Below are 72,089 nucleotides of genomic sequence, written 5' to 3' on the forward strand. Positions count from 1 at the left end.
AATAAATCACAATGAATTCGTAGATCTGAAAAACTCAACGGCGTTGCACCCAGCCACCGCCGTTATTGCGAGCGACAGTTGCAGCGGCGGCAGCTTTCATCCCCATCGTCGCTGGCCCTCTTCATCTCTCTCTCCTCCGTTTAATCCCACTCTCTCTTCCCCTATTCAGCGGCGGCGACGACCTCTTTCACCGCCGCCGCCGTCCTCCCTCTTCTTCTTCCCCTCGTGCTCTTCTTCTCTATCTTGTTCTGTGTCTCTCTCTCCCTCTTTCGAATCAGCGCGTCAGTGGCTATGGCCTTTCACCACCGATGCCATCTCCTTTTCCCTCTCCTTTCTTCCTTCTTTGTTTCCTTTTTCTTCTATTCTCAGCCTGTTGTATGTGTGTGTGGGTGTGATCATGTGTCTCTCTGCGTGGGCTGAGCGAGTGTGCGAGTGTGAGTGTGTCTAAATTTTTAAGGTTAAGAGTTAGGATTAGTGATAATGTAGTTAATAGGAGTCTAGAATACTGTGGAGTAGGGGTGGCAGCAATATCCAAACCCACGAGTATCCGACCCGTCCCTACCTGATCAGAGCGGGTTTAAATCCGACCCGCAGCAGGGCGGGTTTGAAGTGTGGTGGGGTGGACGAGCTGAGTGGGGCGGGGTCGGATTTAAAGTGAACCCGTCCCGGAGTGCATAAGTATATATATGAAATTTAGAAATTAGGGTTAGGCCGTCACTCATTTCATTTCCATTCTCAACCCTAGGCATTTGAAACTCACTTCCTCGCCGTCACTCACTTCTGCGTCGCTCTTCACCCACTTCGTCGCTCTTCACTCCTTCGGACTTCAGGCCTTCAGCTCTTCTCCAACTCTCCAAGGCTGTCAAGGACCACATCCTCTGCTCAGCTGCATCGGTAAGTCGCCGTCACAGATTGCCCCGATCGTTCGCCGTCGCTCACCAAGACACCAACTCTCCTCATTCATCTCGGTCACCTCGCCATTGTTGCTCACAGAGCTCACGTCGGCGTCGCTCCCACTTCTCGCCGTCACTATCCTCGCCGACTCACCTTGTCGTCCCTCCTTCCTCCGTCGTCGTCTCTCTGGTGACTAGTAAACGCTGTATATGAATTTCTTGTATCTATGAGATTTGAGAGAATCTGTAGGTTCAAAGTATTTAGCATTTATAGAATAAATGTTTCATGTATGTTGTGTGAAGTGCTTTGAATAAATGAAAGTGTAAACAACCTTGGATTACTATTGAGTACTTCAGTTGCATATTCTATGGTTTTAGTTTGCTGCTTTTTTTGTGCGAGATAGTATAAATATGTTCTGTTCTTGTTGTATTATTCTCTTTGTAGCAGAATGGATCCATAATTGATCCTTTTATATGTTGTTTTACAAAATGTGATTGAGTACTATTGAGTACTTCAAAAACTGTGATTGAGCCGTTCAGGAGGACATTAAACCATTTGATTGTTGGTCTGGCCAAGATTACCGGGAATTTCCTGAATCAAACCGCATTGATGGCTCCTTCCAGGTTCATCCTAGCTTTGAAGGCCATCAGGTATTCCTGGGGAGTCTTTTGTACCGTCATATTTCATGTCGGTTGGCTTGTCAAAACCTTTTGGTAGCTTGGCCCTTAGAATCTTATCTGTGAACGGGGTGGCTCCTATTATGACGTGTTCACTCTTTGTCCGTTTGGGATCTCGGCGGTACCTCCTGTCCTCCTTGTGTCATCGGCGTTCTAGTTCGTAGGAGGCGCTGCGATTTCGGTGTTTGCTATGACGCCGGTCAGTTGATTTTCTATTCCAGGTTTCTCGCTGTGATCGGCTACAAGAGGTTGCTTGACTCGTATGTTCTGGCTGGTACCACTCTTTGGAAGCGATCCTGCCTTCTTGGGTTTATATCCTTTCGAATAGTTCATGAATTATTTGGATGACCTTTTCTCCTAGGTCGTCGGTACTTTTGGAAATCCGGTCTTCTTGTGCTCGCTGTCCCTCAGAGATTGATTGGTGGTGAACTGCACTGGTTACTTTTCCGTGGGTTAGTAGGGTGGTATCGTTTTGTGTTTTACACGTCGGATTTGGCGGGCAGGTTCATGGTGATGATTCGAGAATCGCTCCTCGAATTCCTCCATCATGCCATTAAGGCTTGGCTAGTCCCCATAGACAGCGCCAGTGTACAAGATATTTCTCTTACGGGTTATGAGAGGGATCAGGATCTGACTGGTCTTGACGATGATGGATCGGACTTCTGGAGTAGCAGAAGGTGGTACCTGCAAAAACACTCTAACGCTTAAGTCATAATGGATATGAGAAGTATATGTGAGAGTTAGGAATCTGTATCATACCTAAGGGCTTTCTTATATTGTTTGCAATTGTTATCTTATCTTGTTAGTTAAAATAAGGAAGGCATTTCAATTTGAATATTGGTTTAGGCAGCTATGTTTCCTGGGCCAGTTTGAGCCGCAATGATGACCTGAGTCCGGGTATCTGAGTTGTGTTGATTTGAGGGGGAGGAGATCCGGGAACCGGGTCTGAAACAGAAGTTAACCTCTTTAAATTAAATCTACTCCAAAACTATGAATTTCACATGACCAAAAAATTTATGGCCACAAAGGATTGTGTGTACATTTATTAATATTACTTTGTTGCAATTGATCACATAAAAAACATTGCTATTTGTTAATGTTAGGGGACCACTGTTATTTCCGAACTGGGTCATTGTCAAAGTACTAAAGGCACACCATGAGTGTCTAGCATCTCGAGAAGCTAATTTATAAATAACCCCAAATTTTCAATAATTCTCAAACCCAAACAAGAACTACTACTTGAGTATATATAGAGAGAGAGTATTCTTCATTATTTATAACCATAATCATGTTCAACTTCTTAGTTGTAATCTACACTTACCTTAAATGGGTATTTGAATTCCTTCTATATTATCCCTTCTACAAGCTCTACGATTCCCATTATAACTATCTTCCCATAATTGGAGGAGATCCTAGTGTATGTCACCACCATGGCTCAGAGGAACATGTTGATTGTGCTGTGTGTCTATGCAACATTGGAGAAGGAGAAGAGATTACAGTGCTGAGGTGTGACCATATCTTCCACAAAAACTGTTTGGATCGATGGGTTGTTGGTTTTAATAACGCTACTTGCCCTCTTTGCAGACAATTCATGCGTCCAATAAGGACTATCACTGAGCTTGGAGCTGATGTTCTATTCTTTGAGTTTTGTTCAATCCGCAACAGTGACCGTGAGACTTGGTGGATACGGTGACTGCAAATGAGAGAGGAAATGAGCAAACAGTATACGAAAGCATGTGGTTTGCAGAATGATTTTACTAAGAATTTGAGATTTCTAAAAATGTTAAAGCGTCCTGCAAATCACACTTGATTATTTGGACATCATTTAAAAGTTAAAGTCAATTGAACATTTAGGTGATGTTTGTTTTAAAAGTTAGTATTACATAATAGAGATTGGAAAGATATTATTTTAATACGAGTTAGTTAAGTTAAATTTAGTTAGTTGTAAATATTTTCAAGTTAGTTAAATTTAGTTGCAAGTTACTTGCAAATCTTCCATTTATAGCATATAAGCCTATAAGCCAAGTGTAAAAGGTGTGATTCACCAAATTATCAATCTCATTGCAATTTCACAAATATCTGTTTGCCTCTCTTTAATGTTTTCAACTCTCTGTCTAATTTCATATCATTCCTAAATTTTCTTAAGAAACGAGCTTTATTAGTTCCAACTGCAATTATCCAAATTTTCTGCTTCATCGAAAATGCTTCCATTTTGTGAATCCAGAGTCTAACAATGGCGACTCAAACCTAATCTGCTCATCCTCAAATCTTCAAATATTTAGAAGAAACCCTTCAAGCAAGAATTCATAGATCCAAATTTCGAGTTGATCATTCAACCACACCTCCAGTGAATGTTGAGGCATTTGCAGCATTTCTAAATCAACTCTCAAACTTTTAGCTCACATTGGAAGAACTGGAGCAATTCCAAGTCCAAACATGGATCCATCAAGCTCTCATTTTCTTCGCCCTTCAAAAACCGAGTATTCCTTTATCTTCTGTAATCTTGAATGGCTCTAACACAAATAATTGGTATTGATCAATGCCCTTGGCTCTGAAATCCAAGAACAAGTTGCAATTTATAGATGAAACCACAAAGAGACCTGATCTAAATGACCTAATATTAGAATTATGGTTTAGGCTAATTAAATTTCATAATCTAATTGTGTTGAAACATCCTCCTATGGATCGTGGCTATGGGACGTATATATAACAAATACATATCAGAAGGATATGTGGTCAGATTTTCAAGGGGCTTGAAGGATTAGTTTGCTACTGTGAGATCTCAGAGCATGGTCATACATCCTCTTCACTCCACTTTTCATTAATTACTCAACAAAAAGAAGTTACTTGGCTCTCAACATAACAAAGAATACTCTTCAACTCCTCCAATTAAACTCCAACTTAACACAAACGCTAGAATAAAATGAACATCACCTATACTATCTAAGCTGATTTTGGGATTTACCAAGATCGAACTTCTAACCTTTTGGATCTAAAACTCTAATATCATATCATGAAACCATTCATCCCAAAAACGTAACCTGATAGGACAATGTAACACTAATGACTATATCTCTAATACTTCTTAAACCTCCATTGTTCACACTGTACGCTTAAACTATTGGCTCTTTATACTTTTCCTTTTTTATGCAATGAATGTCTGTATTCAATGTATAATGTATTATTTTAGAAAAATATGTATGTGAATGTTTTTCAAGAAAAAGGCCAAATAATCTGAACTAATTGTGACAAGAATGGACACATGTACAATTGGCATTTGCTACCGAAAGCATGGTATACCACCATGTCACATGGAGAGGTATGGTGGTGCTTCAGCACTCAATCTTGCAGCCACTGATGACAAGAATACTGAAACAAAGCCAGAGTCATAGGAATGAAGCACCAGCATCGGAGTTCACCCGAGAAGTAAGCTTTACTTGCCCTTCTTCAGCACCAAGAGATACAATTAGGGGTGGCAATATGTACTCTACTCGTGGGTACCCAATCCGATCCCATCCAGTCGGGTAGGGTTACCAACTCAATCCGCAACGGGTAGGGTAGAGTGCGGGTAGGGTTTTCGTGCGGGTCGGATAGGGTACGGGTTGAGTCTCAACCCTACCCGATCAACCCACACCCTATATATGTATATGTTATATACTTATATAAAAATATGTTTTAAGTGGATGTTGAACTAAAGACCTCTCACTAAATGCAAAAGATCCTTAGTTATTAAAAGAAGATCATTAATTGATAATTTAATAAACTTTTTTTTTATATAAAAGTCAGTTCTATTTTAAATTATCATCAAGTTATCTAATAATATTACATCTTTTTTTGTAACCCGCAGATAGGGTCGGATACCCACGGGTTAAAAACGAGTAGGGTTAGGGTTGAGATATTCTCAACCCGCGGATAGAGTATGGTTGAGTTTATATAAAAATTTTAATCCGCAAATAGGATTAGGATTGACTCTAAACCCGACTCTATCTTACTCATTGCCACCCCTAGATACAATACATTCATAGGACCCACCAAATATTTTTAAAATCAAACATATTGGCCATAAGTAGTGACGAAGCAGCAAATCTAATTGGGTAATTGACACTGGTGTTACTGAGTATGTATTACATTGACTCCAAGATTTTATCACGTACTTTCATATGATGGTTATTCTAATAAAGATTTTACTATTGTTATAATGTAAAAATATTTTATTTTAATTATTAGATGATAAATTATAGGATTTGATATTCATATGTTATAAAAATGTTATTTTTATTTAAAGTGTGACTAAATAAATAAGTTATATTTTTTAAACAAAAATTATCATAAAAAAAATATTTTTGATATTTTCATTAAAGTAATTACCCTTTCATATACCTAGTATAGTCATCAAATTGTATAATGATTCTTTCACCTTTAGCAATATGATGGGAACCAAAAGTTTGATTTTGATTTATTGCTAAGAATTTTGTTTTAGGTTGATACACATGGATCATTTTGAGCCATTCAGTGTAATTTCTACATGACACAAATATTTTCATAATAGTAGATAATACATGAAATATAAGTAAAAAATTTTTATTCGCATATAGAATTGGATTAAATATAGTTAAAATTTTAATTTGATCTGCACTAAAATTATTGAAATCAGATCAGATCGAATTTAATATTCGTATTGTTGAAGTTTTGATCTAATCCACACATTTGTGAATAAAATCGGATCGAATATGAGATATATTCAAAAAAAATAATAGGAAAAATTAATAGAAAATCAACAAAAATTAATGGCGAAAGCTAGTGCACTCCAGGTAAAGTACGGAGTGCAGTACTCTTTAAAAGTTAACCTACTATCAAAAGTGATTAGGTAAATTAAATTTATTTATTATTGTAATTAATTTTTTTGTTATGGGGTGAACAAACAAATCGACACTAACAAAAAAAACTAATTCGCTCGTTTAATAGAGGACTATCTTTACACCAAAAAAAATACCCAGAAAAATTTAATCCAATTCCTCCGTTACTCTGTTATTGTTGATGTGATGTTTTCAAGCATTTTTACTGTTTTGTTTACTAGCAGGTGTTTTTACTATTGTTCTATCTAGCCACAGATTTTGACGCTCTTGAACCCACTCCATTCCACTTCTACTATAAATGAACTTTCAAAGCCGAAAAAATTGCTGCCATAGAAAAGGAAGACGCTGTCTGTCGTTGGCTAACTCCAAACTGATTCTGTAGAAGAACCGGTCTCCATGAAGGCGCCATGATTCTCAAATGATGACGCAGTCAAAGCACAAAATACATGACAGTTATAACAAGTCCATTATCTTTTATTTCAAATTATCCTCAACTTGTACTTAATAGAATGAAAAATTAAAATATAATTTTATTTAAACAATTATTTGTATTATTTTTTATTAATTTATTCAAAAAATAATTAAATTTTGAAGCTAATTGGTATAAAATATTACAGATATAAAACTAAGAAAATTTTTTATTTGTATAAGAATGAGCCTAATAAATAATTATTCTATTTAAATATAATTAAGAGTATTTCTTTCTTTGTCAACGAGTTATAATTCAAATGAGATAGTCTTTATATTCATCTAAAAGTTGGTAAAAAAAAGAATACTTCTTTTTTTTTATTAACTTTTTTAAACATTAATTATTTATTTTACATACTATATAAAAATAAATGAATATAATATTTATTGAGTAGACACAGTTACGTAACAAAATTTTTATTGTCATAGTATTTGAACTAAAGAAAAGAAAGTATTATTTTAAGAAAAACTAACAATATATTTTTAATAATATTCTTAATACAAAATAATAAATTTTAAATATTTTTTAAAAAAATATGTATTAACTAAAATAATATAATTATCCCAAATAATATATTATAAATATAGTAAAATGACATATTTCAATAAAAAAATTGTTAATAAAAAATTATATGAATTTTTGCTTCACACAAAATAAAATTATTATATGTTTGTTTGCTTTTTACGTTATATATATGGTTTTTTTAATTAAATTAATATAATACAAAATCTTTTATTATTTTATTCATATTTAATGTTTTAATTTTATTTCTCACAAAATAAAATTATATATATATATATATATATATATATATATAACACAAAAATTTTTATCATTATATTTATATTTAATATTATAATTTTATTTCACATAAAACAAAATTTATTTAAATTTTAATATTATATATATAAAATATATATATAACACAATTTTTTATCATTGTGTTTATATTCAATATTATAATTTTATTTCACACAAAACAAAATTTATTTAAATTTTAATATTATTTAAATTTTTTTCTAGATTTAGTACATGAATTTTTAATTTATTTTTTATGTATTATTTATTTTAATTCTAAAGTCCAATAATTTTTTCTACAAACATGTTGTTTTTAATATTTATATACTATTTTTTTATTTTGAACTTCAGCTTATAAAAAAATTCTAAAACTTGTAAAAAATGATTAACCTGATTAACAGGTTACCTTTTTAAATCCACACCATTCAAATAAAATATAACAAATGAAGAGTTTAGATTTAACGAATTTACAATGTGTGCAACACTCCATTCTTAGCAAATAGCGTTTAAGAATGAGCCAAAATTAATAGAAGTTAGGTTCCTTTTGTCCATGCTAACTCACCTATGGTATATTAAGTCAGCTCTACATTTGAAGCTTAGGTAAAAGACTCAGGTTCCTTTTGGTATTTTACATGATACAGTGCAAACGATAAATAATAATAATAATGAACGGTTCAATAGTTAATACTCTTCAACAAGAGGAGCACCCTAAATGTTATTATATTTTAATAGTATTTTTGTGTGACCTAACAGAGAAAAAGAAAAGAAACAAACAAATAAGGACCCTTAGCTACTGCATCAAGTTGAAGAGAATATTGCAACGCTTGGGGCTGTAATCATTTTGAATATGCATTCTTGAACGCGCCTACCTTAGTCATGAAACTATCACATTCTTTTTTAGACCAAGTTCAATTAAACCCCCTAAATTCTACTAATGAGCTCTTACATTTTATCAATCAAATCATCTTCTGCTTCATTCTTTATATCTGAAATCCGCTGAATAGCGAAAAATATATTCCTAGAATGAGTCTCATATATCACTTTCTTAAAACCAATATCCCAAACTAGTAAGAAGCCCTCCAAAGAGTAAAAATCTCGCACTGCTGAACATATTTCAATAGTATACATTCTCTAAGAGTAATGTTAGAGAAATAATAATTTAAAATTATTTTACTTAACTTTATATTTATAATTTTGTATATATAATATTTATAACTGTATATTTATTACACGTAATCTTAGGCATTTATTCCAACGGTAATTAACAAAGCAAACAAAAAACAAAGAAAACACAAATTATAACTATCTCTAACTTTCAAACTTTGACCCTAAACGTTTTATTTTAATAATTACTAATTGTAGACCAAGGAAATGACAAAGAAGTCACTCCCATTTGCACATAATTTGATGAGTGTGCCTAAAATCATAAGTTACCACCACACTTCCATCCATTCTCTTCAAAACAAAGCTTTCCACAAGTACAAAGCACCCAAAATCTTCCCACCTCTGAGCCCCTTCAAATTTCTCTTCTCTAGTTACCCTCACTTGCTTATTATTATTATTAAAACCCAACCAACCACCTCTTTCTTGCTCCCATTTCATTCTCTCAACAATAACCAAACTCAATCCAACACTAACTCCTCCTCCTACATTATCCAAACTCTTAAACCAAAGCACACCATCATCAACATTCCCTTCATCCCAAAAAGCTTGCTTTCCATCCACCATTGCCAATTCTGTTTCAACAACTACATCCACAAACACTTCATTTCTTCCCTCACTACCAATACTACTATTTTTCTTTGAGAAAATTTTCTCCCATCTTTGCTCAAGTGTCATCTCATAAAAAACGGATCCTTTCATCTGGTCCTTGAGTTTCATTCCTTCCTTCACAAACATAAATGGGCAATACCACTTCCCAATTACCACTGAATCAGAACGATCATTAGATAATGGGAAATTTATTGTTGGTAATAATTGGCCACGCAAGGAATGGTTTATGCCAAGAGCTTCATCCAAAGTGTAATTGTGTGGAGTCTTGGCACAAAGCCTCCAACTTTTTCTCCTTAAAAACAGAGGAGGAAAGGCATCTTCAGCAACTGGCTTTGCATAAAACCCGCAACGGGTTTTAATTATCTCAAATTGCTGATATTCGTTGAAGGGATCCAAAGGTCTTGGTTTAACATCTTTGACACACTTGCAAAATAAACAATTTTTCATGTCCTCTTGCTTAGAACTTGTGCATGCTTCCCTGCATTCCAATTCAAACGTAACATATTATTTCTTAGTCATCAATAGTCACCAAAGTATTAAGAATATATAACAAATAAACAACAATTATGGCTAACCGCACATAAGAATCAACTATTAAAATCAGTCACTATATATTAAAATATAAAATACACATTTAAAATAAATCAAATCACACACACAGAGACACAGAAAGAAAAAGAGAGAGAGAGAATTGCGCCTTGTCACTTTCATTGTGGCCCAAACTCTAATTGGGTAACTCAAGTGTCTCTTGTTTTTTGATTTTAATTGTTTTGATTTCTGTTTTGATTTGAATATTGATTTGGTATAATGCTGCCTGTTTTGATCACTAATTCTCTAGTTGAAAGTGCATTTTCTATTTTGATCACTAGTTTTTTAGTTGAAAATTTATTTTCTGTTTTGATTACTATTCTGTTTTGGTCATTAATTCAAAATAGAAAAATATCAATTCTGTTTTGGCTGAAGCTATTCAACACAAATAAAATTGATTTTGTTGTTAATTTTTAAATGTCATAGACCAAAAAAATTTTTTGATTCACTAAGTATATAATTGTTGATTTTTTGATGGGCTTGTTAAGGTTAGCATCTCTTTAAAACCAAAGTATTGTAATCAAATAGTCATAAAATAAGTTCACAAAATTAGAATATTGATAACAGGGAGTGTTTGCATATATCCTTTAATTTGTATGATATATATATATATATATATATATATATATATATATATATATAAAATATGAATAATAAGATAAAGACTTATAATGTACAATGGCTGAAAAAAATTGGAATTGAATGTTTAAAGTTAATGATTATGGTTTGAGGATATATGATAGTGGATAGTTGAATATTTAAAATATTAATTTTTGAATATTTGATGGATTTGGTTATGTTTAAATCTTCTTCTATTTTTTAAGAAAGTTGAGGCGGGTTTGCAGAAGATCTTTGATGATTAATAGGGTTAGTTTTTTATAATTTTTTTTTTGGTGACTAAATAGAAAAGAAAGAAAAAAAAGAGACAAAACCAAATTAATTGGTTAGGGTCATATCTAAATCTATTAGATGTTGAAGCTCACTCCATGGTTGGCTCCAATTCGAGTGAATGTCCGCGACAGAAGCAGCTGCTTTAGCCATACAATCTGCAACACTATTTGCAGTCCTCTGAATTAAAAGAATAGAGACTCTCCAATTCCAATTCATAACCTCCTGAATATGCTTTGCCAAATCCCATTCCGGAATATCCTTACTAAGCATTCTTTGGTTTACCAAGAAAAGAGCTTCTAACCAATCTGTTTCACAAATAACCTCACGAAATCCACTCTCCCAAGCAAGAAGTAAACCTCTCCAAATTGCATACAATTCAGCAAAAAGAACACTGCACACTTCGACTTTTCCAGTGCAACCTTTCAACCAACATCCATCAGGATTGCGAATAATACAACCAAAACCAGCATAGCCAGAAGGAGCAAACCAACTAGCATCACAATTCAATTTAACAGAATGAACTGGAGGTGGAACCCAATGCAAACAAAGTGAAGGAGGAGACAGAGATTGATGCATAGCAAAAATAGTGTGAAACTCCCTTACTGAACTACGAATCAAACTCACCACTTTACTAGCACTCCATCATCTATATTAAATAAGTCATGATTCCTGCTTCTCCAAATCCACCAGATGGTCGAAAAGAAAAGAAAAGCATCTCCACTCCTTGCACCTCTGTAGAGCCAATCATGTAAATTCGAGTTATCTGAATATAGGCCTAAAAGGGTCCAGACCTCCTTGGCACTAGGGCACTCCCGAAGACAATGAAGAATGGATTCAGAACCATTCTGACACCGATGACAGGTGCTAAAGCTAAACCACGACCCAAACGAAACTCTGCCGTAGGAATAGCATTATGAAGACTGAGCCAAATCAAGAACTTATACTTCTCAGGAATATGCAGACGCCATACCCACAACCAATTATCATGCTCATTCCAGTCAAACTTTCTTTTGGCTAGCCAACTGTACCCACTCCTAGCTGAGTAGAGTCTAGAAGATGCCACACCCCACGACCAACCCAAACTCTCTCCAGCATTCAAATCCGGATTATAAGCATTCAAACGCTGTTTGACATCTTCTGGAATGATAGAGAAAATATCATGGAGATTCCATTGACCATCTTTTCAAACGTCTCTAATAGTTAAATCAGAGTTAGATATATGTACAAAAGGGGCATCTTGAGCAATTGGGCCCTCAATACTCCAATTGTCAAACCAAAAAGATTGATCAAGTGACCCAACGCACCAAGAGAAGGCATCCTTAAGAGCACCAAAAGCCTTTGAGATACTCTTCCAAACATGAGAAGCATTGCAAGGGACAGGGCCATCTAAAACTCCCTTATTCCATAATTTGTATTCACATGATAAAATGATTGTTCATAAAATTGTCATTTTTGACTGTTTAGGCCATGACAAATCAGATTGAACAAATAGGGCTGACTATAAAAAATCATCAAAAAATTGGTTTTCTTAAAAAATCAATAGTTATATCTGCAGATGATATTGTTCACTTGTGTGTTCTCATTTTGCTTGATTTTTTTTCATGTTTGGACCAGCAATATGATTATTTGAATAGTAGATACATTGAGCAAGTTTGACAATGCTCTGATTTGAATAAGTTATGTCTTTATCTCATTATGCAGTATTAAGTTGAGACAGTGGTTAAAATAATTGTGTGACAAAATTCTCTAGCTCATCAAGCTTGTGTATTACGAGCTGATTTGGAAAAAGTTTTTTAAGATAATATTTCACTGTTTTTGAAAATTGGTAGACATTTATCTTTTCTAATACTCTTATTGACAAAGAATACAAGTTGTACCGTTAATGATTTGTACATATTTGTTATTGTAAGTAGAAAAGACAAGTTGAACTTAGATAACAGGGTTGTGATAAATAATTTTTTAGTAAAATTTGCCCAGCAAATTGGTTATCTTTGCAATATTATTTTAATATCTGTCATTTATGGTGCCTTAGAATGATTGTTCCAATAAAAGATTAAAAGAACTTTTGTAGTTGATGCATATAATGTATATAGAGTGTGTGTTTATTGAATTTCAAAAGTAATATGCTAAAGGAAATGTCTTTTTTTTTCTTTGGAAAAAGAAAATTAAATTCAAATCATAAAAATATTATAAATTTTTCCTCTATTCTGCCGGTTGATGTAATTGTTCAACTTCAGTAACTTTCTCTTTGTATTTTTTAATGGAATTTGTTATTCAGGTTGTATAATGATTGACAAATAGGTGATGAATTAGTTATTTTTTATGAAACTGTAAACAGTGAAAATATCCAAGTTTTAGAAGAAGTTTTGCTAAAATTTTTTTAAAAAATTTGAATAAAAATGAATGAAAAAAATTGTAATTAGGGTTATATCTTATTTCTAAGTTTTGTTTTGATTTTTCATATTTACAGTGATAAAATAATTACAACATGCTACCTAAAAGACTCAAGAATATTTTTATTCATAGAGACACTAATTTATATTAGACTTTTGGTTGAACTTGTGAAAGAAATATAACTTGTTGAACTAATCTGTTAGGATTTGGTTGAATTAGTCCCACATTACTTAGGATAACAAATGGAGTGGGTGGCCTAGGCTATAAATATGAGGCTAAGTTCTCCATAATTTTTGCACCAGTCGGAAACACTTAAAGCTTGTATCTGACTTTTCTTTTCCTCTATACTCTTTGATTAGAGAGTGTTGTGAGGTGTAGTTAAATATTTGCTTTGAGAGAGTGTGGGTGTACTGGGGTGCCGGTGTTAGAGAGAAAGAAGTCTATGTGTTATAACAATTTTCACATAGTGATATTCTCTGATTGTCATTTGACAACGGCCATGGCTTTTTCTCCTGTTTCTTGGAGTTTCCACGTTAAATTCTTGTGTTGTGATTGTGTCTATTCTATTTCTCTGTCAAAGGTGTTTTCTCAAGGGAAAATGGTGTATTATTCCCAACAAGTGGTATCAGAGCTTCGGTTCGGTGAGATTTATTCTTAGTATGCTCTATGATTGCAGCCTAGTCTGACCTTCCACATCAGAAAAGAATTTTGTCCTGTAGCTTGAGGTTGATCTTTGGTTGTTGTTGTTGTTGCTGGAAGGCAGTGTGACACTGTGAGAGTGTAGTTTGGAAATGTTCTGGCTAAGGAAAGATCTGGTATTTAAGTGTGTCCATTGTGACCCACCTCTCTTTCCTGGGGACCCTTCATAGTGCATGGTCTACAGTTGAGTTATACTATTCCAGTATACGGTTGCAACATTGTCAGGATATTCAAGTGCTGTGAAGCTTGAAATAGAGAAATTTGATGGAAGAATCAATTTTGGCTTGTGACAAAAACAAGTCAAGGATGTGTTGATACAATCAGGTTTGCACAAGGCGTTGAAGGAGAAGATCTCTGGTTGCTCTCTCTATGAGAGAAGATGATGTTCTCTAGAAGACAAGAAATATCCTCATGGTATTGCCGCACTGCCATGGATAAGGATAAGTTGTGGCAATCGGGTCCACAATTGCACACGGGCATTGGTTGGCGTTGAGATGCAAGGTGTGTGGCGGAGTTAGGTCGATGGCTGAAGAACTTCCAGGAAAAGCCAATTTGGAAGTTGCACCATGAATTTTCAGCAAGGTTTCGATATGTACCAAGGCGAAATGCTTGGAGTGGTCTAATTCCAAGTGATTATACTTTCATGGTGGAGTATGATAGTTCTCTGAACTATGATTGTCGGTATAGACAATGGCAGTAAAGAATTGTCGGTGTTGACAATGGAAGCTGAAGATGTGTGACTATTTCAATCAAGGTGGAGATTGTTAGGATTTGGTTGAATTAGTCACACATTGCTTAGGATAGCAAATGGAGTGGGTGGCCTAGGTTATAAATATGAGACTAAGTTCTCCATAATTTTTGCACAAGTCGGAAACACTTAAAGCTTGTATCTGACTTTTCTTTTCCTCTATACTCTTTGATTAGAGAGTGTTGTGAGGTGTAGTTAAATATTTGTTTTGAGAGAGTGTGGGTGTACTGGGGTGCGGGTGTTAGAGAGAAAGAAGTCTATGTGTTGTAACAATTTTCATATAGTGATATTTTCTGGTTGTCATTTGACAACGGCCGTGATTTTTTCTCCTGTTTTTTGGAGTTTCCACGTTAAATTCTTGTGTTGTGATTGTGTCTATTTTATTTTTCTGTCAAAGGTGTTTTCTCAAGAGGGAATGGTGTATTATTCCCAACATAATCGATGTGGACACTAATGTTATTTTGTTTTAAAACAATTTTAGTTAAATGAAGTATGCTCGAATTATCTGTTATTACATATATTATATAAATGTTGGCTTGCTCAATAAATTAGTTAATATATTAATTAATTAAAAAAATAATTTGATAAATTATATATGTAATTTATATTAAAAAATTATTAAAAATAAATGTTGTTCTTTTGTAATTAAAGAAAAAAAATTACAAAATCAAGTTATATTTTGTAATAATTTTATGATAAAAAATATATTGTTACGAAAAACATTTTAAATGTAAAAAATTATTATCACTTTTGTAATAAATTTTGATTTTTATATTAAAAAAAAATTATTACAAAATATTACTTTATATTATATTAATTTTATTTTTTATTATAATTTTTTGTAATAAGACATATTACAACAACTCTTTTTTTATTATAAATTTTTTTCGTTTCAAAATTCAGATTTTTTTTGTAACGAATACTTCTTTTTCCTACGTTGGATCCTGACCCTGACAATCATTGATATTCAGACCACATGTTACCTGAAGTCTAGGTGAAGGACTTCAGAAAGAATGCACAGGTATAACCATGTTAAGATCACGATGGTGTTTAAATTTTAATATTTTGAACTGTTTGTTTATTAGCTCTAATAATAAGGCACATATGCTACTACATTTTGTAGTAGTCCCTTTGACTGGATGCTAACTGCGTAAAATAGAAGCAACTATCATTCTTTTGTTTATTTATTTTGTTATACTTGAAAATTTTTTGTTCTTTTGTCATAAAAACACATTGATGAATAAGTCTTCAATAATAATTTTTTTTTTATCTTGTGTGAACCCTTCATTTCTATTTATTTATTTATTTTGTTATCCAAATCAGCATTTGGATTATATTGCAATTTAATATTGCTTGTGTTGTTGTATACTATAATCTAAGGTTTGGTGTCTCAAAAATGTTAGATATGTTATTATGTATAGGTCATAAACATATGTCACGCATTTAAATAATGTGTCTTCACCTCATTGTTTAACTTCTTCTGTAGTGGTTTTTTATAAAGAGTTAGCATGTCTCATTGTTTAACTTCTTCTGTAGTGGTTTTTTATAAAGAGTTAGCATGTTATCGTAGTAATTTTTTTGAAGAGTAAACTTGGAGATATGAAGGTTAAACAGCAGCACCAAAAAAAAGATTTATGGATTATATTAATAACTTTAATCAGAAAATATTTATATAGGATATAATATTTTGATTTTTCATAATTTATTAATAGCAAACTCTAAGTGGTCTTATGTATATTTTGATATGAGTATATTTAATTTAATGTGAGATGTATAAATATTTAAAATGATGTTCTTTCTAATATTTTTGGTTCATTATAAATATATTTTATTGAAATATCATTTTTATTTGTAAAGAATTATTTAGTATTATTATGTATTTATTTTTATTTTATAATATTTAATTAATTTAATTTAAAATACATAATTATATATATAATTATATTACTAAATATTAAGTTATAGAAAAAATTATTAGAATATTATATATATGTAGAAAAAAAATGAGGGACATAAGGCTACACTTATATAGAGTAGCTGTGGTATATAATATGGCTACGCTTTAAAGGTGATGTAGTAACAAAGATAAGTATAGCCTACTTTGATAAGCATGGAAGCTAAAAGCGTAACCATTGGTCCGGAACTGCATCTCTTGAAAAGTGCACTCTATTTCCAAGCGTTAAAAGTGTAGCTTTTGATACAAAAAAAACATAACTTTTGAGAATAGACAACGTCCGAATAAGTAACAGCCGAATAGGCATCCTCACTAAAGCGTCTCCATAGCCAAAAAACGTAACCTTTGCTAAAGGTTTTTTTTATGTTTAGTTACACTTTTTAAGTGTGGTTGAATGGGTGTTTTTGTTGTAGTGGATAAATAAATAAGTTTTTCATTTTTTGAATTCAGATTTTTATTTGATGTATGTTGAGATTTTACCTAACAAAATGTAGAGTACAAAATAATGGTTAAAAATTTTGAAATAAAACGTGGGTGAAAAATATATTTATTCATAGTAACTCTATTATTGTGCATACGTTGAAAAATTGAAAATAAAAAGAAAATGTTTCTTGTGTTACTGTGCAACACTGAAAATACAAAATTTTAAAGAATATTTATTGTACATTGAGAAATGCATAGAATAAGAATTTTATTAATAAGAGGGGCTTTACTTCTCTTCATTTGTGCCAATATGATTTTCTTAGTCAAATTTAATACTCTGTTTTTAAGATAAATTTTTGGTGAAAAATAATGTCATGTTTCCGTGTTTTTTTTTTAAACCTATCATCTTGAAAGGTAAGAAGAGTCCAATGTTAGGATTCTACGCTTGTTATATGCTTTATTTGTCAAAATAGTGAATAAATTGCAACTTTCAACTGGAGGACTATTAGGAAGAAGGTAATGCTAGGGAGCCAATGACCTAAATGTATAATGTGTACAATGGACTAAATCTTTGGTCAATGAATAAAATGAATATCATCCACACTATCCAGAATAACCATTCGAATACCAGGGATACTAAACATCTCATGTCATAAAATCACTCATCCTAAAAATTTAAGTTGATTTTGGAGTTCACCAAGGATCAAACCCTTGACCTTTCGGATCTAGAACTCTAATACCATGTCATGAACCCACTCATCCCAAAAGCGTAACCTGACAAGATAATGTAACACTAATGGTCGTATCTCTAATATTTCCTAAACCTCCATTATACACATTGCGCTTAGACCATTGGCTCCCTATACTTTTCTTTAGGATGATGCATTTTGAGCCAACACAACGCTTGAAATACTCACATGGGAAGAATTCGGTCTACCCACGTACTTCTCTTTCTAAAAAGAAATGTAAACACATATTACTTCTCTTGCAATTCACAATTTTTCTCTTCCAATATGTTTCAAAACTGAAAATATATATATATCAAGATAAAGTCTATTCTTACCGTTGAAGCTCTTGCTACAAGCTACTTCCATCTACAACTATAAGTCATCACATCTGACAAAAACATTCATACTAAATTTATAGTTAAATAGATTTTTGAAGGGTTAAGACAAAATTAACCCTAGCTAGATTGTCTCCCTTTATATTAAATTTTAAGCACATACGATATATGTACAATAATTAATGAATAGGCCGTATGATAGTGAAAAGAATAAAACATTTTTCAACCAATCAAACGATTTATATTATTGTTAAAGCTTTTAGATAAAAAAAGAATAACTTATATGGTTAGTCTGAAGGAGTAATTAATTAATTTCAACTAAGTAAACTTCTGATGAAAACAAAACTAGCATACCCTTGATGCTTTCCTTTCCTCCGAATAACATAGTAGCGATTGGAAGACAATGATTGATTAAGAACTGGAATGAAAATAACCTTGTCAAGATCAATTGTGACATCTTCTCCATGGCCTTCAATATAAGTAACTGTCAAGTTCTTGTCCTGAGGAAAAGGTAGGTGGCTTATGCAATTGTTCTTCCACAAACCAAAACAACAATATGATTGTGCTGCTTCATCTTGAAGAACAAGGTAACCTGAATTTGGACCCTCAGGGTCAGGGAGTGACCCCGAAAGAGCATTAGGGTCTTTCTTATAGTGTGAAAGATGCCTTGTAACATACATCTTTTTTTGGGATAGTTTTTGTGTTTAACTCTTCAACCCTTAGTTCCTATATATATTAGTATCAATAGTATGTGTCATTTTTGTTTTTCTGAAACGTGTATGTGTTTTATTATTCAATGGTATTTGACATTGGAATATTTAAATGTTGGTAGGCATATTTTTATGTTGATCACATCAACTGCTATGACTTTTGGGTAAAATAATCAAGATTGACGTGTGTAATTTTTTATATAAAACACGTAAACACATAAATAAATATGTATAGAGAGTTTAGAAAAACAATTATAATAAATATACAGTCAACTACTAAAATTAATCACTAATATAAAATATATATTAAACTATAAATATATATTAAAATTAAAATAAATAATATATATTTATACATAAATATATTAATAATTAATTTTAGTATATTATTTTGACATACAAATAAAATTTTTATTAAAAAATATTATTAAAATATAAAAAAATAGAATTTTAATTTTAAGAATACTATAATGACTAATTATAAGCATCATAGACTCTATCTATATATATAAAAGATTGATACTTATAAACATGGATGCTAGTATGCTACTAAACTTATAAACTAAATATGTAATTGTGTATTTGTGTAAAATATAATTTTCGTAAATCTAAAATTATTCTAAGGCCCTGTCACTGACTATTTATTTTCAAGCAGGTTAAGAAAATTACAGGCTTTGCGACTAAGTTCGTTGTATAAATACGATAATTTCTCCGCATTCCTTTTAGGGATGTCAATGGGGCGGGGCGGGGGCGGTGGATGCCTCCCTGCTCCCCGTCCCCGCCCCCAGAATTAATTCCCATCCCCGCCCCGATCCCCGCCGTGGGGGGATAATTATCCCCATCCTCATTCCCCACGTTTCCCGTATTCCCCGCGGGGCCCCATTCCCCATCCCCTTATGTTTAATATTCATATAAAAATTATAATAAAAAATATCAAAAAAATAAAAAAACTAGAAAATACTATTACAAATACACAAACATATCTTATCCAAGATTATAAGTCCACAAATACAACATAGTAAATTATAGTCCATAAAATAAAATCTTAAAATACAATTTCCATTCTAAAAAAAATAATAAGATATAGTCTTTAACATCAAGTAGAAACTGGAGAGAGTTCGGGCTGTGGGAGAGAACAACGTATGGTGCTGTGGGAGTTTTGAAGTTTGAACAAAGTGGAGATGGAAGAGAGTTGGGACTGGGAATAGAGAGTAGATGGCGCAGCAAACAACATAGTGAGTAGGGAAGACTGAATAATAGGGTTAGGGTTTTTTAATTGGTGAAATTACTAAAAAACTCTTATATTATAAATAAAGTAAGGTTATTTAAGAAATTTTAAATATTCGGGGAATTGTCGGAGATGGGGCGGGGATCCCCGTTCGGGTCCCCACGCCTGTCTCGGGGGAATTTTGCTCCCCATCCCCATCCCCACGGGGAAAATTCCCCACCATTGGGGCCCCATTCGGGGCGGTCCCCGCGGGGATCCCCGCCTACTGGGGATTTTTGACACCCCTAATTCCTTTCAATATGTTCGATCATTTATTAGTCTTCTTTATCATTATACAGTTCTGAAAAATTAAATACCTCGTGAATCATATGGCACGTTGGATCTCCAAAATTTTTATTGGGTTCTGCTTCTTGTCGATCGTCTACCACTAGAACTATTTACTGTGCGTAAAATGTAACCAAAAATGTATAATTAAGGAGAAAGAATTTTATCAACAGATGATTGTATACATCTCTAATTTGAAAAAGACAGAACCCATACAAAAATATAGACAATGTATCATTCTATCAGATGATATAATAATAAATGCGAAGTCTAAAAATCTGTTCAAATTATTTTTAGAAAAAATATATGAAACCAACTAATAATCAGCTAAGAATGGAACAACATAATTAATTATAATTAGTTTTATTAATTTATAATTTAATTTATTTTTTAAATTATTGTTGACCACGTTCAAAACATGAAGGAAGATATGCTAGTGATAGGAGAGAATCATGAAACAGATGCTTTGATCATTTATTAGTTGGTTCCATATAATTAATTATGTTTTATTAATGCGTAACACATGAAACATAGAAATCATATCCAAAACCATCCAATTTACAAGAAAAAGAAACATCCGTGTGCCTATTAGTAGCAACATCCGGTTAAAGTCACCGATGCCTCTGGTTTACCAGTTGGTTGATTCTTGACTTATATAGAGTTGGTTCCCTAATATTGTTGAATAATACCAACAAAAAATATACAATTAATAAAGTTAGACTACCAAAAATTAAAAACTTCACAAAAAATTTCATCAAATATGAGAATATTTATTATGATATGGTCATATTGTTTAAAATAAAATAGGAGAGAAATAAATTAATAAATTCGGACTTAGTGTCAAGAAATAATTTTACCTCATTACAATCATGTTTAATTTATTTTAGAAAAATGTAGAGACAAAATTTGGTAAGAATTAATTTATTTTAAAAAAATGTAGAGACAAAATTTGATAATTTCTTACCAGTAATCTTATAGAGACAGTGAGAGAATAACTCTTAAAAAAAAAAAAACAAAAACACAGTTACTTGCATCTCTAATAATATGTAACATATGAAAAATATTAAAAAAAATGTTTACTCATCACTGAAATATTCTGCATGTGATTTAAAAGTTCTGGAAGAAAGAATTACTAGTTCTAAAGCGAAAAAAAAAAAAAGAAAATTCTTCTTAAAAGAAAATAGAAGTTGAAGTTAAAAAGTACTTAAAACAAAAATATAAGTAAACAATCATAGTAAAAATAAAAATTAAAAATTATTATCTCAGCACTTCTTTAGGTGTTATTACTTCAAGAAAGAAGAAGAAATTAGAGGAGATAAATATTTTCTGTTATATTTATAGAAAATAAATTGAACATACGTAAAGAATTTAACGTGAAAAATGGTTAAAAACTCAGGAATCTTAATAAACTCTATTTTATCATTTTAAAATATATAAAAAGTATAAAATTTATCAATTATCTTACACAATTTCAGCTCCATTAATTGAGTGTTTTGAATCTTACTTTTGATGAAGTTGTTTGTGAAAAATATACTTTTTATTCTCCTAATTATTAATCTCTTAATTTCTTTTTATGTCATTCGATGTCTTGATGAAATTTTTTTGAAGTGTTTCAGGATTAAAGTACATCAACGGTCTCAAAAAATCGAAAAGAATGGAACAAAAAAATGAATTCGAGAAACAATTCAAAAGAAAAGTTATCTGACAACTCATTTAAACGAGTTTTTTTTGTCCAAACGAAAATCTCGCTTAAACGAGATTTTTTCGCTTTAGCGAAAATCTCGCGTGCACGAGCTTTTTTTGTGTGCGCAAGATGATCCGATGTGCTGAGTTAATGAAATACGCGCATCTTCATGTTTTGGGTTTTTCAAAGGCTTTCAATAGCTATTTTTAATGTATTTTTAAACCAAAATGAGAAAAAAGGAGGCAACAATCATACACTCATTTTTTTTACCTTTTTTTAGGTTTTGAGTGAAATTTTAGAGAGAAGCTCTAACTTATTTTTAAATTTTCTAGAATTTTATTTAATTTTCTTGTTAGTTTTAGGTTTTAATTTTGTTTAATGGTAGTTTTGGCTCTTGTTTTTTTGTTCTTTTATTATACTTTTATTAAAATTTAGAGTTAGTTTATTTTTTTTCATTTTGCTATTTTATAAATTATGTGAATTTATAGTTTATATTAATGAATTGGATCTTTTATCCTTTATTCATGTTTATTTGAGTTATTATTGTCAAATTTGATAGTTAATTATCATAGTTTTTGCTATATTTTACAATTTATGAAGTTTTATGTTTATGCACACCAAATATTTGATAAAATGTTTGGACTAGTTATGGAATAGATTTTTGCATTCTTAGCTTCGGTTGGAAACTTAGGTGACCTTGAATTATTATTGTCCAAGTTGATTTATAATATTTTAGAGATATTAATTAATCTTGTTTCAGCTAAAGTTAATCTTTTACTAATTCAATTAGTTAGTTGGTTAGAACTTGTGGTGTTTTTCCTTCAAGCTTTTTGAAAATTTGAGTCTTTGATCTTTAAATTTTTAAGTTTGGTGTCCTTTAGTGTTTGTCCTTTTTATTTTCGAAAATTTAGTATCTTTAATTTCAAAAATTTTTAAAATTGGTATTTTTTAGTGTTTTTCCCTTTTAGTCTTTTGAAATCTCTTTCACTTAATTTCAAAATTTTAAGTTTGGTGTCTTGATTGGTAGTCTTGTTCTTCTTGCTTGTCTTTTCATGCAATTTTTATCTTATCTTATCTTTTTTTTTTATTTTCAAAATTTTACTATCTCATCTTTCTTTTTTTTTTAAATTCAATTTTCAAAATTTTAGTATCTTGTTAGTTTCTCTTTCTTTTGAATTTTAACTTTTAAAATCTTTAAAACTCTAGAATCTTATCTTATATTTTCTCTCTCTTTTGACTTTCTCTAAAAAAAAGAAAAAAATTTCAATTTTTAAAATTTTTTCTTGATTTTCTCTCTCCAATTTCAAAATTTTTTAAAATCAAATCTTTTCTCTTTAAATTTTTAAAATCTTATCTTATCTTGTTTGACTTTTTCTTTTCAAATTTAATCTTTCAAATCTTTTATTAACTGTTTCTTTTTCAATCTTCAAAAAAAAAATTTTTTTAAATCAAATCTTTTATTTCATTTTCAAATCTTTTTAGTTAGTTGCTTGCTTTATCTTATTTTAATTATTTAGTATCTTTTTTATTCTTCCCTCTCTCCTAATTTTTGAAAATCTCCTACCTCCTTCTCTCTCTTCTTTTTCGAAAATCTTCTTCCTCTTTCTCTATCTTTAATTTCAAAAATCATCTTTTCTTTCCTCTTTATTTTCAAAAACTTTTTCTTTTTAAATAAAAGACATCTTCTTTTCTTTTCTTCTTTATCCATCTCTCTAACAAAGGACCTCTATACTCTGACATAGAGAATCCTTTCTTCTTCTTTTCTTGGTTTCTTTCTTCTTGTTTAAGAACAGGAGTAGGGATAAAGAACCTCTCTTTGATCTGGATCCTGAATCTAAAAGGACTTTGAGAAGGTGTCTGCAACAAGTTCAGGCTAGCAGATTCATAAGGAATCTAACAGAAGCTCTAGAACAAAAGGCAGAAGAAACAACAATGGCATCTAATCCAGATAACGGAGGTGACGCAAGAAAGGTCCTAGGATCTTACACTGCACCCAACTCTGACTTCTATGAGGCAGCATCTCCATTCCTGCCATTGGGGCAAACAACTTTGAGTTGAAGCCTCAACTGGTCACTCTGGTTCAACAGAACTGCCAGTTTCATAGACTTTCACAAGAAGATCCAAACAAATTTTTATCTGACTTTCTGCAGATATGTGACACTGTCAAGACTAATGGAGTAAATCCAAAAGTCTACAAGCTCATGCTCTTTTCCTTTGCGAAAAAAGACAGAGCAAGAATATGGTTAGATTCTCAACCAGTACATGTACACTTCTAAAGAAACCCTGTGAACAATAGGGCTGCTCAGAGGAGAAGCGTCCTAGAGGTAAGCACCTTAGACACCATCTTAGCTTAAAACATGCTCATGTCCCAGCAGATCAACATGATAACTCACCACTTGAGTGGGACGCAGAGTTCAGAGGCCTATGAGGTCATTGAGGTGGATATAGGTGATAACACCTGGACCACCATGGAGGAGGTGAACTACATGGAAAAGTCTTCCAGTTTTGTCGTAAGATGAGTTCTTCCAGTTTAAAGTCTCACTTCACCATGCCGTGGTTGTACCTTAGGCTAATCCTTTATTTTAGGGCTAGCTTCCGCAGGTGTTCTATGCTCCTAACTTCATCCGCGAGATCCCGCTCTTTGTCCTTGTCGAGTCCTCCCACAGTTCTTCGTGGGCTGAGATCCCCGACCTCCACCGGAATGATGGCCTCTAGGCCGTATGTCAACTGAAAGGGGGTTTCTCCGGTTGAGGTTTGAGGGGATGTTCGGTTTGACCAGAGGACGGATCCTAGTTCGTCAGCCCAGAGGCCTTTGGCCTAGTCTAGTAATTTCTTGAGGCCCATTACGATGATCTTGTTGGCCGCTTCTACTTGACCATTGGTTTGTGGGTATTCTACCGAGCTAAACTGTTGTGAGATGCCGAGTTCTTCTAGGAATTTCTTGAATCTTGTGTCCGCAAACTGGGTTTTGTTATCCTAGATTATGATCTCGGAGATTCTGAACCGAGTTATGACTTGCCTCTAGAAGAACTTTCGCCATTAGGTGGTCGTAATGGTGGCCATCGTCTCCGTCTGAATCCACTTTGTATAGTAGTCGATGGCGACTATAAGGAATTAAAGTTGTCCAGGTGCCGTGGGAAAAGATCATGCAAGGTTAATTCCCCAGGTTCTAAAAGAGCGATATGTCGTTATTACGCTGAGCTGGTTGGGGGCTGCTTGGTGAAAGTCGGCATGGACTTGGGATTTCTTGCAGCTTTTGACCAATTGGAGGGAATCTCTGATGATGGTGGGCCAGAAATACCCTACGTAGATGACCTTTAGGCTAGGGTTTGGCCTTCGACATGGTGGCTGCAGTATCCCTCGTGAATCTCACGAAGTATGTAACCCGTGTTATCGGGTTCTATGCACTTAAGGAGGGGTTGGGACAATTTCCGTTTGTATAGTTACCCTGCGATTATGGTATACTTCGTGACTTCCTGCTTTATGCGATTTGTCTCCTTCGGATCCTTGGATATCAGTGAGGTATCGTAGGTTTGGAAAACTCCAAAAATTTGATATGGTGAGGTTTGTCGTAGTTGCGACTGCGACAGACAGTATCTTGATGACTTCTTGGATTAGTAATCGGTTTACCGAGACTGTTTTGGTACTTACCAGCATAGAGAGTAGGTCATCTCTCGCCTTTATAACTCTTTCCTCAAAATTTATTTTTTTCAAGTTTTTCCCCTTTCCTTTACGAATAGGGTCTTTAAATTTATAGAGTAGAAAACAATTGACATGATCATTAGAGTAATATTTGATTAATCATTTTGAAATTTTTTTGCTGATCATTAGAGTATATTTTGTGGGGATTTTTTTAAATAAATAATTTAATTATTTTAATTACCAAAATAAATAATTTGTAGCGTATTTATCAATTTACGCTACATTTATTTATCTCGTTTATAATGTAAACGAGATACATGAAAAATTGTCTCGTTTACAGTATAAACGAGATATATATTTATAAATAATTAAATAAAATTTTTGAAAATAATAAAAAATATTAATAATTTAAATTGGACCAAACTATTAAAAATAGAATATTTCAAATAAAAAAAAAGATGAACGATTTTAAATAATAAGAAAGACACGATCTATTTTAAATAATAGAAAAAATAGACTGTTCATTTAAAATAAGCACGTTAACACATTTACGGTGCTTTCAAAGTAAACGTGTTAATGTGCTTTCAAAGTAAACATGTTAACGTGCTTATTTTATCCAAGAATATATTATGCAATATCAAATTGATCACAATTGACGAAGAGAGAATGAATGAAATGAACAAACTTACTTTTTTTTCTTAATCAGCATATCAAACAAAAATGAACATATGAATTTTACAAAACGCTCTACCCAATTTCTTCTTTGGGCCTAAGGCATATAATGTACACTTGAAAGGGCAGAACAAGATATGTCCCAAAAGGAAAAAAGAAAAGGCAGAACAAAATAAAATCTATTAAAATAAAATAAAAAAAAAACATCCGTTTACCGAAAAAACAAAACAAAACAAAAACATCCCAACAAGAAGCTTAACGAAAAAAATTAAAAAGAAAAAAAATCATTCCCATTTGCTTCTAAGTTGATTCTGGTGTGTGAATGAATAGGTGAGAACTATGCCTCCGTTCAATCTTCTAAGTACAAAAGTCTCAACCAAAACATAACATCCAAATTTCTTCCATCCATTTTGAGTCCCTTTGTATTCCTCCAATTTCTGAACTCTAACTTGCTTTTCTTTCCCTCCAATCCACCCAACTCTTTCTTGCTCCCACTTCATTCTCTCAACTATTGCCATGCTCAATCCCACACTATTCTTTTCTCCAATGTTATTGTAACTCTTAAACCACAAAAACCCTTCACCTATGTCCCTCTCTTTATCAACCATAGCTTCCCATTCACCAATTCCAACCACTTCCCTTTGAACATTCACATTCACATTCACATTCACATTAGTGTCATTTACATTCTCACAAGAAAATATTTTTTCCCATTTTTGCTCTAGTGTCATCTCATAAAAAATTGATTTTCTCACTTCTTCTTTCAATGTTTTATGAGTCCCTTCCTTCACAAACATGAAGGGACAATACCATTTTCCCACAACAACACTTCTGGAGCTTTTACTTCCTATGGAGAATTCGAATTCTGGCTTGCTTGCGCGGAGGGCTTCATTCACACCTGTTGCTTCTCCTATGCTTGAATCACTCGAATTGGAGGCACTCAGCTTCCACCTTCTGCTCAAGAATCTTGGAGGATATCCATCTGGATTAACAGATTTAGCTGAGAAGCCACTCCTGAAAGTAACTTTGCTTCGTTGCGGATGAATCTCGAATTGTTGGTATGTGTTATTGCTGTCAAAATGATGCAGAGGTATATCAGAGACAGAATTGTAGAAACAGAATGTGTCCAAATCTTCTTGCTTTGAATTAATGTATGCCTCCCTGCAAAACCAAATGCAAATTACATCAATATAACAGAATGATTCATTCATGGGATATATATAGTATAACAAATCAAATTTTGATTGAATGTTGCCAGCTGCTTCATCATACGGTGAAAAGTGAAAACTATGGTTTCTTGGGATATTTGAATCACCCACATAACGTAACTTGTTAAGAACCGAGTGATAAGAGGAAAATTTTTTGACATCATTAGAACATATTTAATGTGTTTTACGAATAATTGAGATCATTTTTACTAAAATGCTAAAAATTAATTAAGAATAAGAAGATATGAATATCTTTAAAGTTAAGTATTAAATGTGTATATAACTTGAGTTGAGCTAGTGCATAATAATGGTATTTATTTATGACAAAGTAACTAAAAGTTAAAGCTTACCCTCTATGCTTGCCATTATGATGAATGACATAGTACTTGTTAGAAGACAAAGGTTGATTAAGAACTGGGATGAAAACAACATGGTGGTAATGAGTGGCTCTGTTGAGGGAAATTCCTGACCTATAGAACAGCTCAAGGCTCATATTCTGAGGAAAAGGCAAATCCTTCACCTCATGGTACTTCCCCAAACCAAAACAAGATGTTGTTTCCAAATCCTTTTCATCTTGAATCACAAGAATACCAGAATTTGGGCCTTCAGGTGGAGGCAATGAGAGAGCATCTTGAGATTTCTTGTATAGAGAAAGAGGCCTAGTCACATACATATTCCTACGATTTAATATGCTTCTTACTTTGTTCTACCTATGTTTGTGTATCTTGGGATAAGTTGTTTAATGTGGATCTTGGGGGTGATTTGGCGAATTAGCAATTCAGCATGCACTTATATATATATATGGTCTCTGGAAAGCTTTGTGTTATGATATGAAGATGTTAGATGTGGTCAATTATGACCAAGTTACCCCACGTGAGTAAATGTGGAAGGTTGACCAAGGTAAGTGAAGGGAAATAGCATTTTCTCAGAAAGCCAGTATGGGAGGAACGGAAATGTCAATTGTCAATTGTATGGGTCCCAATGGTGACTTTGGGTTATGGATTTTTTGAAGGCGTCAGTCAAGTTTGGTTACTCCAGCTGGCTTTGTCTTTCTCCATTTGGACAGATTCATTAAGGGCTATATAAGATTATAAGTTAATATTAAGGGAGCTATTCGTCCCAAATATTTTTTTTAAAGATAATTTTAGTTTTAAAAAAATATATAATCGATTAAATCATATTATTTTTGTTAAAATTAGATCAGATAAATTAATTTGACTGAAAAAATAATAAATTAAATCTTGAACTGATCTAAATTAGTATTAGCTTTTATAAAAAATAACTATAATATCCTAATTATAGAAAATAACTAAAATATTCTTATTATATATATTAATTTTAAAAATTTTAAATTTTAGTTCTTTACTTCAATCAGTAATCATAGAACTTTTGAAAATATTTCTATCTAAAAATATTTTATTATGTATTGTCATAATTATAGAACACTCGATTATTGAATTGCTTATTAATTTAAAAAATAAGAAATATAAAGATATGTTGGTTTAAAAATTACATAAACATAAAAAAAGTTATTATAGTGTGATATACTTGGTAATACTTTTTTCATGCTGAAGTGATTTGACGCGGCACACACAGAGAACTAAGAGAAGTAGAGAACAAATAACGTTAGGCATCTTTTGGTGGTTAGTTAGCCAATTTTTTCAACACTTGGACTTATCATGACGGGCTTGTCTTTCAAAAAATGTTACGTAACTGTCTCAATAGTCAATATAGAATCATTTATCTTGGGAGTAATCATTTCAGATAAAATTCATAGAGCACGGTACTACCAACAAAAAAACAAAAGAGAGAGTCTTAGAGCGCGCACTCCCATAAGTGATAACTCATTGTTTGAGATGAAAAGGGTTAAACGCCAATAAGTTGGGCCTTAGCTTCTTATATTTTGAACGAAGAATGCCGTGAAATTATTTTTTGTTTGGTTCAAGCCCCTAGTTTTTTTTTTTTTTTTTACTAAAGATAGGAGACTCGAACCCGCAACTTCTTAATTGAGTATGGGGAGACTATGCCATTTGAGCTATCCTAATTGAAATTTTGCTTCATATTCACTTGCTTATGAAAAATTGGCCTTGCAAGTTGCACTATTTTAAAATAATAAGATAATATACAAAAATTATTTAAATTGGTGTATATTTTAGTAATTTTTTATCTAAAAGTAATTTTAAATAGTATAATTCAAACAACATTTATTTTACTATAATTCATTTTGATGCAAAGATTGCTAAACATAAATTATTTTAACATAAACTTACCATAAACTTACTTTTCATCAAAATCAAGTTTGCAAAATCAATTTTATTCAAATTTCTGTTTGTAAATTGTAATCCAAACACACACTAAGTCGTGCTTCTTTTACCCTTAAGAAAATATGAGGATAATAGCTAAAAAGAACGAACTATCTTCGATTTCAATACTATTTATACAAAGTCAGAATTTTAACAAGTTGATGAATATTTGAAAAGATCAAAATATTGAAAAATGGTTTTGGTTTTGGTGAGAAAATCAACTATTTTTGAAGGATTAACTAAGAATATATATTTTATTTATATGACTGGTATTCATTCTTTATACAATTTTTATAGTTTATGTTAATGACCTAGAAAAATAACAAATTAAATTTTGAAAATTTTTAAATGCCCAACGTAACTCCAGGTCTTAGAAATTGTCTCACTCTCAATGGCTCATCTCTCTCATATGCTCACCAACAATGGCGGATAAATCTTTATGCTGTGAAAATAAATAAATTAAAATATTGCATTACAAGTTACAACTTACAGCACATACATTCAATAGTTATAGTGAGATTCAATTTTAAATAGCAGAACTTGTGGTTATTCAGACTATTTATTTCATACGTTTTCTCCTCTTTCCCTATAATTTTCAAAAACTAAAGTGGAGTTGGATTATTATTATTATTATTATTATTATTATTGAAGAATTTCAAGAAGAAAAATCTCTAATAAAAAATTTTCGTGTTTAAAATTAATAGTTAAAAATTCTTTTAACACAAAAATACTGATTCCGCCATTAAAATTTCATGAGTTTCTGTACAGATAAAAAAACTTTAGTTTCTTTTTTTATTTAATCACCTCTTTTTTTTATTCATTTTTCTTTCCTTTTATTGTTCTACCTGAGGTAGGGGAAGGAAGAATAGATGGTGGTGTTGAGGAATAAAGAACAAGAAAAAATGATAGTAATGAAATGAAAAAAAGAACGTTTTTAAGGCAGATGAATGCTAAGAGCGATGAGGATAGCTTAAACAATTTTTGAGATTTTTTAATTAACTTAAATTTTAATTTTATAAACTAACCTTTATATTTTTTCATAATTTAAAAAAATATTTTGGATCTTGAAGCTCTTTAATATACATTTTTCATCTAAGAAATCTCCTTAAAAAATATGCTCTTAATGTTACTTCTTCTCTTCTTTATCTCATAAGTTATACACTTGTAAAAAAAATAAGAGAATATAGATTGTAGACTAGACTAGATTGTATTGTACATCTTTGAGTAGATTATTTTTAGTAAGCTGAGTAAGCTCTGTATAACCTAAAAACATCTTTAGGCTATATCTTAGAAGTAGGGCAAATTTTTTTTCTATAGTTGCTGAGTTTACTAACTCTCTAATACTCCTCTACACAATATGGGTTCTTTAACCCTATAACTCTGTTGTATATCTGAGATACACTTGAGTTTTTAAATAACGTCTATGAATTGTCGTAGAATATAAAAAAAAGCCTCGCATCTAAATTGTAAAGTGTGCAAATTTCTTATCATTTTGGTCATTACTATGGGTTTTTAAACTCCATATTTTTTTTATTGTAACCTGTTTTAGTCGTATCTCTAGTTATGAGAAGGCATAATGAAAGAATATCAAAAGTTATTAGCTTAGGTTGCAGTCTAATCTGAATCTTACTTGAGAAGATCAAAATAATATCTAAGTTCTAAGATTAATGGGAGTATCCAATATGAGTCAAGGCTTGGCCTAAAAAGGCTTGAGGAAAGAATATATAATGTTCTTAGGTTAGGTTACAATCTACTTTGAGTCTTGTATAAGAATGTCAGTGGAATATCTAATGTACTTAGGTTGGTGATTGTCTAATCTAAGTCACTTCTTAACTTAAGAAAGTTTAAGACAATATATATAAGGTTCTTAAATTAGTGAGATATCCAAACTGAATCTTACCTAAAAAGATTAGTAGAATATCTAAGCTCCTTGAGTTGGTAGAGTAACTTCATAGACCTGAAGTAAGAACCAGAAGCCAATATCGTAATAAATTAATTGCTCATAATAGGTTAAAAAATTTAGAAGTCTTAATTTAAAAATTTAAAGGTGAAAATTGGATTTAGTGAAATTTTTCGAGTGGGAAAAGATCATTTTTGGAGGAAAATTGTGTAAAAATGCGTACCAATAAATTAGCCGACAGTACCAGCTTAAGTTTATCCGGTATGGCGAGAAAAAAAATAAATCTGTAGAGAAACTTGGGAAATTATTTAGAATTAAAAATTGGGCGCTAATTCTAAAGGTTTTGGCCTAAAGTTGGGCCAAACAAACAAAAAATACTACGCGTTTGGACCGGGTCTAAGTTGGACCCAAACCCAACATATAAATAACCTTAAATGAACCTCATTCAGCCACATTAACACTTAGAGAGTGAGTTGCAGCTGAGATTGAGAGTGGAAGGGGAAAAGAGAAAATACTATTCACCATCATCATCTTTCGATCATAACTCAAGTTATGGTGCTCCGATTCGTGTGCTATTTACGGCCACGCAAAACTCTCATTGAGTCCGTCATTTCTACCCAAGCATTGCTCGTAAGAAATCACATTTTACACTGCATTATTTAGCCCTAACAGTTTCAAAAATTTGGGTATGATATTGAGTAGATTTTTGTGATTTTGGTTGTTTAGGTGTCATCCAATAGTGGATTATTGTTGGTTTGTGTCCCTAATACTATTGGGTAAGGTAAGATTTCTCGAAATCCTTGTGGTTTGGAATATTGTGAACCCTAGGTATTAATTTTGGTATATTATATGTGTATAGCTTGATATTTGGTGATTATTGGAAGTGGTGTTGGCTTTTGGATTAGTGTTGGTAGTTGAAACCTTGTGAAAGCTTGTTGGAATCGAGTTTTTGGATTTTTTGGGCTGCATGGGAATTGGCTAAGATATGGTTTTAGTTTTTTTTATGTAATATGTAATGTTTCATGAAACTTGGGCTAATGGACCTTAGGATAAGTTTGAATTATTGATGATTTATGATGATTGTTGATGGTTGATGAATTATGATGGTGTTGTTGATATTGATGATGAATATTGATGATGAATATTGATGATGATAATGGGTATTGATAATTATGGTTGATGTTGCTAACAATTGGTGGTGATTGTTAGTCTTAATGATGATTGAATTAAGGAATAAGAATTTTGATGGATTTGATTATTAATGATGATGTTGATAAAAATTTAAGTGAATTAGTGACAATTGAATGGTTGAGATAGTGAATGAATGAGAAATGTTTGGTATCAGGTTTTGAGTTATTTTTGGGTATTAATAACTTAGTTTGGTTTTGAAGTTTTGATGTTTTAGAAATCTAGAGAACTTTAGCAATTTTGGTAAAATCTTATTTTTGATGATCTTTGACGAGGCATAACTCGGCCTCCAGACCCTCATTTTAGATAAAATTTAGTTTAAATAAAAATTGGGTTCGAGAGCTTTAAGACGTTCAAAGAATAGGCGAAAAATATTTTAAAACAAAAAAGTTATGTGCATTCAAAGTCCAGTATAAAATTCTGAATTCTGCAACTTTAGAAATTTTTTCAAGATTACAGGGCATGCATATAGGACTGTTGCACACAACGCGGGATTGGCCATTGCCAAGCACCCGTGCATACGCGGGACTGTAAATTTTAAAGGCATGCATACGCAGCATGTTACACACGACGCAAGCCTCCTATGCTGTTTTGAGGTCTCGCATATGCGAGTGTAGCATGCGTACGTGACATGGGTTATTTGACACTCATGCGTACGCGGGACAGGGGCGTGTGTACGCATGATCCCTGTTTTGCTGAAAACTTGTGTTTCTTCATTTTTAAGGATTTCTCTAGATTTCTAAACTACTTTAACTTTTATTAAGGCTCTTAGCTAGTGATTAGACTTTGAGACTTGTGAAAATGATTTAGGTAACTTAAAATAGATGATTTATGTTTGATTTTAGAAGACGGAGACTTAGATTTGGAAAGTTTTGTGGATGGAATGACTTGAGTGGTTTGGTGGAGTGTTAAGATAATAATATTGAGAAATGATAATGAGTTTGAGACTTGGAAATGATAAATTATGATGAGATGAGAATAATAAATTTGCGCTTTGAGCAGTGATCACTGAGATTCTGTACTATTGATGTGCTGATATTTGGTAAGTCACTATGCACCTGACAAGGACGGTGGTTAATCCCGCTTATGTTGAGATGTGAGGTCTGAGACTGAGTATCCCACTCGCATCCTTTTTGGTCACAAGAGTGTGCTCGGGCACTGTATCCCGTAAGAGTATGCTAGGGCACTATATCTCAGGGGCCATATTTATATATGTGACAGAAAGGCGACATCCCGAAGGGATGTGTCGGGTTGGCAGTTGAACCGACAAGTGATATCACCGCCAATAGGACATGCATTAATCATGTGCATCTTCTATGTGTTTGCTTGTTTTGTCTATTTGCATCTTTTTCCTAAATGTATAGCATGCTTACTTGCTTCCTGAGTTACTTGCTATATATGAATATTACCTGTGTTTTACTTGATTGCAATTAATTGTGTTTTCTATTGGAATTGAGGAGGCTCGGTAGGTAGTGGCGACGGGATCGCATGAAAGATAGGCTGGTGAAGGCTGTGGGACAGCGGTGTTTACTGTTAGTTAGAAAAATCCTTAGGATCTAGACAACCCTTTATGGTTTTTGCTTAAATATTTCTAAGTTTGAATCTTATGTTCAATGTGAAGTTCTAGGATTGTCTTTGGCATCCCGGAACCTTATATCTTATATATCGAACACTGTTACCATACTGAGAACCTTCGGTTCTCATACCATATGTTGTTGTTGTTTTTCAAATATAGGTCGCAACCCACCTTGGTAAGTTGCAGGATGGTGACAGGACGGAGGATCTTGTTTATCTTTTGGTCTTTTGGTTATCATGTTTTAGTAACTCTCACTTTTGTATATTGTATCTTGATGCCTTAGAGGCTTACTTTCAGAGTTAGGATGTTGTTGTTTTATTTGAAAAACTATGTTATGTCTATATTAACTAGTCGGCCTAAACTCCACGAGCTAATGCTAGTATTCTTTTGGGTATTACACACATTTATATCTATATACCTTGTAATTTTGTATCTTTATCTTGTGTATCTTATCCATTGCATTTGGTTATCGTGTGCAATGCTTCACGCTTTTGTATCTCTGTTTTCTAAGTTGAGTTTTATTTCTTTATTGGGCTTCTAGTATTATTATTTCCTTTTATATATATTATTGTACGAGCTTTAGAACTGTCGTGACTCTTTGTTATCCTTTGCTTAACGACATAAGGTAAGGCTTAGGATAATGGGGTATTACATTTGGGAAGGTTTGAAAAAATAAAATATATATATATTGTATTGCGATTTAGTCTAAGTCAAAGTTGTAGCTTGAAAAGGCTTAATGCAAACCATATCCTTATGCATCACTATGTGCATCACTGGAATTCTTAGCTATTTATGATTCACGCTCATTATTTATTTTCAGTTAAGTAGTTCATCCTTATGCTATTTTAATTTTTTGTTGATACCTCAAATTCATGTTTAACAAGTTTGAAGTCATTTAAGGAACTTAGAAGTTATCTTATAATTTGAAATATCTTAGAAGGTTCTTAAAAAAATCAATTTAGATCATAATGCTTTACTCTTAATCTTTGAAGTTGTTTTAAAATTATTAACAAAGGATCTCTTGAACTATGAGCTAATATATTTTGTTGAAAACAAAGATATGTTAAGCATTTGAAGTTCACTTACTTTAGGAAAATTGATCTATGATGCGGATTTTTGTAAACTACAACTCGACAAGTGCACCGAATCGTATCAAGTAAACTGATAAGTCGCGAACTCAACGCATTGATCTTCAGGCACTTGTTGTGCTTGTAAAGCTCGTTCCATTGCCTAAAACCAGTTGTCAACTTCTGTGGGGTTCGTGGTTCCTCTGAAGGTCGGGGGATTTATTTTTAGGAAAGTTGATAGTGTCATCGGCCCATTATCTCCATTTCTTCCATTCCCATTATTTACTTGGTTTCCTAACACCTCGGTTGTAGCCTGCATAGCCACAGCCATGCCTTCCAGTGCAGCCATGAAGTTCACAGGGTTATTTTTAGTCGTTTCGGCTTCCATTTTACTATTCTGACTTCTACCTCAGCTGCGTCCACATCCACGAGTCGCAGTTTGGTTCCTATTCACACCAAACAAGTGATATTAAGGTGATTAGTCTCAATATCTCAAGTCTAGTGCTTCAAAGTCGCAAATGCATGCTCATGAACAAATATGCCCCATATATCAGTTAGATATCCTAATTAGTATATACACACCCCCAGAGTATGCACAGAAGCATAGTCTGTCCGTTCCTCAGGCTCTACAGAAATGAATTGCTATGATATCATAATGTAATACCTTACCACATAGAACTTTACGTTCATGACGTAAATTAGAGGTGGCGAGGTGCTAAGACCTCTAAAAATAAAAATACTTATATAATATAGTTAGAAGAAATTATAACTACGAACCTTAAAAAAGAAGCTAAACAAAAGCGTAACAGAAGTCGCATCACACTCATATGGATAAGCTTAAAACGAATGTGCAAGATTTAAAGGAAGGATAAACTATACATATATAGAACAGAATTCCAAAAGATACAAATATCAAGCTCCAAACTCAACTCGTAAAACTAAGGCCAGCTAGAGTATAGATATACATATATAACCCAAAATACAACTCAAACTGTAAAATAAATACATGTTTCTCTAAGTCAACCTCTAGGAGGGACCAAATAAAAAAATACAAGGAGTGGAGAACAACTATATACAAATAGAAACTAAATATTTAACCAAAAATATAGTTTTTCACTTCAAATCATCCCATGTTGCTATGCTCTTCTTTGGTTGAGTTTTGAGCCGCTGCTTGGCTCAATCCCTTACAGAGAATGGAAACAACCGCAATCGATAGGCTTCAGTCGAAACGCCATTAGATTTGACTATGTCATATATTTATAGAAAGCCAGATATGTGCAGATTAGGATCATCCTGAGGACTCCCCCTAAATTGGCAATTTTGTTGCACCAAGGTGATGAGTTGAGGCTTCAACTCAAAGTTGTTGCCTCCACAGTAGGTGCTATAATGCTGCTTCCACAATTTTCAGGAGAAGGATTTTGTAAAAGAGCCAAGAGTTCTTCTAGCATTGATTGTGTCATTAGTATTGTCATCCATTGTGTCTAACTCCTCAAACTCTTCAATCTCTTTTACTCCCTCAGCTTCTTTTCTTTGATCTTTAGATTTCTTCTTTATCTAAAGGAGTATTCTCTCAATTTCTAGATCAAAATTGAGTGTTTCTTTGTCCTTATTGCCTTGCATAAACACAGAGACAACAAAGAAAACTTGAATTTCCAGCGTCATAGTGAAGAAAATTTTGGGTGAAATGAAAAATAATAAAAAAATAGAAAAATAAAGTTTTAATATATGCAATCAATTAACCACTTTGATGTCAATCTCGTTAATCTCCGGCAACAACGCCAAAAATTTGATGCAAAATTTTGTAACACCACAACTTGGCAAGTGCACCGAATCGTATCGAGTAATACCAGGAGAGTGGGTTATCATTCTCACGAGGATTAAGGGACTGAGCACGCAAGAGTTAATCAATTATTCTTACTAGACAATTGCAAATTAGGATTTCATAGATATCCTAGTAGCAGAAACAGATAATTAACGGAAGGCAATTTGTAATTAAAAAAGTAATATGAATGGAGAAATGTTAAGGCTTTGGAGATGTTTAAAACTTTAGGAACAATGCTTTTCATTATCTACCTTGATTATGCAAAGATGTGTCTTACGGAAAATCATAATTAATCAAACTTTAATCCTTTTATGATTCAATTTCTCTTAACCTAATAAATCGTCAATTCCTTGATCAATTAGTTAAGATAAGAGGGGAAGTGTGTTCACTGATTTAAAAGTCACACAATTCTTAAGACCTAAACCTAATTGATTTAATGTCATTTATCAAGCCAAGTTTAAGACTTAAAGAATTATGAGAAGAAGTTTTCAAGCTTAATTCTAACAAATAACTTTTCCAAGATGAATATAAAGTTTAATTCAGATTAGAACTATTTTTCAATAGATTTAAACTCTTGTAATGAAGTACAAAAACTTGTTTCTTAAGAAAAATATCAATGCATTAATCAAGATAAAAAAGCAATAATAAACAAAACTCCTAATCTTAACAGTAGAGATTAGTTGCTCAAGATGTGCTCAAAAACAAAAACTATGAATTCTAGAATTGTCAGAGAAAGAAGCCCACATGTCTGTTTCTCCTTCCATATATATATTAACCTAAAACCTAAAACTTTAGAATTCAAAACTAAATCAAATTAAAAAAGGAGCAATTCTAAGCTAATTAATGTCCCCCTTATGGTTTTCTCTAAGTCAAGCTAATTGTGATTCTCCTCATAATTGTTAATCAATGTTAGATAATATGAGCTTGTGCTTAGTCTTCACTTATCCAATCAAGCTTAAAGACTTAGAGATTATTGAAGACAATTAAGAGACTCTGAAGGTTAGTCCAGGTGGCACGTTCAACCTACAAGATCCACATTGAATGCAAGGGCTTGGGGAGGGCTTGGAGAAGCTACTGGAGGTGAGGCTTGATGGCACATTGGACGTGGGGCTTGAGATTTGTAACGACCCAATTTTCAGTACGTCATGATCATACTGAAAATTAAGCCTCACTAACTTTCTTTCCTAAAAATTAACTAAATATTTATTATTCCGCCTGTAATCATATTAGCGCGAGATCGATTTTTCGAAAAATTAATAATTAAATAAGTACGATAAAATAACACAAACATCAGAGATAGAGATAATATATATCATACATGCTACTTACGTATATGTATATATAATGTCATACAGGTCTAAGTTAGTGTATAACCCTTCACATCTTGTTACTATATACATAATCAATACTCCGGGCCCTAGTCCATATAGGAAACCGTTAAGCTGGCGCCCGAAAACTAGCCTAGTCAACTATATACATCCTACTCTCTCAGCGAGTCTAATCAAAAGTGAGAGACTAAACACAAAAGTTAGGCTAACACAAAAAACTCCCAAAAGTCACATCCTCAGCTCCTATGCATCAATTGTCGTCGTCAGAGAAAATCTCAATCACATCCAAACACTCTTCTGGATCCTCATATATATAAGGATGGTCCATCTCATAGAACAGGATGTCCGTCTCCATCTGATAGGGAAGGAAGGAAGGGGTAAGAACCGGGGGGGGAGGTTCTTAGTAGGGTCAAGGGTAGTTAGCTAAGTCAGTTTTATCACAGTTTAACTAATTCAAAACCAAATACTCAAGAATCATAGAGAAATAGCCAGTCACAACAATTCAGAATACCATTAAGAAATACACAAACACAAGAAAACAATCCCAAACAACTTCACATTATCAAGTAAAATGCAAATGTGTAGCAAGGATGATGCATGTCTAGTCCTATCGCAGGTAATAAGCTCATTTGTTGGTTTCGACCCACACCCGACGCAGTCTGACTCGCAAGTCAGATAAGCATTCTAGCGACATAACCTCTGCAAGTTTCTACTTTTTGCAGGCGCTGATTCTCCAACTGAAGTATGTTGAACATGACCTCTTCTCCTGGAAGCCATTCTATATTTACAGGCATCCCTGCACACTCATTCACATACAAAGCCCACGACTTTTTAACATTTATCCTTTGGCACCATAACCATACTATAGTCATCCTCTCACGACCTTTCCATAATCACACGTGCCGATTTATCTTTTCTCTTTCTTTAGTCTTTTATTTTATAAATATCAAAATATCGAATTATGTTCGCACTATTTTCTCTCTTTTTCCTAAATATCTTATGAAAAGATAATTATAAAACTCTTTAATAATACTTTGTGTTATTTTAAAAAGTCTTATTACTTTACTTTTCTTTCTTATTAAATAAAAATTAACAAAAAATAAAATAATAGATTTAACAAAAATATACTAATTAATTATGCATTATTACAATAATAATTAAGAAATATTAATATTTAATATTTCTATTTTTGTTATACAAAAACTAGCTTTATTAAAGTTTTTTTCTTATATTTTTAGAAATTATACTTTAATCCCAAGCTTGTAAATATTTATTTTTATGCCAACATTTTTAAAAAAATATTAATTAAATCTCACATATTTTATTATTTATAAAAGTAACCCATAATTTTTTATAAAATATTTGTTCATCTCTGAACTCTTAATTTTTACTCAAATCACCCTAAAACTTATATATTTACAAAATAAATCTAAATTTTTATCAAAATATAATTTTATTTTTAAAATAATAATGTTATGTTGGTGGAAAGCACAACTATTAAAACCCAAAAATCCTTTTTTGACATCTGTTCGAAAATATATATGATTTTAAATCCGTTTTTGAGTTTTACGGTTATCGATTTTTCACCGTTTTTCAGTTAATCTCTCGACCATCAAATCTCATCAATTTTTCTCAATAACTCTTATTTACAACAGCCCTAAAAGTATAAAAACAAAATCCTGCTGGGCTGTTCTTCCTGGCCGAACCATAATTCACAAGCAACAACAATAATTTAACAAGATTTTAACATAAACTTGATCAAATTCAACCGATAATCAATCAAAACAACAATCACTTAACACATTAACATTTAATCGGTGAAAAATGACTAAATTCTACCTCTGTGAAGTATAGAACACACACAAGATACCGAAGGAAGTTTCTGATCGGTCAAAATAGAGTGAAAACGTCGAAAGCTCGGTGGTTCCTTCCCTCTTTTGGTTTGACCGAACTGGTGTTGGGAATAAGACACCATTTTTCCTTGAGAAAATACCTTTGACAGAGAAATAAAATAGACACAATCACAACACAAGAATTTAACGTGGAAACTCCAATTATCGGAAAAAAAAACCACGGCCGTTGTCAAATGACAACCAGAGAATATCACTATGTGAAAATTGTTACAACACATAGACTTCTTTCTCTCTAACACCGGCACCCCAGTACACCTACACTCTCTCAAAGCAAATATCTAACTACACCTCACAACACTCTCTAATAAAAGAGTACAGAGGAAAAGAAAAAATAGATACAAGCTTAAAGTGTTTCTGACTGGTGCAAAAACAAATGGAGAACTTAGCCTCATATTTATAGCCTAGGCCACCCACTCCATTTGCTATCCTAAACAATGTGGGACTAATTCAACCAAATCCTAATAATCTCCACCTTGATTGAAATAGTCACACATCTTCAGCTTCCATTGTCAACACCGACAATTCTTTACTGCCATTGTCTATACCGACAATCATAGTTCAGATAACTATCATACTCCACCATGAAAATATACTCACTTGGAATTAGACCACTCCAAGCATTTCGCCTTGGTACAGATCAAAACCTTGCTGAAAATTCATGGTACAACTTCCAAATTGGCTTTTCCTGGAAGTTCTTCAGCCATCGACCTAACTCCACCACACACCTTGCATCTCAACGCCAACCAATGTCCGTGTGCAATTGTGGACCCGATTGCCACAACGTATCCTTATCCATGGCAGTGCGGTAATACCATGAGGATACTTCTTGTCTTCTAGAGAACATCATCTTCTCTTCTCTCATAGAGAGAGCAACCAGAGATCTTCTCCTTCAACGCCTTGTGCAAACCTGATTGTATCAACACATCCTTGACTTGTATTTGCCACAAGCCAAAATTGATTCTTCTATCAAATTTCTCTATTTCAAGCTTCACAGCACTTGAATATCCTGACATTGTTGCAACCGTATACTGGAATAGTATAACTCAACTATAGACCGTGCACTAGGAAGAGTCCCCAGGAAAGAGAGGTGGGTCACAATGAACACACTTAAATACCAGGTCTTTCCTTAGCCAGAACCTTTCCAAACTGCACTCTCACAGTGTCACACTACCTTCCAGCAACAACAACAGCAACCAAAGATCAACCTCAAGCCACAGGACAAAATTCTTTTCTGATGTGGAAGGTCAGACTAAGCTGCAACCACAGAACATACTAAGAATAAATCCCACCGAACCGAAGCTCTGATACCACTTGTTGGGAATAAGACACCATTCCCCCTTGAGAAAACACCTTTGATAGAGAAATAAAATAGACACAATCACAACACAAGAATTTAACGTGGAAACTCCAATTACCGGAGAAAAAAACCACGGCCGTTGTCAAATGACAACCAAAGAATATCACTATGTGAACATTGTTACAACACATAGACTTCTTTCTCTCTAACACCGGCACCCGAGTACACCCACACTCTCTCAAAGCAAATATCTAACTACACCTCACAACACTCTCTAATAAAAGAGTACAGAGGAAAAGAAAAAATAGATACAAGCTTAAAGTGTTTCTGACTAGTGCAAAAACAAATGGAGAACTTAGCCTCATATTTATAGCCTAGGCCACCCACTCCATTTGCTATCCTAAGCAATGTGGGACTAATTCAACCAAATCCTAACAACTGGTTCCTAGCAGGGACAACTCCACTTTGTGATTTCATTGAAAAAAAACACACATCACTGTGTAGAGAATGACGATTCGATCACTTCTATCGGATCAGAATTTTTGTGGGGGTCACGGATCCCAAGAAATCAAGCTCGGAAAGTCCGAAATTTAACAAATCCTCCATGCATGTCATGGCCGAGCTAGAGGAGATAGAGAAAGAAGATTTGTGTTTATATATAATGTGTAATTAGTTACTAATGTCACTTAATTAGGTGAGGAAGACATGCATCGCGACACGTGGCGCATTAAGCTCTGCATCACTTAATCAGTTTTTAGTTATGCATTCTGTTTCTTCTAGGGTTTTTCTTTCTTTCATTTGAATCAAGAGTTGCTAGACATAAGAAGACAAGTCGAAAGAGTCCCATCTATGTTTCGTGACCCTTTCTTCCAATAAAGTAGATCACCAACATTTAAAGTCCTTGGCAGAGTACTTGCTTTTGATGATCCAAAATGTCTAAAATCTATACCATATATTAGATAGCAAAAGCAACATGTCAATTGTCAAAATCGGCAACCACATTTGTTGAAGAGCTCGCAAGTTGTAACAATGTTTATTATTAAATTGGAAAAATTGTAAATTGGTCCAAGCTTAATCTTCTACTAATAAGTACTATTGTTGTGTAGTATTAATGATCGAGATTGAGAGAGGCACTTTCCTCCTTCTTTCTTTCTAGTAAGATACTATGGATAGATATACATTTATTTTTGGCAGGGCAGTTTCCAAGAAGTATATGAATGAAATTCCCATTTCGCTCAACCAAAAAACATTTACGAATTAGACATTAGTACTGCACAAGAAAGAAAGAAAAATTTGAAGTTATGAGTAATTGGAGACAGATTTTAAACCATAGCTTAATTAAGAGTATCCTACTGAAGAGTGAAGGAGCTACACAAATATGTTGTTTTTGTCTCGAGCATTGAACATAAGGTCTTCTTGTTGATCCCTTTTCCTTGCACTCCCCCTGTTTGTTGAATTGCTATATCTGAAAATCCATCTCCAACCTTTCATGCTCTTCCTTCCTCTTCCACTTGTTAAAGATACTCCATCCCCAACAACAAAATCTCCATCACCACCACCACCACCACCATGTCTTGTGCTTCCGAAAGCGGGGAGTGTATTAACATTAAAGTTATCACTCGTCATCATCTTTGAAGGAGGAAACAGCTCCGCCCTTGATTCCGATGAGTAATCAAGCTTCAAATCAATAAAACTAGACTCATCCATGCCCTTGAAATCGCTCTCTCTTAGTGAAAACACACGCCTATTAACCCCATAGAACCCACCACCACCACCACCATCAACAACGTTATCTATTATTCCATTATTACCCTTTCTCATCACACCATCAATAATCTCAGAAGAAGAATCTAGAAACAGACCATCAAACCCACTCTTTCTTGGCTCGGTAGCTTCACTGTACCCACTTCTTCTACCAGACTCCAAGAACAAACCACCATTCACACCCGAACTTCTCGCCGCGGAGATTGAGCTTCTCGCACCTGATGGAACAACTGAATCTGTACCGTCCTCAGATCCAAACAGAGCACCACCGCGGAAACTGCATAGCGACCTTGACCTCGATACGCACGCGCCGCCGCCGGCAATGTGATTAACATAATTGCCATTGCCATTGCCATTGTTATCATCAAAACCACCAACACTTCTCCCACAATAATACTCCTTCCCCTTCTTGCTATTGTTCTTCCTAAACAGCTTCCCAATTTTCCAAAATTTGCCACCTCCACCGATATTACTTTTCTTTATCTCGACGCTGTTGCTGCTGCTCCTTCGCAAAACTGTAGCCTCATCTACCACTCTTTCGTGCAATTTGTTATTGGAATAGGAAGAAGAGGTTGTTAAGTTCTGAAGAATCGGCGACGTCTGGTTCTTGTCGTTGTCGATCAAGAACGAGACCCTGCCAAGGCTTCCCACGTCAACCGTGCACGAGTTGCGATGGGAAGTAGCAATCTCGTCTGAGCAAGAGCAGGAAGAGAGCCTCTGTTCGCCGCAATCCGAGCAGATTAGCTTCACCAAACGGTCCTCGAGACAAAGCGCGCAGATACCAACAGACGAAGAAGAAGGGTGCTTCTTACATGTGAATTCACACGAGGTTGATGGGTAGTAATAATCCATGCTGTTCTTGTATGCTGAGACTCCTTTGTTTCTCTCCTTCATGGCTACGAGTAGATGATTTCTCTGCTAGATGGAGCTTTCTTTAGTAAAAGTGGAGTGGGAAAAAATTGGACAAGAGGGATTGAGTTGGTTCAATGATGAGAAAAAGTGAGAGAGGAAAGAAAGTGTAAAAAAAAAAAAATACTTAGCTTCAAGAAGCAGTCTCTCTTTCTAGGGATATGAGTGATTCTTTTTTTAAAGAAAGCATGCTACATAAATTCATCGTTTTAAGTCTATTGTACATCAAATCTTAATCATTTACGGTTTATCAAATTTTATACTAATTCGAATTTATGGGACTTTTTGAATAGTTGAAACTTAAAATATTATGCGAGTTTTAGAAATTTATCACACGGCCAATGATGTATTTTTCATATTTTTTTAAATTATTTTACACATTCTTTTAGTAGAGTGATCAACCAATTAATTTTTTTATTCAAGCTTTTTTGTAGCATCACAATTAACATTTTTTGAATATTACATTATTTTTATTATCTTAATCATGGATATGATTCAAATTTGATTATATTATTTATGAAATATAATAACTATATTACTTATAAAATTTTCTTATAAATATGAATACCTAATTATTTCATATTTTTTTATATATTCATATTCGGTTGATTAATTAGTGATATTTGTTATATTCATCTAAGATGATTGATATTATTAACATTAAACTCATATATATATATATATATATATATATATATATATATATATTTGAAGAAAAAAAGAGAATTATATTTTTGTATACATTTTGATTTAAGATAAACGGATTTTTTCAGAAATAAAAAAAATTCATATTTCTCCAAACAATATCTGAACTTTAATTTTCTAAATATGCCTTACCGGTGAACTTTCTTTAATATTTTTGAATTTTGCGTTTTTAATCCATTTTAATCCATTATCATCATCTCCAAATAGTATATAGATCTACAAACAGTATATAAAAATACACAAAAATACAAAGACAATATGACTTTTTCAAAGATTTTTTTAATTATAAATTAAAAAAAATAAGCCATATTTAATAATGGTAACCATTATCATCGTCTCTAAAAATACATAGGTACCATATTTAACAAGGATTTTTTAATTATAAATTAAAAAAATAACGAGGATTGTTATTTCTGTGTACTTTTGTGTACTCTTATATACTCAGAAACAATAATAATGGTTACCATTGTTAACTTTCCAATCTGATATATTTAAAGTAGATTATTTTTGGAAAATAGTTATTTTTTTAATTTATAATTAAAATTTTTTTGTTAAATATGACTTATTTCGGTGTATCTATGTATTTCTAGATACGATAACAATGGTTGTCATTGTTAAATATGGATTTTTTTTAATTTATAATTAAAAAAAATTCTTGAAGAAGCCATACTCCGTATATTTTTGTATACTCTTATATATTGTTTGTAGATCTATATACTACTTTCTAAACAATGATATGGATTAAAAGTGCGTTTGAGTTTAGGCTAACTTGTCAATTTATATAGAGTTTGTCTGGGTCCGACAAACTTGCTTAAATGCAAAAAAAATCATATTTTAGAAATTAAAGTTCAAAACTCATATTTGGAAAAATAATAATTTTTTTTTATTTTATTATTAAAAGAACTCTAAGATAAACTATTAAAATGATACTTGAAATTTTATATCCCTAATAAAAAAATCTTAAAAGTAACAAATGCTAAATAAGTCTTTAAAAAATTGAAAATATGATAAAATAATTAAATATATTATTAAAAAGTAACTAGAAATTTTGGTGCAAATTTTTATAAACATTATTAATAAAATAAAATATTTTTATCCTTAAATTTAGTATGTTGCACCAATAATATTTATTTATTTGTGAATAATCGAATTTTTTAAAAAATAAAAGTAAAATCTAAAAATTAAATTTTGCTCACATTTTTTTATATATCATCTTTTAAATGGTTAACAAAATAAAAAATATTAAAATTTATTATTTTTTGTTGTTATTTTTAATTATTAATTAAATTTTTTATTTTAATTATCTAATATAATATTTTATTTTATGTTTTTAATTATTAATAATTAATTAATAATAAAAATAATAAATTTTGATAATTTTTTAATATTTATGAACAAACTAAGGTGAGAGAAAAGGAAGCACAGGCGTTTCCTTTACGTGTTCACTACAGGTAGAAAACAATGATAGCTATAGGAGGGGAGAGAATTATAAAACAATTTAAAAAGGTAACGCAATAAAAGAAGGGGAAAAATAATAAAGCACTAGCTCCTGCAGGCATTATTGTGTAGGGAAGAGACTGGAACTGCAAAATTGAGTGAAGCAACAATTAAATACAAAGACAAACATCACTCCATTGGCTTACTATCCTTGCATGTATGTACGCTCATTGCACAATGTTGACAACTTTGAATTGAAGTACTACTTCAATCAAAGGCCCTCCCATTTTTAATTTAGAGTAATTCGAATAATGTTTATTATTGACAAAATTTAGGATTTGTTATAATAAATAACATAAACACTAAATTTACACTTATAAACACGCTTGAATTAATTTAAGTTTATATAGTTTATTAGTTTATTATATATCTCATTTTGACGAATTCTTTATGAATGTATTTTATTTCTAGTATAGATAAGAGAAGTAAAAAAATATTCCTAATAATTTTTAATTATTTTTTCCTTATCTTGTCCATACCAAAACCGAGTTACTTTTATAAAGAGTTTGTCTAGCTATACTAAAAATGAAATATACAATAAAGTGTATAAATATAAATTAACCCACACGTGTCTATAAGTATAAATTTAGGATTTATTTTATTTATTAGAAAAACAAATTTAGATGTGTACCCAAATATTGACATAATTATTTTTAATATGGAAAAGAAAGTGGCCATATTTTGGTTGAATATTGTTATTTGGGATATTTTGCAAAAATTTAGAAGTATAAATAAACCTAACACAACATGCACCTTACGGGTTATTTTTCGCAGTTGTTCGCAAAATTTTGAGGCATGTTTATCAGAGATTTACCACGTAGCCTGAAGAGGGCAACACGCACCTCGTGTGTTACTTTTTTCAGAGATTTTACGCAGAGTTTAGAGGCAACTTTATCCACTACAAGAAAAGCATTGAGTATCATCGAATTTATTGGCGAATTTAGTATCGCGTGTTACCATCGGATTTACAGGCAGAAATGGGAACTATTTCATCGTGTCAAACTTTTACCGTTGGATTCACTATTCCAACAACAAAGTCGTTGGTAATAATTAGAGGAAAAATGGAAAATTTGGCGCAGATTAGTAACTGTCGGATTTACTGGCAGATAAATTCGACGGTAACTCAATTTAGTGTGACGCAACATTTTACTCACTGATGAATGGATATTTTATACACTTTTTGGCATCATTTTCATATAGCTTTCAATATGTTTTGTTTAAGTTTTATTATGTTTTCATAGGTTTTAGTGCAAAATTCACATTTTTGGATTCTAGTTTGAGTTTGTGTGTTTTATGGTGATTTCAGGTATTTTCTGGTTGAAATTGAGGAGTTTGAGCAAAAGTCTGATTCAGAGACAGAAAAAGCACTGCAGATGCTGTCAGGATCTGACCTCCATGCACTCGAAAGAAATTTTCTGGAGTTACAAAAGTCCAAATGGCGCGCTCTCAGCGGCTATGAAAAGCTAACATCTAAGACTTTTCAAAAATATATAATAGTCCATACAATTGTATTTCAAAAATAATATTATTTATTATAATAATATTATGATATTTCAAAAATAAAATAATTGTATTTTAATAAATATTTATTAAAATTAAGTATTAATAAATAATTTTTTTGTTTTTATGTTATTATAATATTATTTTCTGTTATAATATTATTTTGTTTTAGTTCATAATCATTAAAAGTAATGAATAAAATAATTAATAAATATTATTATCTAAGTTTCTATTGTGATATTATAATTTCTCAAAAATAATATTATTTTATTTTAATAAATATTTAATACAATTAATAAATAATATAAATATTAATAAATTGATTTTTGAATTTATTGTTATTATATTTTTCTGTTATAATATTTTTATTTTAATTTATAATTATTAAAATTAATAAATAATATAATTAATAAAAATATTATTTTGTGATTCTTTTCTATTATAATATTATAATTTTTTGGAAATAATATTATTTTATTTGAATAATTCATTATTGAAATTAATAAATAATATAAATAATAATAAATATTTTTTGGATTTAATGTTATTATATGTTTATTTTTTGATAAAATTTTTTATTTTAATTTGTAATTATTAAATGTAATAAATAATATAATTAATATTAAATATTATTTTGTGGATTTTTGTTATAATATTATGATTATTCAAAAATATTATTATTTTATTTGAATGTATATTTATTAAAATTAATAAATAATATAATTATCAATAAATAAATATTATAAATCTTAATAAATAATATAATTAATGAATACTATAATTGCTAAATAAATTTTTCTGATTTAATGATATAATATTATTATTATTTGAATGTTAATAAATATATATTGGTTGGATCAGGCTAATATAAATTTTTTGTCCTATAAACTTGATTCATTGGAGATGTGACATCTAACGGTTGATCAAATCTTACAGACAACGAGATTCTACCAAATCTCAAGAATTGGAGAGATCAAAGAACTTTCTGCATTGCTAGTTGCTCTTGTGAAAAGGTAGAAGTTGCAGGTTCACACTTTTGTATTACCAGTTGGTGAGATTACGGTGACACTCGAAGAGGTGGTACGCATATATCGCCTACCGATTGATAGGGGTTGTGATCGGATGGATGGATAATAGTCATGATTTCTTGGTCAACCAGAATCTGGCGATTTTTAGCAGCAAACCTACTGTGAGTAGTTCATCCAAAAGTTACATAAAGATGTTCTAGATTTGTAATATTAGAGACAAACAACCTTTAGACACTTGAGAGTTTGTTCAACGATATGTTAGGTGTTACATCTTCTGTTTGCGTAGAACGTCTGTGGCTCGGACTTATAAACAACGTAATCAACTCCTTTGGAGATAATGTAACTCCGAATTGCCGCGATGACTGATTTCTAGAACTATATTCCATTCTAATCCTGAACTCTCCATCCTTAGGATCAGCAACAACTATAGAACAAACAAATTGTCGCTCATCAATCCGTCCAAAAAACAAATTAAGAAAGACGTATTACTCTCTCCTCACGTACCTATGTTCGCATATTTGGAGAATTGCGTTGCATGCATAGCGTCAAGATCCAAGCTACATATGGGTTGACTGTTAACTGTGGGTGGAACCACTACATTTTTTACGACTGCCTCACCTCTCCTATCGTCATCTTCGTCTTCGTCATTGGTTTTGTAGGTAGCTTTGAAGTTCATTTCACTATCACTGTTCATTCCTTTGTATACTTTAACTCTGTCATCTTACACGTTTGGGTCATGTTGAATCTTATTCGCAGCTATATGTTTAAACTTAACATACAACTCAATATTTGGGTGTTGCACCTAAATTTGCCGGTGAATATAAAACATACGTTGAAGACTTGTTTCGTCAACGATCAACATAATCTCAAACTGTATTAGTTAGGCCGCCAAATACAATAACTGGACTCTTGTAGAGAATATTATCTACCCTCTTTAAAATATCACTCTTTATACTTTGACAAAGACCATACGATAATTTTGCAAACGTCATAGTGCATGAAACTATAAACAAAAATGATTTTTCACACGCAAAACTCATCCCTCATATATATTTCATATAGTCTCACCGTTGCGGTAAATCACTGCGTTTGCAGTGCTCTTCATTACAACAACAATGTGCTAAAATACCTCTCTCATAATGAATTAAAATGATAATAAAATTCTATTTTTATAGACAAAAAAAACTTACCTTACAAGTTACATGTTAGAATTGCATTGAATCAGCAAATGATATGTATTTAACATGCAGTCTATATATTAACTCAATATATACCCTATATGTTAAATCTATTCTACCTACAACATTAATTTACATGTATATATACCAAAAAGGTTCATTTTCAATCACAATTTTTTTTTCATATAGAAAAGAATGAGTCCAAATATCTGGATTCAGATTAGGAAAATTCGATGGTGTTTACACTCAAAATTATCATGTGATACTGTTAATAAGTGGTGCATTATAAAACTGTCACGTGTGTAAAAAATTGTGCTGTCTTTGGTACACCGTTTATAGCAGCTTTGTGATGGAGGATCAAGGGATTTTCTTTTCCGTTATTTTGATGGTAATTAACTAGATATAATTAAATTGTTATCTAATGAAAGTGGATTGAGCCGCGCAGAAGACTGTGAAAATTGGAATTTTTTGTAATAATTTACGTAGAATTGTAACTTGAAAATTTTTAATGTCTTCACGAAGTAGAATAAACTTTATTTTTATTGGCTATTTTTTTTCAATTAGGACATTCTACCTTCTTCTTATATCAAATTGAAAGAACATTCAAAGCAATATTTATTATGACAGAAAAAAATATTTATTTTTATCATGATGAGAGTATGAAAGACAAATTTATTTTAGTAAAATTGCAAAATACAAAATACAAACATTTAACTCAAACTATATTAATTTTGACTTTTAAATTATTTATTAAGTAAAAAATATAAAATATGGATTTTTAATTAGATTATACTAATTTTGACTTACAAACGTTGAATTTTGATGTAAAAAAATAAAAAATAAAAATATTAATTTTGACTTATAAATTATTAATTAGGTAAAAAATGTAAAATATTAAAATATAAATTTTTAACTAAATTATACTAATTTTGACTTATAAAGATTAAATTTCAGTGTGGAAAAAAAAAACTTTCAACACCATAATTTTTTCTTAACTTTTTGAATAACCCAGATTTTCTTAGTAACCATATCACTTGATCTCTCTCCATAATAATAACAATCTCTATATTAATAGTATTGCTATATAGTTTTCGGTTGGATACTTACATAATGAGAAATGGTTAAACATATATATTAAGTGAAAATGTTTGGTAACCAAAGAAAATCAGCCAAAAATAATCATAATTTGTTTTATTTAGTATTTATTAATTGTTGCGACAATTAATAAATACTAAATAAAATAAATTTTTGCTATTTTTTATTTTCCTAACATTATCCATATTAAAGGGTAAAGAAAAAAGACTTTTAAACTCTATTATATTAGTACTACGTTGATTTTTTTTTTTTTTTTGATCATCGTATTAATTCAAAGGCCAAGTTATAATTTCAACAGATTACCCAATGTACCTTCCACCAAGAAACAAAAGTCCCAATTTCTACGGCATTTTATGCCGCTCAATCCACTTTTATTAGGCAACTAATTATACTTAATTAATCACCATCAAAATAACAAAATCAAAACCTCTTGTCCCTCCATCACAATGCCACTATAAACGCTGTATCAGAAACAACATATTTTTCACACACGCAGCAGTCTTATAATACACTATCTATTAACAACATCATATAATAATTTTAAGGGTAAGCACCATAGAATTTTCCTTCAGATTAACCCACTTAATTTTGACAATTTTAGTCTTTTGCCACTTGTTCGGCTGATGCTAACGACTAGCATTATTGTGCTTCGAATCATGAGAACCCGTCAATCTATATCATATGAACTGTCAACAGCGTTTTCCCAAGGATTTTCTCACTCATTTTTTATTTATTTTCTTTGTAACAATTGACTTGTGCATGCTATTGGCATTGAGATTGACAATCAAATGCATCACACACCCAATACCCACTTTGCATGTGTCCCCCTTGTTGGACTAGTGAGTGGGCTGAGAAAGCAACCCTTCATAGTAACATAAGTGTGGCACGCATATTCATTTGTCCACTCTCTTTTTGCACCCTATATATGCCATCATCATTATTCATCTTAGCGAAGCCACTTTAGTCTCATGAAAAATGAAGACTGGTCCATACTCTCTCTGTCCTTTCGCTCATGGATCATAACCACGTGTCCCACCGACAGATCTACCTTGTTGGTCTCTCTACCATGAGTCTATCTAATGAATATCCTCCCTTTGCGATTTTCATGCTTTTACTAATGTATTCTAAAATAAACACAATTACAATTACTTATGTTTATATAATTTTTAATAATAAATATTAGGATTATTCATTAAATACTTTTTAAGTGTGTGTTAAATTGGTGTTATGGACTGAATTTAAATACATTAATAATATAAATGGTATTATAATGTCATCAACTCATATATATATATATATTAAAAAATAGTTATTAAATTAAGAGATAAATATTATTTTGTCCCTTAAAGTTTAGAGTCGAAATCGAAATCGTTACTCACATAATTTTTTTTATTAGAATCGTCCCAAACATTTTATTTCGTATTAAAAGCGTTCTTTTAATTTTTTATGGACAAAAATAACCTCCATCATCACCACCACCTTTACCACCACCACCTTTATCACCACCACTTTTACCACTACCACCAAAACTTTTACCACCACGAAATATATCAAATCAGATTCAAGAACACCAAATCAGATTAAACAATATCAAATTTAACAACAAATCAGCACCAAAAAAAATGAATTCAGAAAATAATAAATCAAAATTAGAATTAGAAGAAAAACATAAACAGACACAAAAGTAGAAGAAATAGAAGCGGAAGCTCAAGCAGAAACAGAAAGCAAAGGATGAAGTAGAAACCGAAGCAAGAAGCAGAAGAAGTAGAAAACAGATGCCGAAGACGAAGCAAGAAGAAGCAAGAAGCAGAAGTCGAAGCAAGAAGCAGAAGCAAAAGCAGAAACGGGGAGGTGTAGCAGCGAGGCAGCGAGGTGAGGCGGCGACGTGCAGCGGCGAGATCGGTAGCAGTGGCAGCAGTGGCGGAGCGAGACGGCAAGCTCTCTCTGGCTCGCATCTCCTCTCTCCCTCGCGAGCTCTGATTTCCGACTGCGATTGTGACGGCAACGGCGACGGCAGCTCCAAACTTCGTCGGCACGGTCCCCCCCCTTCCCCTTCCCCTTCCCCTTCCCCTTCCCCTTCGCGTACTCTTTTCCTTTCTCTCCCTCCCCTCACGTGTTTTTTTTCTTTTATTTTTTTAAAATTTTATAATTTTTTTATTAAAGTGGAGTAAGTTTAGTAATAAAAATATTTTTTTTAAATGACGATTTTAATATGAAATAAAACGTTTGTAACAATTCTAAATAAAAAATTACATGAGGGACGATTTCGATTCCAACCCTAAACGTTTAGAACCAAAACAATACTTACTCGTTAAATTAATTATCATGTATTTATTATAAGTGTTATTTAATTTATTTTCAATATATATTTTACATTTTAATATATATTTTATACGAAAAACTGATTTTTAGTGTACACACGTAATCTGGTTATATATATAAGTTAATTTCTTTACTCATTGAAAATATAAAATGATCTTAAACTCATGTGCACTAGTTATATTCGTTTAATACCACTAGTTGTGCTACTATTGAAGGCCCATCAATTAATTCGGCAACTTTTCACAGAAAATATTGGAAAATTTCACATGACAATTATATTTCTTGTATATTCCATCTTATTTGGTAAGAAATATGTATACTCGCTCTTATAATTAAACGTTAACAAAAAAAAAAAAAAAAGAACACAATTAGACAGTGAGTAGTGGTGGAAGGGATTTTTGAATCAGGTTGATCTGGTTTCTGGGGCCACTACTGATGGGTCGGATAAGGCATTTGGCGTGCCGTATTAGTGTATTCAAATTTTCTCTATATCTTGTCTTTTCCATTTAAAGAATGTAGGACCTGATATGATAGACTTGCTTCTGGGAAAGGAGGAGCAGGAGGGAATTAAACGCACAAGGTTTACTAAACAAAAAAAAAATTGATGATGTGCATGTCTACGTCATATAGGAATATTTGGCAAAGTTCTTATACGAAAGGTTGCAATAATCTTTATTTCTTTTCTTGAGGCAAGCTCACTTTATTTATCTCGAGCTTATTCCATATTTTCTACATAGTTACTTACTTACTTTCAAGTCCCAATTGTGATTTGCATTCTCAGCTATGGTGTATTCAGGTTCTTCCTTAACTATCTCTTCAATATCTTTTTCAACCTTTTATTCTCTAGTTTGTATTTTTTGTCGCCAGAGAATTCTTTCTATCTCAGGATTATAGTGAAACAATTCTTTATCTCTGTTATTCTATATAGACAAAAACAACAAATAAATCAAATTAAAATTTCCCTCACAGTGACGAAAGAAATTTTCAAAAAAAAAAAAGCAAAACAAAAATAGTAATTGAATAAAAGCTAAAAAGGTCTAATATAGGTAATTAATTGATTGGTAGTTTGTTATCCACGATTAATTTCCTACAACGGCACCAAAAATTTGATGTGGATTTTACACCACAATACTACCAGCAAGTGAACCGAGTCATACCAAGTAATAGACTCATTGCGAGTGAGTGTCGATCTCTCGAAGATTAATGGATTAAGCAAGTAATGGTCAATCGATTAATTTAGTCAGACAATTAAAATTATGTTTTTGAAAGGTTTGAACATAAACAACAATGTAAAATAAAGCAAATAGTGAGTATTGAAAGATAATATGATTAAAAGAGTTAAGTTTTTAAAGATGTTAAGATGTCCGAATCAATAATTTTTACTTTTCACCTTAATTATGCAAAGATAAATTCATGGCAAATCATTAGTAATTAAATTTCAATCCATTAGCAATTCAATTTTTCTTTAACCTAATTAATTGGTAATTTCTTAGTCAATTACTTAAGAAAAGAGTTAAGTGTTCACTAATTCATAAGCCACACAATTCATAAGAATCTTCCCTAGTTGATTCAATGTCACTTATCAAGTCTAGTTTCAAAACTTAAGAGTTGTGAGAACTGGTTTTCAAACTTAATTTAATTAATCAATTTTTTCAAGAAGTTAAAAGAATTCAAGTCAGAGAAGAATTGTTTCCCAACACATTCAAACCCTTTTGGATGAAGAATGAAAACCTTTCTTGAGAGAATATCAATGCATAAATCAAAGTAGGAAAAGCTAGTGCATTATTCTATGGAATCAATAGAGCTCCTAACATTAACCAAGGAGAATTAGTTGCTCATGTTCTTCAAAGAAATTCTAGAATTATGAAAGGTAAAAAGTGGCGAAAAAGAGAAGAGAAAAGTCCCCTAAATGTCTGACTTCTCTTCCTTAAATACTAACCCTAATGAAATTCAAATTCAAACTAAAACAGAATCAAATTTAAAATAAAATAAAATCTAACTAAATAATGATTTCCGTTAGCAAAGCTCTCAATCTTATCTCCTTGCAATCCTCAATTAATTGCTGTGATTACTGGGCTTGAGTGGAGGTTTGAGTAAATTAGATAATTGTGGAAGGATTGGAGGACTTAGTGGGTAAATAGAGCCATTCCGCACGTGGTATGTGAGGCATTCACGTTTTATGTGAAGTCTTGATATGGCCCATATTGCTCCCTGGCTTGATCACGTGGTACGTGAAGTATCCCACGTTGAATGTGGCTTTGACTTCCTTCCATTTTGGCCTTCAGTTTTGCTCCAAACATTGCACGTAGAAAAACTCATGCCTCAAGCGAACCAGGCATGCGTATGCACGACACCTCAAAATTCTCTTTTTGTGCGTACACATGGGTCATGCGTATGCATGATGGCCAACGTCCCACTTTGAAGCTTTTACGTCCCACGTTGATGCTTTCACGTCTAACGTTGATGCTTTCACGTCCAACATTAAATTGGGGGTCATGCATATGCACGGCTTCCGTTTTGGCGTTGCACGCCAATGCTCCCACGTTGCACGTTGGAGTGTCTAGTGCCCCTGGGTGGGCATAATTGATTGGCGTGTCATGCTTGCCCTCCCACATTGCACGTGAATGTTGCTTTCCAATACTTTGTGTCCAATGAGCTTTCTGTTTAATTCAGAAAGCTTTCTGTTTGCTCCAGTGCCATGTACTTGTATTTGATGACTCTTATCCTCTGTTTTCTCTTTGTTCCTTATCAATTTCTTTCCAAATTCTCCTGTAATCAATGAATTCAACTAACTCAAAGTAATGCTCAATTAATCATTAAATCATTGCTAATCCAACTGGAATTCTTAGCAAATTAAATAAAAATCATGAAAGAAAAACACTAAGATGCTCACGCATCAACCACAACTCAACAATTGTCTTAATTTCATCCTGGAGCAAGCGAGACAAAATCACAATCCTTGCATCTACCCAGGAAGCTCATATACCATCTGGGAGCAAGTGGGACAGAGCCACAATACTTGCATCTACCCTGGAAGCTCAAATATATTTCAAGCTCATTTTCTTCCTTTAATCATATCAATTCAATATCATCATTCAATCATATCAATTCATTCTCATCATTCAATCATATCGACTCATTCTCATTATTCAGTCATATAAATTCATTCTCATCATTCAATCATCTCAACTCATTCTCATCATTCCATCATCTCAACTCATTTTCATCATTCAATCATCTCAACTCATTCTAATCATTCAATCATCTCAATTCATTCTCATCATTCAATCATATCAACTCATTCTTATCATCCAATCGTATTAACTCATTCTCATCATCCAATCATATCATAGAAACTAGTCATCAATTCTTAAATAGGGGTTACAGAATTGAAATAGCATATTGGATAGGCAAAAATAGTTAAAAATCATGATCTTTGAAAAATAGGATAGTTGTGTATACACATGCCTCGTGCGTACGCACAAGTCCCTCTTTACGCGTACGCGCAGAACGCACACAAAAAACATTCAATTATGAAAATGCGAGTTCTGTGTATGCATGTGATACGGAATTTCCGCATAACTACTGAAAAGTGCACCAGGTCGTTCCAAGTAATAAACTCACGGTGAGTGAGTGCCGATCCCACGAGAATTAATGGATTAAGAAAATAATAGTTAATTGATTATTCTAGTTAGACGGTCATATTTGTATGATGAGAAAGTAAACGAAAACTAGAATCTAAATGACTTGATAAAAGATGAAAAGAAAGAAATAAATAACAAGAAAGTAAATGACGGGAATATAAATTGCTAGAAATTAAATTGCAAGAATGTAAATAACTAGAAAGTAAATGACAAGAATTAAGAAAGGAAAGAATTATAATATTGTGAGGAAGGATGTGCTTCTCACTCCAGACTTGATATGGAATTTGCAAATCAATTATTCGTAGAACTACCGTTAAGTACACCGGGTCGTATCAAGTAATAAAACTCATAGTGAGTGAGGTCAATCCCACAAGGATTAACGGATTAAGCAAGCAATAGCTAATTGATTATTCTAGTTATATGGTTCACAATTGAGTGATGAGCGAACAAGAAATGTAAATGAATTAAAAAAAAAAGTAAATAGAAGCAATAAAATGACAAGAAAGTAAATGTCATGAATGTAAAGTGCTGGAAAGTTAAATTGCAAGAAAAGTAAAACACAGAAAATTAAAGTGTAAGAAAGTAAATAACTAGAATTAAAAAATGAAAAGAACATTGAGGTCAAGAGATGTTGCATTTTGAGGACCAATAATTTTCATCTCCTCTTCAATCATGCAATCATTGATCTCTTGACAAATCATAAATGATTGAATTCCAATCTGTTGGTAATTCAAGCTCTCTTAATTTGATCAATTGCCAATCTCTTGATCTAATTGCTCATGATAAGAGATAAAGATTGGTCTCTGATTTAGAGCCACACAATTTCATGAATCAAGTTGTGGAATGATTATATGTCACGTATCAATCCCAAACACAATTTCATTACCATTGGGAGAAAGAACTTCAAGCATAAATTCCATGATCTTTTCTCAAGCTCACATGAGTTGGATTTAATTTCTTTCTCAAGATAATTAAATCCTTGGGATGAAGAAAAAATATTATTTCTAAAGAAACAATGAAAGAAGAATTGAAGATGACGAAAGAAACAAAATTAATCCATTAAATTTGCAACAGAGCTCTCTTTTCTGATGTTGGAAATTAGAGACTCATAAATAAAGAAATTTAAAAAGGGTATGAAAGAAAATGGAAGAGGAGAAGAGAATGAGAGTGAGAAGAGAGTTTAAAGACTCTCCTCCAGTGGTGTGTCCTAAATGATGAACTAAGGCCTATTTATAAACTATCCTAAATTATAAATTCAAATAAAATTTAAATTACAATCAAAAGTAAATTCCTAACAACTTCTAAATGATTCTTATGGCCTTGATTTGTTGAAAGTTGTGGGCTTGCTTGCATGAGTTTTGGATGGACCTTGAGTAAGAAAAGTGGACCAAATTGAAGACGGGTGCTCTTTATTATGGTCGTTAGTGTCACTGGCGCGTACGCTCAGTCCATGCATACACGAAATATCCCTTTTCACGCGTATGCGCGGCCCTCACGTATGCGTGAGAACTAAAATTTTCACCACCCAGCCATCGCAAGCGTTACTTTGAAGAGGGCGCCACTTATATTTGGCGTTGCCAATGCCATAAACATGCTCCAGGGGTAGCTTCTTTTGATAAGGGGCGTTATTTGGAAGGGCGCCTTTACATATGGGCGTTACTAACGCCCAAGCATGGCTTCATGTTTTAGTCTTGGCGTTGATCATGGATGGCGCTTCATTGTTGGGCATTACCAATGGTTGGGTTGCCTCCCAACAAGCACTCTTTTAATGTCATAAGCTTGACATGAATCTGGAATTTTCTTCCTCTTCTTCTAGTTGGTTAAGAGAAATGACTTTAAGAGAGAAGAAGAGAAGATTGATGCCCCCAGATTTGATTTCCTCCTCAAAAGCTTGCTTTCGTTGTTAGCTTGAGTGAACTTGCTTGTCAGAGTAGGGGTTGGATTGCTCTTTGTTGTCCTTCTCTTTTTTCGTGAATGTTGCCATTTGTTTCTTGGTCACAATCCCTCTTTGAGTGCTTTCCTTGATTGCCCTCACTTCTTTGATTTTGAGACTTGGGCGTTGTGTATTGATACTTCTTGGAGTGCTGGTTTAATAAAATCAACTACCATGCATTCCTCTTATTCTCTCTCTTGATTGATTTCCTCCCTCTCTTCTGTAAGGTCTCGTATTACTTCTTTTGGGAGTGAGTTTGCATGTCCCTTTGTCACCTCTGGTAGCCTCTGTGGATATAAAATTCTAGGCTCGTATGCCTCCACAACCTCCTTCTTCATTGGAATTTCACTTGATACAGGAGCCTCTTAATCTTGTTTTTCAAATTCCTCCTTTGCACCCACCATTTGGTCTTCATCCTCCTTGCTAAGCACCACTGCATTAATGGCCTTGCATTCTTTCTTTGGGGTGTTCTCAATATCACTTAGGAAGATATTGGTGGTTTTTGCTAAGTGTTTAGCAATTTGGCCTAAATGTACTTCAATGTTCTTAAAGGCAATTTTTTGTTCTTTCCTAAATTTTCTGGACCATTGGGTGTAATCCTCAACTTCTTGAGAATATTTTTCAAATGCTAGCTCAAGAGATGAAGGTTAAGAATGATTTTGTGGATGTGTGGGTGTTGTAGTGATGTTGTTTTGAGGACTATAGAATGAGTTTTGTGAGTTGTGAAATGAATTTTGTGAATTTTGAAATAAGGTTTGTGTATAGTGAAATGAATTTTTTGGTTGATAAATTGAATTGTATGGATTTTGGAAGGAATTTTATGCTGAGGCATACTCAAGTGATGAAGAAGTTAGATATGAAACATTAGAAGGTGAGGTTGGACAATTACGAGATGATGGCTCTTGATGGATAGAATGTGAACCATTAAAATCTCCTCCCCAACTACAATTCAGGTAGTTGTCATAACAATATGAGTTATTTTATGGCTCTGAGAAGTATCTCATTTCATTTGATTGCTCAAACTCCATCATTCCTTGTTGATATTCTCAGCCACCATTAGCATAGTAACTTGATTCATTTTGTGGTGGTGAGAAGTATCCCATGTAGTTTGATTGATCAAAGGTTGATGTAAACTCCATTCTTACTCAAAAATATTCTGTAACAAACACAATCACCAAGGCTGCATTTGTTTCTGAGAACAGAACAGGACAAGACACTGATAGACAGAAACACAAAATTTTATGTTCTTGTATTATGTTTTGTGATAAACTAGAACAAATTATGAAAATCCAATTTATTCTCATTTTTTTCATTCAAAAAATTTGAGATGAAAAATATAATAAAAAAATATAATTATGAAAAATCAACAAAAGTAATTAAAGAAAAAATGAAAAATAAGTTGTGTCCCTTGTTATTGTCTCTGTGTCCTTCCTGTCAAGATGGACACAAAATACACTAATTCAGTATCTCTGGACACATTGTCTTTGTCCATGTCTCTTCTGTCAAACATGATTTTGTCTCTCTGTGTCCCTGTCTCAATGTCCTGTCTCTGTAAACAAACGCAGCCCAAATGATATTGGAATCCCCCTTGTCACAATTGAGGGATTCTTAGTGAGGCAACAACATAAACAGTTAATGACAAAAAGAAAAGAAAGAATTCAAAGCAAATAAAAGACTAGAACAAAGAAAGAAAAAAATGTCTAATTTAGGTAATCAATCAACTAGTAGTTTGTCAATCACAATTAATCCCTCAGCAATGGCACAAAAAACTTGATACGGAATTTGCAAATTGATGTGAGGATTATCATCAGTTAGGAATTTCACACAAATAATCTCATCAAAGTATAGTTCCCAACTAACAAACAATCTCCATCAAAGTTTAATTTTGGTTGTCACAAGTCCAACCCAATAAAAGTAACAGAGAGTATTAGTCCCGGGTTGTTCTCCCTAGGAATCACAATCGGGTACTCAATTATTGGTTATGAGATTAAAGGGGGTTAGGTTGATAAACAAGAAATTAAAAAGGCAAGAAATGTAAATCAAACAACTAAAGAAAGCAATTACTAAAGAGAGATATTCATGGCAATGATTGAGAACCTAGTCTTTCTATCCTAGTCATTAATTATCATACAATGATTAACAAGAGCTAATCCTATTTAGTCATCTTCAACATCGGAAGAAGGTACAATGTTATCTTCATCATAGGAAGAAAGTCAAATAGGACTAGTTAATCTCAATCCAATATTCCTAATCAACTCACTAATTGAATTAGCAAGAGATTAGAGTTAATGGAAATAATATTAACTAACAACCCTAGATCACCAACATAAGTTGGATATTAATGACTCAAGAGCACATAATTTCTCTTTCCAAGCCAAGAATGCTCAAAAAGCTACTCTAACATCCAAACAAGCATTTTGTCAAACACTTGGAAGGCATAAAAGGAAAAGCATAATAAAAGTGCAAGAATAATAAATCTACAACTACCCAATGTAAGAAATTAATAATAACAACTAAAGAAAACAACATCTAACATGAAATACCTCAAAATTGTATTAAAGGAAATTAAATCCAACAATATTGCATGAAAATAAAAATGACATAAAAGGAAAATTAACAAGAGAAACTAAGAGAACAAGGATGTAGGAACAAGAAATTGTAAAGAAAACAAGATGAAAACAAGAATTAAACCCTAGATCTAAGATAAAATTAACCTAATTCTACCCTAATTCTAGAGAGAAGAGGGAGCTTCTCTCTCTAGAAAACTACCTAAAGCATGATCCTAAGCTAATCTAATTGCTCCCCCTTTGTCCAATCTTGAATTGTGCATCAAATAGCCTCAAAAATGAGTTGGATTTGGACCTGGTTGGCTCAGAAATTGCCCCCAGTGTATTCACTTTAATGAGGTCACGTGATCAGCGTCACGCGTGCGCGTGGTCGACGCGTGCGCATCGCCTTGCAAATTCCCTTTTCACGCGTGCGCGTGGATGACGTGTGCGTGTCGCTGACAGATCTCCTCTCACCCGTACGTGTGGATGATGTGTGCATGTGGCCTTGAATCCTCCAAATGCTCATTCCCTCATGAATTCTCCACTTTGCATGCTTTTTTCTTCACTTCTTTCATCTAATCCTTGCCTTATAGACCTAAAATAACTCAACAAACATATCAAGGCATTGAATGGGATTAAAGTTAATTAGATTTAGCTATTTTAAGGCCTAAAAAGCATGTTTTCACTCTTAAACACAAAATTAGGGAGGATTACAAAAGCATGCTATTTCATTGAATAAATGTGAGATAAGTTGATAAAATCCCCTAAATTAAGCACAAGATAAACCACAATATTGGGGTTTATCACAAATCAATTATCCATAGAACTACCGGCAAGTGTACCGGGTCGTATCAAGTAATAAAACTCACGGTGAGTGAGGTCGATCCCACGGGGATTGATCGATTAAGCAAGCAATAGCTAATTGATTATTCTAGTTAGATAGTTCATAATTGAGCGATGAGCGAACAAGAAATGTAAATGACTTAAAGAAAAAGTAAATGGAAGTATAAAATGATAAGAAAGTAAATGTCATGACTGTAAAGTGCTGAAAAGTTAAATTGCAAGAAAAGCAAAGTACGGAAAAGTATAGTGCAAGAAAGTAAATAACTAGAATTAAAAAATGAAAAGAACATTGGGATCAAGAGATGATGTATTCTCAGGACCAATAATTTTCATCTCCTCTTCAATCATGCAATCATTGATCTCTTGGCAAATCATAAGTGATTGAATTCTAATCTCTTGGTAATTCAATATCTCTTAACTTGATTAATTGCTAATCTCTTGATCTAATTGCTCATGATAAGAGATGAAGATTGGTTTCTGATTTAAAGCCATACAGTTTCATGAATCAAGTTGTGGGATAATTATATGTCACGTATCAATCCCAAACCCAATTTCATAACCACTGTGAGAAAGAACTTCAAGGATCAATTCCATGATCCTTTCTCAAGCTCACATGGAATTCAAGTTGGATTCAGTTTCTTTCTCAGGATATTGAATCCTTAGAATGAAGAACGAAGATTCTTTCTAAAGAAACAATGAAAGAAGAATTGAAGATGAAAAAAGAAACAAAATTAATCCATTAAATTTACAATAGAGCTCTCTTCCCCGATGATGGAAATTAGAGACTCATAACTAAAGAAATTACAAAATGGATATGAAAGAAAATGGAAGAAGAGAAGAGAATGAGAGTGAGAAGAGAGATTCCGAAGACTCCCCCCCAGTGGTGTCTAAAGAAGTATTCTATAGTCCTATTTATAAACTACCTAAATTACGAATTCAAAAAAAAATCAAATTACAACCAAATGCAAATTTTCTAACTAATTCTAGATGATTCATGTGACCTTGATTAATTGTTGATTGTGGGCTTCCTAGCATTGAATTGAAATAATTGAACCAAATTGAGGCTCCAACAGTTGATTATGAGATTGGGCGTTAGTTGAAAGTAACGCTTCTTGAATTAGGCGTTACTAACACTATTGTGTTTCTGGCATTATTTACAATAACGCTTCCTTCTGTGGCGTTAGCAACGCTTTACAAATTGAGGATGAAAAGTTACTATCGTGCGTACGCATGTCTCGTGCGTACGCGTGAATTCCATTTTTGCTTAGTTGCGCGTACGCGTGAAGCGTGCATACGCATGATTGCACAAGTTCTTTCCTCCAGAATGCATCGTAGGCGTTACCTTTCAAGGCATCTTTATATCTTGGCATTACTAATGCCACACTTCACATGCTCGCAGGCGCCTCCTTAAACAGGAGCTTCAATCCTTGGCGTTACCAACACCTATGCAATATGCCAAAAATTGCTCCTAGGAGGTGTCGAAAGCGTTGTTTGAGAAGGGCACCCCTTGTTTCGGGCATTACCAACACCAAAATTAACATGCTCCAGGGGTTTCATTGTTCTTTGGCGTTAGTTAGAGAGGGTGCCTTTGGAGTTAGGCGTTACCAACGCTTAAGTATTTTTTGGGCTTAAAGATTCCCATTGTTGGTGCCCCAATTGCATGTCCACTATAGACTATTATACATCATTGGAAAACTCTAAGTGTCAGCTTTATAACTCCACTAAAAAAAGCATCATTTGAATCTCTGTAGCTCAAGTTATGCTCCTTTGAAGAGGAAGAGGTCAACCTGGCAAGGTCGCAGGCGTTATTCTAAACGAGCGCTTCACAAGTGGGCATTACAAATGCCGGCTTCTGAGGCTTAAAATGAATGTCCTCCCTATACTATTATATATTATTGAAAAGCTCTTGATTTCTACTTTTCAATTCCATTAAAAGCATGTCATTTGAAGCTCTATAGCTCAGGTTATGCTCTTTTGAAAGTGAAGAGGTCAACCTCGCTTGTGACATGCTGCTCAGCTTTCTTCTTGGCATTTTCGGGGTGAGTTGCACCCTCATATTAGAGTCCACTATGAATTGTTATATATATTTGTAAAGATCTGGAAATCTTCTTTCCAATGATACTAAAATCACCTCATTTAGAGCTTTTTAGCTCAAGTTATCCTTATTGGAGTATGAAGAGGTTAGGGTTGTAAATCCTCTTTGAATTCCCTTTGTAATTGGCGCCCCCTTAGATAACGCCTTTGGTTATTGGCGTTACCAACACCCTTGATATGCTTTATGGGCCACCCTTTTAAAAGCCTAGCCTAAGGTTCCAAAGTGTGCCTAAGCTTTAAAGCGTGTCTAAAACTTCCTCTTTTCTTCTTTTTTCTGTTATTTCCTACAAAATTAATCAAATCAAAGAGATCAAAGTAATATGTGACTTAAGCACAAAAATACTCAACAATTGAGCATTATGAATTAATTTTTTATATGGAAAAGATAAAAAAACACCACATGATGCGCACGCATCAAAGCTAAGGCATCAAAACCCTGTTCGTAGATGCCCGAGCTCGACGTCTTGCGCTTCTCGGTGGCTGGCTCAGGATTTGAAAGGGGGATGGTTTACTTGTTTTAAAAGAGGAGGTACTTGTTTCTCTGGGTTGGAAGAGATTGGCCAAAGACCTGGGTCAGACGTAATTTTCACAGAAGCAGAGGCGCCTGAGTCAGACTTGAAAGGCGAGGCCAACCCCTCGGTCTCTTGCAGTTGAAGATTGCGAGCGATAGAACTTTTTCTCGCAGTCTATCATGTTTTCATCACGGCCGACTTAGGAGCCATCTTTTCTGCACGACATCAAGAAATCAAAACAAAGTTAGAAGTGAAATGTAGGAGTAACAACACCTCAAACAAAAATAGAAAGAAAGCTATCTAGCTCGGATTGGAGTTGGTTGGGGTTCCCTATAAATTTCTTGGTATCCGAATAAGGATTACGGCCCCAACTAAGCTCTCTTCTAGCTCATCTAAATTGTACTTAACTGTTAACGGTTTCTCCTCCCAGTGTAAAGAAAAATGGGGTTCATCATTCTCATCAAAGAAGAAAAAGGTCGGGCATCATCAACAGCTCAAATTTTGAAGAAATAATTATTAAAATCATGGAAAAACTCATCAAAGATGGTAAAATACTTTCTTCTCTGGATAGCCCGAAAGGAGAACCAGCCTTGTTTCTTGGAATAAAAGGCTTGGTAAGAACAAAGAGATAGAAGAAGACCTTCAAAGAAGGTTGGACATTAAGATCTTGACACAAAAGCTAATATATTTTAAAAAATCCCAAGAATTAAGATGCAGTTGGGTAAGAGCGACATTGCAAGTCCAGAGGACATCAATTTCAAAATCGAAAAAAGGGCGGCAGACATCTAGCATAGTAAAAAAGCAATCATAGGCATAAAAGAAATGACGCTCTGACCTATCAAGTCAGGGGAAGTATACCCTCTTCTTAGGATCAGCAACAATTATCTCATAATTTCTCTTATCCTCCCGATTTACACATAACCTATGATGTCTACGAAATTGTTCAATATATTCTCTATCAATAACAGGGATGGGGGTAAGGACAGTTGTATCTACCCAGGTCACGTCAGATGGAACTTTGGTTGACATGCTGTGAATTACAGATTGAGACATAAAAGATATACCTACAAATACAACAAGCAAATTGTCACAAAAGAACTCGGACACCAATCAAAGGAAATCGAGTTATCGTCAACAATTTGAAAAGGTACAAAATCGAAAATTTCTTGCACACAAAATACCACAACATACTTCCAAATACAGAAATGGTGTCACTTCCAACCATTTTAAAGTGACACCATTTGGGGGCAAACTGATGAGCGGATAATTTATACGCTTTTTGGCATTGTTTTTAAGTAGTTTTTAGTAAGTTCAAGCTACTTTTAGGGATGTTTTCACTAGTTTTTATGTTAAATTCACATTTCTGGACTTTACTATGAGTTTGTGTGTTTTTCTGTGATTTCAGGTAAATTCTGACTGAAATTGAGGAATTTGAGCAAAACTCTGAAGAAGGCTGACAAAAGGACTGCTGATGCTGTTGGAATCTGACCTCCCTGCACTCGAAATGGATTTTCTGGAGCTACAGAACTCCAATTGGCGCGCTCTCAACGGCGTTGGAAAGTAGACATCCAGGGCTTTCCATCAATATATAATAGTCCATACTTTATTCGGACATTTATGACGCAATTTGGCGTTGAACGCCAAGTACACGCTCCTTTCTGGAGTTAAACGCCAGAAAAACGTCATGATCCGGAGTTGAACGCCCAAAACACGTCATAACTCGGAGTTCAACTCCAAGAGAAGCCTCAGCTCGTGGATTAATCAAGCTCAGCCCAAGCATACACCAAGTAGGCCCCGGAAGTGGATTTATGCATCAATTACTTACTCATGTAAACCCTAGGAGCTAGTTTATTATAAATAGGATGATTTACTAATGTATTAGACATCTTTGGTCTCAGTTTTGTTTTATTCTTCATCCTAAGAGGCTATTGATCACGTTTTAGGGGGGGCTGGCCATTCGGCCATGCCTGAACCTATTTCACTTATGTATTTTCAACGGTGGAGTTTCTGCACACCATAGATTAAGGGTGTGGAGCTCTGCTGTACCTCAAGTATCAATGCAATTCTATCTTCTTTTATTCGGTCTCTATCTTATTCTTATTCCAAGATATTCATTCGCACCCAAGAACATGATGAATGTGATGAGTTAGATAACCCTCTTTATCATTCTCACTTATGAACGCGCGTGATTGACAACCACTTCCGTTCTACATGCAACAGAGCTTGAATGTGTATCTCTTAGATTCTCCAACAGAATCTTCGTGGTATAAGCTAGATAGATGGCGGCATTTATGAGGATCCGGAAAGTCCAACCTTGTCTGTGGTGTTCCGAGTAGGATCCTGGGAATCCGGAAAGTCTAACCTTGTCTGTGGTATTCCGAGTAGGATTCCGGTAATGAATGACTGTGACGTGCTTCAAACTTGCAAGTGTTGGGCGTTAGTGACAGACGCAAAAGAATCAAGGGATTCTATTCCAGTAGGAGCGGGAACCAACCAGTGATTAGCCGTACTGTGACAGAGTGCGTGAGCATTAGTTTTCACTGCGAGGATGGGATGTAGCCATCAACCATGGGTGATGCCTCCAGACGATTAGCCGTGCGATTGACAACCGCATAGGATCATTTTCCCGAGAGGATTGAAAGTAGCCACCGCTGATGGTGAACCCCTATACACAGCTTGCCATGGAAAGGAGTAAGAAGGATTGAGTAGAAGCAGTAGGAGAGCAGGCGTCCGTGAGTCATATAGCACCTCCATACACTTATCTGAAATTCCCACCAATGAATCTACATAAGTATTTCTATCCTTTTTATTATTATTTATTATCTACTTTCTTATTATTAATTTTCGAAACCCATAAACCAATTTAATCTGCCTGACTGAGATTTACAAGGTGACCATAGCTTGCTTTATACCAACAATCTCTGTGGATTCGACCCTTACTCACGTAAGGTTATTACTTGGACGACCCAGTACACTTGCTGGTTAGTTGAACGGAGTTGTGACTTCAAATAAGGACAATTATTGAATAAATTCATACAAGTACAAAGAGCATGTGATCACAATTTCGTCCACCAAGTTTATGGCGCCGTTGCCGGGGATTGTTCGAGTATGGACAACTGACGGTTCATCTTGTTGCTCAGATTAGGTAATTTTCTTTTCAAAAATCTTTTTCAAAATTTTTCTTTTATTTTTCGTTTTTTCCAACCTTTATTTTCGAAAATATTAATAAAAATCCAAAAAAATTAGAAAATCATAAAAATCAAAAATATTTTGTGTTTCTTGTTTGAGTCTTGAGTCAATTTTTAAGTTTGGTGTCAATTGCATGCTTTAAAATTTTTCTTGCATTTTTTTCGAAAATCCATGCATTCATAGTGTTCTTCATGATCTTCAAGTTGTTCTTGACAAGTCTTCTTGTTTGATCTTGATGATTTCTTGTTTTGTATTGTTTGTTGTTTTTCATGTGCATTTTTGCATTCATATTCTTCATGCATTAAAGATTTCTAAGTTTGGTGTCTTGCATGTTTTCTTTGCATTAAAAATTTTTCAAAAATATGTTCTTGATGTTCATCATGATCTTCAAAGTGTTCTTGGTGTTCATCTTGACATTCATAGCCTTCTTGCATGCATTCATTGTTTTGATCCAAAAATTTCATGCATAAAGTATTTTTGTTGTTTTTCTCTTTCATAATTAAAAATTAAAAAAAAATCAAAAAAATATCTTTTCCTTATTTCCCTCCAAATTTTCGAAATTTTGGTTTGACTTGGTCAAAAATTTTCAAAATTAGTTGTTTCTTACAAGTCAAGTCAAAATTTCAATTTTAAAAATCTTATCTTTTCAAAATCTTTTTCAAAAATCATATCTTTTTCAAATTTTTCTATTTTTCGAAAATTTCAAAAAAAATTTTCAAATTATTTTTAAAATCTTTTTCTTATCTTTACATCATATTTTCGAAAATTCACTAATAATTAATGTGATTGGTTCAAAAATTTGAAGTTTGTTACTTTCTTGTTAAGAAAGGTTCAATCTTTAAGTTCTAGAATCTTATCTTGTAGTTTCTTGTTAGTGAAGTAAGTAATTTCAAAATTTTTTGAATTAAATCTTTTTTATCTTTTATTTGATCTTTTTCAAAAATTTTATCTTTTTCAAAATTTGATTTCAAAATATCTTATCTAACCTCTTATCTTCATATCTTTTTCAAATTTGATTTCAAATCTTTTTCAATCAACTAACTAACTTTTTTTTTGTTTTTTATCTTTTTCAAAACTACCTAACTACTTTTCCCTCCTCTATTTTCGAAAATATCTCTCTCTTTTTCAAAAATTCTTTTTAATTAATTAATTGTTTCATGTTTTAATTACAACTTATCTCTAATTTTCGAAAACTACTAACCTCTTTTTCAAAATTATTTTCGAAATCTCTCTTCTCTTTTCTTCTTCTATTTAATTATTTAATTACTAACACTTCTCTTCACCTCTCTTCATCCATAAAATCCGAATCCATCCTTCTTCTTTCTTATACCCCTTTCTTTTTCTACTAACATAAAGGAATCTCTATACTGTGACATAGAGTATTCCTCTTCTTTTCTTGTTTTCTTCTCTTTCATATGAGCAGGAACAAGGATAAAGGTACTCTTGTTGAAATTGATCCAGAACCTGAAAGGACTCTGAAGAGAAAATTAAGAGAAGCCAAATTACAACAATCCAGAAGAACCCTTCTAGAAATTTTCGAACAAGAGAAAGAGATGGCAGACAGAAATAATAATAATAATGCAAGGAGAATGCTTGGTGACTTCACAAAGCCAACATCCAAGTTTGATGGAAGAAGCATCTCCATTCCTGCCATTGGAGCCAATAACTTTGAGCTTAAGCCTCAACTAGTTGCTTTAATGCAACAAAACTGCAAGTTTTATGGACTTCCATCTGAAGATCCCTATCAGTTTTTAACTGAGTTCTTGCAGATCTGTGAGACTGTGAAGACGAATGGAGTTGATTCTGAAGTCTACAGACTCATGCTTTTCCCTTTTGCTGTAAGAGACAGAGCTAGAGTATGGTTGGATTCACAACCCAAGGATAGCCTGGACTCATGGGATAAGCTTGTCACTGCATTCTTGGATAAATTCTTTCCTCCTCAAAAGCTGAGCAAGCTGAGAGTGGATGTTCAAACCTTCAAACAAAAAGATGGTGAATCCCTCTATGAAGCTTGGGAAAGATACAAGCAGCTGACCAAAAGATGTCCATCTGACATGTTTTCAGAATGGACCATATTAGATATATTCTATTATGGTCTCTCTGAATTTTCGAAAATGTCATTGGATCATTCTGCAGGTGGATCTATTCACCTTAAGAAAATGCCTGAAGAGGCTCAAGAACTCATTGACATGGTTGCAAACAACCAGTTCATGTATACTTCTGAGAGGAATTCCGTGAATAATGGGGTACCTCAGAAGAAAGGAGTTCTTGAAATTGATGCTCTGAATGCCATATTGGCTCAGAACAAAGTGTTGACTCAACAGGTCAACATGATCTCTCAAAATCTGAATGGATTGCAACATGCATCCAACAGTACTAGAAAGGCAGCTTCTGAAGAAGCTTATGATCCTGAGAACCCTGCTATGGCAGAGGTTAATTACTTAGGTGAACCTTATGGAAACACCTATAACTCATCATGGAGAAATCATCCAAATTTCTCCTGGAAGGATCAGCAAAAGCCTCAACAAGACTTTAACAATGGTGGACGCAATAGGCTGAACAATAGTAAGCCATATCCATCATCTTCTCAGCAACAGACAGAGAACCCTGAACAAAACAATTCTAATTTAGCCAATATAGTCTCTGATCTGTCAAAGGCCACTTTTAGTTTCATGAATGAAACAAGATCCTCCATTAGAAATCTGGAGGCACAAGTGGGCCAGCTGAGTAAGAAAGTTATTGAAACTCCTCCCAGTATTCTCCCAAGCAATACAGAAGAAAATCCAAAAGGAGAATGCAAGGCCATTGACATAGTCAATATGGCCGAATGCACAAGGGAGGAGGAGGACGAAAATCCTAGTGAGAAAGACCTCCTGGGATGTTCCTCAAGCAAGAAGGAGTTTCCTATTAAGGATCCTGAGGAATCTGAGGCTCATCTAGAGACCATAGAGATTCCTTTAAATCTCCTTCTGCCATTCATGAGCTCTGAAGAATATTCATCCTCTGAAGAGAATGAAGATGTAACTGGAGAGCAAGTTGCTCAATATTTAGGAGCTATCATGAAGCTGAATGCCAAATTGTTTGGTAATGAGACTTGGGAAAGTGAACCTCCCTTGCTCATTAGTGAACTAGATACTTGGATTCAGAGAACTCTACTGGTGCACGAAATTGCAATAACACTTTTGCAATCCCGCACAACTAACCAGCAAGTGCACTGGGTCGTCCAAGTAATACCTTG

General features: G+C 33.0%; 3 protein-coding genes across 3 annotated transcripts; all 3 read right to left on the reverse strand.

Annotated features, from left to right (window-relative positions):
- Window positions 1-8,923: 8,923 nt before the first annotated feature.
- Window positions 8,924-18,930, reverse strand: LOC130981746 (uncharacterized). The gene is made up of 2 exons (XM_057905410.1): window positions 18,582-18,930; window positions 8,924-9,945 (listed from the first exon to the last, which is right to left on the reverse strand). Exons 1-2 carry the CDS (start codon window positions 18,905-18,907, stop codon window positions 9,078-9,080), a joined length of 1,194 nt encoding a protein of 397 aa, XP_057761393.1. The 5' UTR covers window positions 18,908-18,930; the 3' UTR covers window positions 8,924-9,077.
- Window positions 18,931-26,482: 7,552 nt separating this feature from the next.
- Window positions 26,483-28,472, reverse strand: LOC130983004 (uncharacterized). The gene is made up of 2 exons (XM_057907168.1): window positions 28,046-28,472; window positions 26,483-27,648 (listed from the first exon to the last, which is right to left on the reverse strand). The coding sequence occupies exons 1-2, from the start codon at window positions 28,366-28,368 to the stop codon at window positions 26,772-26,774; spliced, it is 1,200 nt and encodes a 399-aa protein (XP_057763151.1). The 5' UTR covers window positions 28,369-28,472; the 3' UTR covers window positions 26,483-26,771.
- Window positions 28,473-43,157: 14,685 nt separating this feature from the next.
- Window positions 43,158-44,970, reverse strand: LOC130979770 (uncharacterized). The gene has a single exon (XM_057903306.1). The coding sequence runs from the start codon at window positions 44,745-44,747 to the stop codon at window positions 43,458-43,460; it is 1,290 nt and encodes a 429-aa protein (XP_057759289.1). The 5' UTR covers window positions 44,748-44,970; the 3' UTR covers window positions 43,158-43,457.
- Window positions 44,971-72,089: the final 27,119 nt, after the last annotated feature.

Source organism: Arachis stenosperma, chromosome 5 (genome assembly GCF_014773155.1).
Source record: "Arachis stenosperma cultivar V10309 chromosome 5, arast.V10309.gnm1.PFL2, whole genome shotgun sequence".
Taxonomy (NCBI): domain Eukaryota; kingdom Viridiplantae; phylum Streptophyta; class Magnoliopsida; order Fabales; family Fabaceae; genus Arachis; species Arachis stenosperma.

What these genes read in the sequence shown, in the direction of transcription:
- LOC130981746 (XM_057905410.1), bottom strand. Translation starts at nt 18,907, where the DNA reads ATGTATGTTACAAGGCATCTTTCACACTATAAGAAAGACCCTAATGCT. An exon ending in AGGAAAGGAAAGCATCAAGG is followed by an intron (nt 9,946 to 18,581) that starts GTATGCTAGTTT and finishes ATTGGAATGCAG; the next exon opens with GGAAGCATGCACAAGTTCTA.
- LOC130983004 (XM_057907168.1), bottom strand. Translation starts at nt 28,368, where the DNA reads ATGTATGTGACTAGGCCTCTTTCTCTATACAAGAAATCTCAAGATGCT. An exon ending in CATAATGGCAAGCATAGAGG is followed by an intron (nt 27,649 to 28,045) that starts GTAAGCTTTAAC and finishes TTGGTTTTGCAG; the next exon opens with GGAGGCATACATTAATTCAA.
- LOC130979770 (XM_057903306.1), bottom strand. Translation starts at nt 44,747, where the DNA reads ATGAAGGAGAGAAACAAAGGAGTCTCAGCATACAAGAACAGCATGGAT.